General features: G+C 44.2%; 1 protein-coding gene across 1 annotated transcript; it reads left to right on the plus strand.

The window, feature by feature from the left end:
• Positions 1-1,129: 1,129 nt before the first annotated feature.
• LOC141740396 (calpain-8-like) lies at positions 1,130-31,996 on the plus strand. The gene is made up of 21 exons (XM_074579040.1): positions 1,130-1,541; positions 4,243-4,312; positions 12,080-12,198; positions 13,314-13,447; positions 13,747-13,915; positions 14,805-14,888; positions 15,689-15,774; positions 17,138-17,212; positions 18,217-18,377; positions 19,069-19,244; positions 21,273-21,284; positions 22,988-23,199; positions 23,763-23,799; positions 24,487-24,552; positions 25,490-25,547; positions 26,123-26,187; positions 27,412-27,480; positions 28,789-28,867; positions 29,791-29,907; positions 30,544-30,602; positions 31,505-31,996. The coding sequence occupies exons 1-21, from the start codon at positions 1,305-1,307 to the stop codon at positions 31,526-31,528; spliced, it is 2,109 nt and encodes a 702-aa protein (XP_074435141.1). The 5' UTR covers positions 1,130-1,304; the 3' UTR covers positions 31,529-31,996.
• The last annotated feature ends 38,178 nt before the right edge of the window (positions 31,997-70,174 follow it).

Consider the following 70,174-nt stretch of genomic DNA (forward strand, 5'->3'; position numbering starts at 1 on the left):
TTCCCTTCCCCACACCTTCTGTCTAAACTTCCCAGGGGGCAGTCATCAAACACGCTCTCTGGCAAACAAAGTTAGTGTTTACCCAGCTCTCAGCTGGACACGCACCAGGCTTTGCTGGGGAAACCTGGCCATTTAATAGGAAGACAGCAGAGAGCAGCTGTACGCCGCGGAAAAATGCTCCTGCTTCAGTTCTGGAACCTACAGACGTTTGCAGCCACCTGGCCAGGGAGGTGTGCACCCCTGGGTCACTACAAAATGGGGTTGCCGGGATAGAAACTTGGAGTTTTTCTACTACGAGAACAGGAACCTCTATTTTTTAAGGTCTAAAAAGGCCTCTTTGCCCAAGGCTTTCTTTGTTTTTTTTTTTTTCTGCTTGTTATTTTTATATGCAGGAAGCACCACCAAAAGACTGTAAATATGATGGCTAACTTCTCACTAGCCGAGATAAGACTCGTTTTTATAGATGGGGAAGGTACAGCGAGTTATGCCCACGGCCGCGCTGGAGATGGGGAGCAGGGGTTACCAGCCTGCCTCCTGCTTGGTGATATAATTTTCCATTTTTTTGGCCTGGGTCATGCTCCTGGATTGTATCCTTGCCCTCTACAGGTCATATGGCCAAGTGGCCATTTCTAGCTCTGTCAAGTTCACACCTTTTATTGCTAATAATAAACTAATTAATAAAAAAAACCCCCACACTGCTTAGAGATACGAAAGAAATTTTTCTTTTTTTTTTTTTAAAAAGTACATTTAAGCTAGAAGTCCGTTCAATTTTTCAACATTTTCCTGCTTTAAAACTCACTGACATCACCATAGCCAATGAAGCTGTAAGCAGCAGATACCCAGCCCCAGGTTTTGCGGCTGCTCTACTCTCCAGGAGTATAGAACCAGATCTCAGAAGGAAGGAAAGGAGTTTTAAACCCTCTTCACCTGGATTTTTAAAGCACGGGTCCTCAAGCCTGACACTGAACACACACAATTGCTTTCCAAGTGTAAATAGGCGTGTCAGCAAAACCACTGGTTTTCCCTTGCTCCTTGTTAAAAATGTGTTTTAAAAAGGGGCAGCAAGAAAGCAAATAACGTGGGAGTAGCACAAAGCAGCGCCCACAGTCCCAGCCCCCGCCAGCACCTCTCAGGTACATCTTGGGTACATATTTGCACTTCTGGTGCCTCCTCCCTCCAGAGCTGGTGGAGCTGGTGTAGGGCAGCCCCTGGCTCCACCTGAGCCCCGCTACCTGCCTACGTTCACCTCCTCTTGCCCAGGAGGTAGGAGAGCGTTGTGCCGCACGCCGGCAGGCTGAGCCGGCATGTCCGGGGTCGCGGCCAGGCTCTGCCAAGAAAGGGCGGCTGCCGACGGGCTGGGATCCAAGAGGAACGCCATCAAGTTCAAGAATCAGGACTACGAAACCCTGAAGCAGCAGTGCCTGCAGGCTGGCACCCTGTTCAAGGATGAGGAGTTCCCAGCCTGTCCTTCGGCGCTGGGCTACCGGGACCTGGGACCATACTCCTTCAAAACCCGGGGGATAATCTGGAAGCGCCCGACGGTAAGAGTGCTTTATAACTGCCTGTTTTCCTGACTTCAGGTCTAATCAAAGCTCACCTGAACATGCACGCTAAATCACTGGTGAGCCTGAATATCCACTGTTCCTGTATGTCTTGGTTTGTCTTGCTTAACCTCCACAGTTAGCAGAAACAAGGTTGAAATGGGGGTGAGAGGAAAAAAAAAAAATAAAAAAATCAACATCTAAGCTCTTTATAAAGCAAAGAATCCTATGACTGCTTCATGGGAACCTGCTTCCTCCCTATTCATCCCAGCTCCACAGAGCCGCGGCTCCAGGGTGCAATCCAGAGATGGACACAAAAGCCCCAGATGTACCCAGACAGAGCAGAGGGCAGCCCAGAAACGGTACCTACACGGTGGTCCTGCCACTCTGCACCCCAGCAAATCAAGTTACTACTTCAATAAAATCCTCTGCCTCTCTACCTACAACTGTTAGAGACCAGCCGATTGGAACAGTTATTACCCAAATACATATATCCTATAAATAGCCAGTTTCATCAGGAAAGATTAGATGCTGATTAATTTCTTTTTTTAAACCACAAAAATCAGGGCTTCAGAGATTTTTCTGCATTTTCATCTTTCAGTCATTTTTTCTGTCCCTACTCTGCTCCTCCTTTGTCATTTTGCCCCTCCTTGCAACATCAAGAACAATTGAAAAAAGGAGAAGGAAGGAAAAAAATACCAAACAACTTCCCTTCCTCTGATGGCGGAAAGGAGAATAAGAGAAGAAGGAAAATTTCAAGGCTTAGATTTTATTTTTTTTTTATTCACCTGAGAAGTGAAAAACAGAAACGTGCAGGTTTAATAATGCCACATTTTACCCTGGCAACCCCATTTGTCCATCAGGACTTCGCTCTGGCACCTGGGTGTTTCAGCAACAAGTACCACAGAAGCACCTCTTGGCTTTGCCCACCCTGGGAGAAGATCAGTCTTAGAAAACTCACTAAATTATACTTTGGTTCCTCACGCAAGAACAGCATCGTGCCTGCAGCAGAGTCACAGTCACAAGTGCAGCCTGGTCAAGAACGACTGAGGGAAGGGTTAAATATCCCAGCCCTGCCTGCATGGGACCCCTCCGCCCTCCTGGCACTCAGCAAAGACACCAGCAGTTTACGGACACTTAATCCACGAGTACTGGGACCCACTGTCTTATCCCTGTGCGTGGGACAGAGTCCAATCCCTGCTGCAAGGTGACACAAACACTCTGCTTTGCTCTCCTACGGAGGGACCTGGATCTGACCCACTTTTCCATGTTGTGGATGACTCCTGTCGGAGGTCACAGCCCTGCTCATTTCTTGGACTTTTTCATCCGGCCAACAGGTTTCCATCCACAAACTCCGCCCGCGATTGCAGGCCGATGGGACCCCTCTTCACTTACCTGCCTGCATCCAACACAGGCAGCAGGACCCAGTGGGCAAACTGGACGAGACCTGCTGGAAACATGCCCCTTGCAAAATAAATATCCACTGCTAAGACCATCCCAGCCCCCAGGCTGCGACTGCTGGTGTGCAGACAGAGCGTGCCAGCCACTCTGCCATCAAAGACTTATCTTCTGATTTCAGCAGTGGGTTTACAGAAAGAGAGGAGGTGGAAAGGCAGTTGTGCCAAAGGTGTGTGTGGCACTTGGCAGCGGCTCAGCAAGGACAGGTGTCTGGGTGAGTAACAAGTCATTCGCAGCTGACTATCACCGGGTGCACCCCTTTGGAGGGAGGAGAGAGAAACCAACACAAAACCTTTGCTGTGTGGTAGGTAACCTGCTCCTGACTCCTACCCACTGAGACAGCCACGAGGCAGCCGACCCGCTGGATAACCACAGAAGCAAAAAGGATGTAGCTGAGATCACACCTACGGCGAGAGGAGATTCACCAACTGGCTTTTCATCACACACACAAAGTCCTGGGTTCTCCCTGTCTCCACGGGATGCTCAGAGCTGACAACTGCTGGGCTCCGGGAGAGCTGGTGACTGCCTAAGCCTTCCTCAACCCTGGTTGCCACCTTAGGCTTCCTGTAAACTGCCCCTTTCTGCCATCCAGAAACTCATGGGAAATGCCGGTGCGAAAGGAAAGGCGCTTGTCTCTAGAGAGACTTCCTAATATAGGCCATGAATTGTTGGAGGGCTCAGGGTTGGGATAGGAGGGACAGACATTGCCGTAACCTACTTATCTGGCCCCGAAGGACCAGAAGGAAGCGGGGGCGGGGGGGAGGGAGGCCACCAATAAAAGCGTTTTTGTGCTCGGCCTCTGAGGAAGCGGGGTCGGGGGGGGGAACCTCCTCCGTGCCCGTGGCCATAGAAGCTCAACACAGCTCCAGCGCCAGAAGCGACCGTCACAAACTCGCTCACACTGCTTGAGCCAAAACCACAGCAAGATAAAGTAAGATGTAAACGTCGAGGTTGAATTTTCACCTCTGTCCCCACAGTAGCAAAAATTCTCACCAATATTTACTGGCAACCTCAAGCAGCAAAGGGCTTCAGGATTTGCCTCAAAAAAATACACGCAGTCTTGAATTTAATAAGGCAATGTTTTCATGACATCATGTTAATCAGACAGAGGACAAAGGACACATATTTTTTTAAGAAATGTTGAAAGTGTTCAGTGTTTTTTGAACACTGAAACAAGGAACTAGAAATGAGAACTTTTCAGACCAGAAAGGGTGATGCATACTTTGAAAATGTGTCGTTTCAGGAGTTATGTGCCAACCCTCAGTTCATAATTGGAGGAGCTACTCGAACAGATGTCTGCCAAGGAGAGCTGGGTACGTACAGCGCTTCTGAATTTCGTTTTGGAAGAAGGAGGAGAGAAAAAAAAAAAAAAGAAGCCTCATTTAAAAATTCCTCATCCACAGACCTTTTTATTGGCTATCTCCCAGACGTAGTATGGAGAGAGGCAGATACCCAAGAAGAGGACTCATGCACCAGCATTGCTGCCCGAGACAATGTGTATATGGGCTTGTAAGAGCTATGTCAAACCGGGGAGACACCAAAGTGTCTCCTGGAGGTAGGAAACTAATTAACCATTTGTGGAGCAGAAGGCTAGCTTGCTTTTCACCTCTTGAGACAGAGCTGGACACCAAGCTAATCACGAGAGCACTTGCCCTGAAGTAAGAGAGTGGGCTTCAAGCCCACCCCAGCAAGAGCGGCTGGGACAAGTGACACCAGGGAAATTTCACCTAGTCATCAGGGATTTTTCTCTGGGAGGCAGAGCAAGCTCCAGCCTCAGTCTTGCACAACACAAATACACGACAACCACCGAGCAGAGCAGGAACTGGTTTAGTAGAGGGGCTGGGGCTCTGACGTGCCATTTCGTGCCAAGCAGGATGGCCCACCTGCTTGCAGGCATGAGTTAGAAACAAGCACCACATCATAAAAAATGAAGAGAGCACGTAGACTTTGTAATATCATCCCCAGCAAGCAAACTGTTCCAAACCCTTCATGCCGAATGCTCCTCCTGCTTGTACAGCTTTTGGTGTAGAGCTACGAGCAGGGAGAGGAACTGTGCAAACGCAGCCAAAAAAAAGGCAGTGTTGCTCCAAATTAGGGCCTGATGCTGATGAGATGTCTCTCAGCCAGCACTCATCTCTTGAAGGTCCATCATAGAAAAACTTGCTTACCCACTTTTGCAAAGGGCCGGAAGGGAGCTGTAAGGGGCTTTATCCCCCTTCGAATAGCTGCGGCAGCAGCCGCCCTCCCTGCCTGCCTCGCTGATAGGATCCAGCTCCAGAAGACAGCAGCAGCAACCTCTCCTGACTGCATATAGAGGCGAGAAGGCTGAAACTCTTGTAATGAGAATTTGATAGATTAGACACAGAGAAATCAGCCTTTCTCCCTCCCGCGCTGCTTACCGCAGTGCTCCTGACCTTACTGGTTTTCTAGCCCATCCATTGTGCAAATGAGATTCAAACAATTTCTGCAAGTCATTGGCAATAAATAATACCAATGCTGGTCCTGTAAACACAGCACCATTAAAGCAATTGCTAAAAAATTCCCTGGTGTGTGGGCCTGTGCTCCAAATGCTAAAAATAAGATGCCCAATCATACACTTGCTCCAGGATATTTATTCGGTGGATGCTGGCACAGAGTATGGGGAAATCACTTCCTGTATTTTAGGAGAATGGTTCAGATAAATAATAAAAGCGACATTTCTTGTCACCTCCAATTTGGGGAGTTTCTATAATAGCATGAAAAAAATAAAATCATATGCCTGAAGTAAAACCTCATTTTCCTTGACAGTTTACAAGCTAAAGTACTGAAGAATATTACCTGCTCTTAAAACTAGAAGAGGTCAATGCATTATTTGTGTTAAGCCTAGGAACTGAATGCAAATACCTTGAGCCCCTTTTTATTTCTGTCACCTCCTGAATGTCTCTGTGGAGTCCCAGTCCTTTGTGCTAAATGGGCTTTCATTAGAGCAGCGCCAAAATCCATCAAATAGTGGTAACAACAGAACTGGACGCAAAAACCTCCTGTGAACCTAGGGACGGTGCCTGCCTCCCGGCTTTCCCAAGTCAGCCCTCGGCGGGCAGTACCCCAAGAGCTAGTCCTGAAAGCTACCCCTAAACCTAGAAGAAAAGCCCCCAAATCTGTTTCTGCTTTTGTTAGGAGCTTCCTTTTCTCCCTCTCTCTCAAAAAAAGATAAAATAATCAAAGACAACCCAATGTGTTTCTACAAGGCTGCTTACAATCGCTTCTACACACACTGACCCTTCACAAAAATAAACTTCAGAATATAGGCATGGGACTTCCCTTCTAGCGTTCAGGTATTTGCTTTACACCTCTGAGGCATATTATGCTTTTTTGGTATTTGATCCAATACCTTGAATATCAAAGTCCTTGTTACTAAAGCCCTCATGTAAAACGCTCCTGTTGAAACAGGCCCTGATTACATATTTACGTAAGCCATGTATGTGACCTGTTAACAAGCCCTTTAGGGAAATAGAGCCTATTTTTAATAATCTTCTCTGACACGTTTCTTTTCTTTTAAAAATAACACTGCAGGTCTGGGTTTATGTGAACAAAAGGAACAGGGAAACCCAGAGTTAGTCTCACTCCATTAAACTTATTTCTTTGACAACAGTGTAAGCTAGATGAATATCAGCTTGGGAAATTTGATGGGAACTTGAAAGACTTGAAATATTTTAAACGCTCTTTGAACCATATCTTTTTGATAGCCTAGTAACAACTTGAAATGCAGTCACATAGTCTTAGTTATTAAAGGTGATTTAGGAAGTTTTCTTGCAGCTATCTGAATAAGTTAACCCCGGAATTGTTTGCAGAAAATTAATTTAAATAATATAAAACATACCGAAACCTTCTCAGTTTAATATTAGCTTTCCAGATCCACGTCATTTATATTCATGGGGCGCCTTTTGTTCTGGAGGCTCAGAGGGTACTCCAGGCACTGCAGCTCCCCTGGCCTGGGCTCTCAGCTGGAGAAGTCCCCTGAAGCCCACGCAGATGCACCAGTTCGCACCAGCTAAGGAGCCCACCCCACGCATGCTTTACGCGTGTCTCGTCTTACGGGCAGATTTGAGAAGATTTGAGTAGATTGGAGAACAAACCAAAGCCTGGCAGCTCTGAGATAAATCTGGTACCTGTTGAGGGAGCCTTTGGAGCTCCTGTAGGCAGGACAGTGCTTAATAGTACTGGGTTTGTTCACATAGCTTGCTATAGACTTTACTATATAGCCCTTCTGATATTCAGTGCCACGGGCCCAGGGGTTTTGGGGTTTCATTCTAGCAGATATATCCCCTAGATCTCAAAAAATACCTTCACTGACAACTATGAGACCTCAAAGAGAAGAAAGCCTGTTCCTTTGCTGGGTGCTCTTTTGCCTTTCTGTACACAGCTGCAGAGCTTAATTCGTTTCCACAGAAAACTTTAGGAAGCCTTCTTTAGAAATCTCAAAGCAGGAACAGCCTGCACTGCCAGAAATTACAAAGCTAGCGGGTCAGTGCTTCCTTGATGTCTAGTAGGATGCCCCAGGTACTACAAGCTCTGAAGAAGAGCTTCCAGCAGAGACTAAAGCTGAGAGTCAAATCTGCTTGACAAACCGGGAAGCAAGAGCCACAGCGCTGTATTCGGATCCCTCCTGAGCACCAGGTGTTGCTGAAATAGCGACAAGCCCGAGTACAGCCAGGACAGAAATGCCTCTGTGCTGTCTGGTTAGATCCTGGAGTTTTGGCTTAAACTCCCCATCACTAGGTCAATGAAAAGTTTAGATGGTCTGCGTCTAGACACTTTGATGATAGCTAGACAGAAACTGAGCACAGCTCTGCCGCAACTGAAACTAATCAAATTTCTCATTTATTTTATGGCCGCTGAGAGTGCAGCGTGCTTGGGTAAACATCATCAATATAGAGGAGTTGCTCAGCTCCCAGGTCACCAAGGATTCTGTATTCTCTGCAGCAATTCGATTATCTCTGTAAGCCAGGAGGTGCCTGCGTAGCACCGAGAACACCAGCCATCTCAGTACATCCGTGAGCAGAGACTGATTTTATTTCAAGAACACTAATAGTCAAAGTAATTCTCCAAGATCGTGTGTGTGTATATGTATATATACATATACGTGCAGAGCTAGGCACAGCTAGGTTTCACATTTACGCTTCCCACCACAAACTCAAGGTCAGAATTGCTTTATTTCACATGAAAATAAAAACAACCAAAACCTAATCAGACTTTACCAACGTTACAAATGACTCGGATCCAGGAATCAAGCTGGCTGCCTTTTAACACGTTCAGCAGCAGCAGTGAACGCAGCAATTGCCACTTGTCTGAAACTTGTGTTCGTGAAATACGAGACCGAGCAGAAAGCGGCGTACGTATGTGCCGGTAGGTGATTTAGCCTTGCAGGGCTAATGCTGAGAACACTATTTATTTATATAAGCTAAAAGGCTGCAACTTCAAACACATGTAGTGAGCAGAAATCCTTTTTTAATATTGTCATTTTACTGACCATAACTGTAATGGAAATACATTCTAATTAAATATTTAATTAATTTGCCATCGGCCTCATTTCCACTCCCTCCAAAAAATCATTTTTTAGGAAGGGAAACAAATAGTTTCCTCGCAGTTTGAGAGATGGCTTATAAGCCTCCGCTGAATCAGGACAAGTTTTAGGGGTCCTACACAAGCTCTCTTTCTAGGGAGCTCGTGCAGCCCCACTGTACCATAGGCACAGCCACAAACAAAACTCTGAATTTTGCTGCCGGCAAAATGATGTTGAACTTCGAAAAAAAAGGAACACATACTGTCAACTTATACTTTTAGAACTTGTAATGTATTACCCAGTAGGGCTGAGAAACCTTAGTAATAGGTAACAGGACCCCATTGCGGTGTACAAGAAGATCAGAGGCAACCTGTGCAATTTAGGCTCCATCCTGGAAGCTCCTTGGTAAGGACAGATTCCTGCATCCTCTTTAGTTTGTCTTAAAGCCAGTGACACAGGAAGCTGAATGTAACGCGTTGCTTATATACAAAGCTGCCCCCAAACCATCTGCATCTAGGCACCCCATGCAAACCTTCCTTTTTATCAAGTTACTGCATAGCAGCCAATTCCCAGCTGGTTCCTTTCGGAGGGCACGGTTAATATTTGTTCAGCCACAAGCTTAGCCAAAAATATTAGGCCCCCAAGCAAGGTTTAGAGACAGGACTCTGCATCGCTCAAGGCAAGCACATCTATTTTTAAGGCCAAGTTCACTGCTGCAATTCTTCCAATGCAATTCTTTCCACGCGCGCTTTTGGCGGACTTGCCCCAAACGCTTCCCCGGGAGGTTAGACTGCATGGTGCATTTGCGGGAGGCAGAAGTGCCAGTGCCACTCACTCTCCCAGATGCTAAGAAGTTAATTCATACCGTAAGATAGCTGTAAAGGATTTCACGCTGCGTTTGGCATCTTATGGGGATGAGATTCTGAAATTGTTTAGTTCTGAGTCAGGGAAATAAATAACGTATTTAAGGAAACCCCTCTCATTTCACTGATTCTTCTGCCTAATTGCGCATCAAACATACACCATCCTCAGCAAAGCCCAGATTAGTTTCCCCTTCGCTGGCTGTAAAAGCCTGGCCTGGACCAGGGAGGGGAAACCCTTCCAGATGTTGCACATAGGGACTGCACCAATGCGCCACTGCTGCTGACCTTCTCTGGTCTCACCGAGGTGGAGGCACACAACAGGGACAGCAGGACCCCCACCCTGCCACCTTCTCAGAAATAATCTGTGGTGCTTCACAGCATGCCAGGAGCAGCCAGAGCAGCAAGAATATCTGGGGCAGCTGAAAAAGTGAGGGCTTCAGTTCTAACTTCACAAGGCTTTTCATTTTCCTCCTCTAAAAAGCCATTTCCGTACCTATCACCATTATTTCTACCTCTCCAAGCAAAAGCAGCATAAGGCGTACACCCATACCAAGCAAACCCTCAAAGAAATAGATACAAAGCAGGTCTGAGCATTCTCAATCTCATTATTTCCTGAATCTACATTTTCTTGGAAGAGAAGGCTCTTAAAAGCCTATTTTTCCCCTGCTTTGTGCTCTTCCAGTTTCACTTATTTTACACATAGGTACCTAAGGCTGGAAGGAACGTTCCACGCCAGTGAGTTGAGCCCTGTCCCACAGAATGCAAAGTAATTTGTACAAGAGCTAGGCTGAAGATGGGCTTCAGGAGGTTTTTGCTCATAGTTGTTCTAAAGGCTGAGGCTTTTGGACTCTCCTATACGCACAGCAGCAACTTTTTCCTATTTCCAGTTTAAACATCTCACAACCCTTTTATTGTAATTTGTCTGCTCTTTTACAAGGGAAATCTTACCTTTCAAGTAAGAGCTCTTGCCTCAAACTGCTTTTCTGCAAAGTAGCATTTCACCTGCCTCACGCTTCCTCTTCAAACTTTACTTGCGTAGGATAAGCAGGACACGCTTTTTTTTTTTAACCTCTTCTCATAAGAAATACAGGTGGATGGGGGGAAGCAGGTAATCCAGCCATTTTCTACCCCCTTCCAGCTTGACCGCTCTTTCCTGAACATGGCGGTCAGGGTGACACAGAGCAATCCTGGGGGAAAGCTCAAGCAGAACCTCACATAGTAATACTAGGCTTTCCCTCCTCACTGAAGTGCCCGAGCTGGCACGCTGGGTGGATCACGCTTCTGCGCCCATAATCAGATTAGTCAGCTCAGGTGGTTACAGGTCATCACCCCAGGGGTACTTCTTTATAGGTGTTTCTCCCCGTCACTGTTTGCCTAACTAGGAACAGCTGTTTCTTGCTCAGCTCATAGGAGGCATCTGGGGGCGATCAGCAGGATACAGGCACCAGAGAGCACACAGCACCAGGCAAGTCCCAGCATCTTACCTTTACAGTTATATTCATCCTGGCACTGAAACACAAAGCCCAAGTCAACATAAAGGGTTAACTGCTGCTCTAAGATATTAAATCATGCTACAGATTAAACTCTTTCCTCAGTTTCTCTGTCAGGTTATTTCCACTGACGCAAGAGCTGTTATGCCAATTCCTTCTGCAGAAAGAAACACGTTTTTGGCACAGATAAATCACAGGGAACCAGGAAAACATTGGTACCTTCAGAGCAGCTTTGTTTTCCTAGACACAAAAGTTCTTCCTACTGTTTGCAGTATGCAAATACCATGAGAAACCCATGAGTCACTGAGCTTCCCAGGGGCTCCACCTTCAGCAGATAGAGGCTTCCACTTACCCAGCTTCCAATCCACAACAAACAAGTAACCAACCCAGCAAACAGCTGCGAGACACCCAGACTCTAGCACGGGCTAGGCATGTCCATCCTTTCCAGGATAAGGAGCGAGACAGAGAAAGGACTCACCTCCTCACAGAGCTCCCAGGAGACTTCAGCCTCCGTTAGGCTTGTGGGCAAATCTGTGGCAATACCCCCAAGTGCTGGTTCAAATTCAGACCTTCAAAGAAAGGGCTAAGAAGGAATAGCCCCTGAAATGCTCCTGCTATCCATCAAATCTTCTCCAAAAGATAGGCATGAAGTCCTACCACCCCTCTATGAACCCAGAGCTTTTTCCTTCTTCTGGACGCCTTCTAAGCCCTTGCCTTTCCCAGGTGCGGAGGCTCAGGTCTAGTTAAAGTATCACAGGTCGTTAACTCTGTACTGCCCAGCCAGGCTTTGCAACCCACATACCCCAAATGCCTTCTCTCTCTGGCTATGTTTTCAGTCTCCTGAGGGCATTAACAAGCTTAGATAAAGTAGCCAGCTTTCACAGCTTCTTTAAAAAATCAAAATAGCAAAGTCCAAACTAGACCATTGAAATTATTACCATGATTAGCCTCAAAGGCCCCAAGATACCTATGTGGTCTGGGTGAGTGGAAAATGAGCAAAAGTGATAAATAACACCACAAAATGAGAATGGATTGCTGAACCAATCCTGAACCTGGCAGGACCTTGCAAAGCACTTAATGCTGGTATTTTGGTCTGGGTGGGAGTGTGACAGAATGGCGTAAGGATCAGCTGGGCAAAACGCTATTTGTTAATAAACTTTTCTGCCTTGTAACACGTGTTTTTAGGTGATTGCTGGCTACTAGCTGCCATTGCATCTCTCACTTTGAATCCAGATGTTCTGTACCGTGTTGTTCCCAAGGATCAGAATTTCCAGGTGGACTATGCTGGGATCTTTCATTTCCAGGTACCTATATGATCAATGTATCAAGAATAAAAGAGGAAAATGCTAGTATTTTGCTAAAAGCTGCTTTTTTATGTTTGGCACAGGCTAAATATTCAAGAATTACAGTGTGTAAGTGAAATTGGTGGGGGGTAAGGGGGGAAAAAAAGAGGAACAGAATAAAATAATATTGAATGACACCTGCTCACCGGGTAGGCTCTGCTGTCTTACAGCTGACGGGGCTCTGGTGAGTTACACAGGTTTTGTAACTGAGCCAAACCATTATGCCACATGAGTCAAGACCAGCTCTGTCGCTGCTGACTGTCAAGAGTGAATTCAGGCTGATGTGGTTCTTCCTCCTTCCCTTCCCTTCCCTTCCTTCACCTCCCCACCACTTTGTCGAGACTTCCTTGCCTGCAGGCCTGGCGTGTTGGGAGTGAGCCAGCCTGCTTTGACTAGAAATTAGGCTCAGGTGTGAGCAGTGTGGATCCACCCTGCAAAGCTCAAGGAGGTGTTTCGGTGAGGAGAGATATAGAGCACATACTTATCCCTTCCACCAGCTCATCTCAGCAAAGGTGTTATTATGTAAATGATCTTCTTTCCCTTCCTTTCAGGACTGCATCAAATTCAGGCAAAAAAACAGCATTAGCAGTGTTTCACATGTTTCCCAGTATTTTCAGAAGGGATTAGCACTATTGAGTGCTTCCCCTTTGGGTGACCTCTCCTTGCAGCATTTTTACGGGATCATTGGGGTTTTTTTTCCCATGGATTGGGCCTTAAAAGAGTAGACAAGAAAAGACTTCAGAGTATCCTGTCTCCGCACTGGCTTTCCGGAGTCTCCATCAAGTAAGCTCTGCATGGCGCACCAACAGTGTTCCAGATGTTATGTGCAAGATGTTGCTGTTAATATTACCTATCAGCAAAACTTTAATACAGCATTAAGGAGCCTGAGCAGTGCTTCATAGGGATGGGAAGAGTTTGCCTCTGTTACAAGCAAGAGGAGTCCAACATGGGAATGAAACCTTACAGTGACTTACCCAGGGAGAACTGGTGACAGGTGAAGGGGTAGGAAGATGGCACTACAGAGCCATTACGTGTACACCAGCCCTCATCATCTTTTCCTTTCTTCTTTTCATCAGTTCTGGCAGTACGGGGAGTGGGTGGACGTCGTGGTGGACGACAGGCTGCCCACCAAGAACGGGAAGCTGGTCTTCGTGCACTCGGAGGAAGGCAATGAGTTCTGGAGCGCGCTGCTGGAGAAGGCCTACGCCAAGTACGGTGGCTAAGCAGGAGGCAACGCTCCTGAGTGTGCAGAAGTTGACAGCCTGGGTGGTTGTGGTGTTCACAATGCCCTTCACTCAAGTTCAGTTCCACCCATTATTTAGAGTTTCCTCTAGGTCCATAAAGGGTATTGCCAACCGTCTGTTTCAAGGGGCTTTACTTCTGGTGCCCCAGGTCACACTGATGATCAGACAGCCTGAGGGATACCAAATTATGAACCCTTCTTTCTGCAGTGCCAGTGCTTACAAGTGGAGATGGCCCCTTATGCAGCTCTTGTCATCTCCCTCACAGGTTGAATGGCTCTTATGAAGCTCTCACAGGAGGGTCCACTATGGAGGGCTTTGAGGATTTTACTGGAGGCATCTCTGAGTCCTATGAGCTGCGGAGGGCTCCTTCAAACTTGTACCAAATCATCCAGAAGGCTCTGAGAGCTGGGTCGTTGCTTGGTTGTTCCATTGATGTAAGAGACTGCTGCTGCTTTACTCTCCTCTCCTGTTCTCAGGGCTCTGGTCCATACTGTAACAAAAGCTCAAACCAATGTTCAACATAGGTAGGAAGGTCTGAATTAAAAGCATACTACAATTAATGGGAGACTTTTATTGATTTCAGTTATAAAAAACTCTGGATGAGGTTCTAAATACCCAACTCTCATCCTGCCTTCCGTTTTACAAGCCAGCCTGTGATAATGCTTTGAGCCATGAACTGGGGACTACTCTTCCTGAACTCCATTTTCATTCTCTGAGTATCTTTTCTCATTCAAATTCTGCATAATTTCAGTTCTAGACACACAACTGCCAAACTCTTTGAGATACTTTGTTGTAGCCTGCAGTCTAATTCTAGCTTTTGTTTTCAATCCTAAAGATTATTGACACCTGTAATACAAGTTCTCTCAAGTTACAGATGATGTTTGTACATGTTTTGGAAACTCCACACCTTTCACATCCTGTTTCATTATCTTGTTTGAAATCCTGGTTCATGGCATATAGGATTACCAGAGTCGAAATCTTGATATGCTGGCTCTCAACCGAGGCAGGCTAGAGCTTTGTTGACATGAACACATCTTTGCAGGTGACTGGATCTGTTACCTGAGCTAGGAATTGGATTTAGATTTCGATTTCTTTGTACGTTCTTAAGTCTCTGTTGTGCTAGGACTACGTATTTAGGGGCATGAAACTGTGGAGATGAACTTTTGCTGTGGATCTCACCTGTGTTTAATACACTTTGCATCAGGAATGTTGATATTCATTGTGCATACCACTTTGGATATCTTCCCCCGTATTAATTTGCTCACAAAAGCTGTGTTCCTACACAATATATAGTCCTAAATGTGTATACTTTTATTGCCCCAGATAACTTCTAGAGCTGAAATAGAAGCAATCACAAGCCTGAAGCTGGTAAAGGGACATGCCTACTCTGTCACTGGAGCAGAAGAGGTAAGCCAGCCTCTCCAGGGCCATCATACAAAACAGCTTGGGGTTGCAATACTGCAGTGCCTTCAACTTTCTGATGTCTTTCTGTGACTGACCAAATGAAAATGTTGCTAACGTGCACCCTCTGACAGAAAGAGAAAGTACCTGTGGTACTTAGCCAGGTTGGAAGCTCCATACTGGTAGTTTATATAGAGTATACTGTGCAGTCCACAACTCGTGTTGTACCAACAGACTGGAATACAAAATGGGCCAAGCTGTTACTGAAATGGAGGGTACGGAAAGGAGAAACATGAGAAGAGGCAGCCGTTTCTCCACGTGTTTGTACTGCATGAGGTGGGAGCAGTGTACTTTGCCAGTCAGCGCTAATCGGAAAAGAGTAAACGCCTCTTTTATGAACTCCTTCATCAGTCCCACCTTCACAGTGAGCCCTGGATCTCCTGCTCTGAAACTGGAACCTTTACAGAGGTGTCCATGCCAAGTAACCTCTTCCGAACCTTGTTGCGTTGTGCGGTATCTCCTGCTTTTGAGGATGTAGATATGCTGCTGCTTTGCGGCTGATGTTTTTCCTTGCAGGTTGCTGTCTTTATATGAAATGGTGAGTGCTGCGGCTAATGGCTCACTTGGTGGCGCAGGATAATGTAAAATAAGGGTGGAACGCATCTAGGTGTCTTTTAACTATTGCAAACTGTTATGGACTGTGTCTCTCAAGTACAAATCGTGTTCTGTCTTGTCTGAAAAGCAATTGCCCCATGATGATTGGAATAATGGAAGTGATTAGGCTCTGTTTGTTGTGGATCTTTTAGGTATATTACCGAGGACGGCCAGAGAAACTCGTGAGGCTTAGAAATCCCTGGGGTGAAGTGGAATGGACTGGAGCTTGGAGTGATAAGTAGGTTTTTATACGCCCCTGCCTCTCTCTCTTCAGTGTGTTCTGGTATCTTTTAAAAATTAAATTGGGACTATGCAGTTAATCCAATCACAAAGCACATTTAGGAGAGATACTAAATCAGTTGGGATAAAACACTATTAATTTATTAGCAAGGTTAGATATTGATCCACTCTGCCCAGCGGACATTCTTCCCTGCCTCAGGCAGAGCTTTCTAATAAGAAAGAACAGCCCATGTTTTAATTGTGAGCAGCCCAATGCAAGCCATATCCAGGTCATTTTGCAAGATGACTTTTCTCAGATTGATCCGACTGATGGTGCCAGGGCCTTTGTAGGATATGCAAACCAATCCTATTCCTCGGAAATACAGCAAGGGTAAACCTCTGTTGTGCCTCTGCCTCAGCTCTAAGGTTGCTGGGCTCTAAATGAGACCACTATTTGGTTTCTACTGCAGCATCTGAAAAAATGGGGATGTTGACTAAGCTAAGGACCTAGAAGTTTGAAAATCTATCAGAAACTGTCTGGGCTTCAACTGCCTCGGTATCTCATGAGAATGGCAGTGACTGCACGCCTTTTATTTTTATATTCAGAGTGGCATAGATTTTATTTTCATTTGGGCCACAATATATTTTTTCATGCAATCCTCTGAGATTTCAGTTTCCTGTCCTGACTGGCTGCAGCACCAGTGCTGATGTTGTGTAATACTTAAGGACAGACAATAGAGATAAACATTAGAATTATTCTTACCTGTATCAGAGCTGCTTTGCTCAGCCCCAAGATAAGGTGCCTCAGGCCCGCAGACGTGCCATATCCTGTTTTGCCATGGGACAACCCTGCGGAGGCAGGTGCAGAACTGCACCATCACGTGGGAGCAGATCCGAGCAGAATCCAGCTTGCTGCACCGCAACACCAGAATGGGAAAAGAGCAATGCTGTTTTCTGCAGTACATTTTCTAATCCCATCTCTTTGAATTTCTTGTTCTTTGGTGACCCCAACAGCAGAGCTTGTATCGTTTCCCTAGGGAGAATATCAGGCATCCCAACAGATCTTACAATGCAGAAGCTCTGCCTGACTTTCAGGCTGCGTGTTACCTAATCCATCCAGTCTGCAATATATGTACATCCCAGCACCTGGCAGCGGTGACTCAGTTTAAGACTTATTTGCTGCAAATACAGTCGCAGTCTGATTCCAGCCCTGTATAGTCAGGTTGCAGTGTGTACTGCCATTGAGAGGGGCAGAAGGTCTAGTTGTTGAAGAAATGCATGCTCCTTTATCAGCTGTAACCGAAGACAGAGCCTAACTCTCTGATCTCGTTGTAGAATGAAATACAACGACTGAACAGCTTGCTTTTGTGCTTTGTCTGCAGTGCTCCTGAGTGGAATTATGTTCATCCCAAACAAAGACAGGCTCTGGATAAGCAAGTAGATGATGGAGAGTTTTGGTGAGAATCGTCCAGCTAGCTTAATCTTTTGTTCATTTTATGTGCACATATGCTTTTTAAGTAGTCCTTTCAGTGGTATGGAGAGAAACTGCCAGCGCCAAGGGGGTTAATAACAACATACGTGTGTTGTTAGCCTCTTGTTTGTCTCCCTTCCCATTCAAACATTACCTTTTATTAGAGCTTGCATAACTCAGTGCTTATCCAAAATATAGAGACCAGATGGTAATAAAATCAATGAGGTGGTAAGAATGAACCTCAGCTGCTCTATATTTTGAGGTTTGTTTTTTTGCCTAAATGCCGCACACTAATGAAAAAGTTTAGATTACTAGCTTGGGAAGAGTCTGTTTACCCAGACCTAATGGAAAGCCCATCCCCGTTAGCTGATTATATGGATCAGTACTGAATGCATGTCACTCTGTCCTAGACTGGAAAGATAAATGCGCACCATCTCTCAGTGCAATCAGCTACACGGGCCATAAGGCACTGAGAAATGAGAACAGACCTCTGCTCGCGGCATGAAGTGATCAAGGCCTGTCACTCATGCAAACCTACTAGGGATGTTAAAAACAAACATTAACGATAGAATTAAGGCAAAACATATAGTGGAGACTTTTTCTACAGAGTGACTCTTTCATACGGGCCAACTCTTACTCACATTAAATGGCATCTCCTTGCACATTTTGTTCCACCAATTTTAGTGAATTTACTTATGAAGTATGATCCATGAGGGATTGTCCATGGCTGGAGATGGCAGAAAACGGTATGACTGAGCCCATAATGTGTAACAGCTGTTGAGAACAACTGTGTCCAGGAGATACAGCTCATTCAGGGAGTGGGTAATTTTGTTTCCCAAAAGCCGGCTCCAAGTTTCAGAGTTCAATTAAATGGGGCTTTGGGCAGCTCTGTCGTACTGATGTTTGCTACCCTGTTGGGGGAAACATCCATTCGCAGTCACCTGGACTGTTGCAGGCTGATGGACTAACCCTGATCTTTTTGTGCACCAGGATGGCATTTTCGGATTTTCAAAGGCAGTTCACCCGCCTTGAGATCTGCAACTTGACTCCTGACACGCTGACGAGCAACAAGGTCAATAAATGGGACCTGACCCTGTTTAATGGACAGTGGAGACGGGGCTCGACTGCTGGGGGCTGCCAGAACTACCAAGGTGGAGACCCAGCCAAGAAATACCAAAAAAACAATCAAAATAAATGCTTGTGAACCAGTGGGAGCTTTGGTGGGAAGGGCTTGGAGGTGCAGCTCTTTCTGCTGGGTTTAGCTAGTAAGCAAAAGCTCAGCAGCCTAACCCAAGATCTAATTCACACTGATTTCTTCGTTGGGGATTACCAGCCCACTAAGCAGTTAATTCATGGCTGTATTCCTTTTTTTTCTCTGTCTGCTTTTCCTGCTTACACGGCTTTTGCAACTGACTGGAGTAATCCTCCGAAGGGTTGCGTAGGCCAGGAAAGTGTCACAGTTCAGTGGCAGTGTTGTTTCCCATTCATTTTCAGGTCAGACCTCTGGAGAGGCTGTCTGGCTTTTGGTCCTCTTGCGACAATAACGGCCTCAGCCAAGGATGTTTCCTGAGGATAAATGACTGGCTGGAATTAACAATATCAGCTCCTCCCTGTTGGTCATTACTCCCCAGGAAATACCTTGGTGCTTTGATTTGCCTTGGCTCCAGTTGATATTCAGCATAGTTGTGAAAACATAAAACCGTGCAACGTAATGGAAAGGGTTGGAAAAACTCCAGGCAAAAGTCCTTCCAAAGAGATATTATGTGTAATTCTAGTGACAGCCATCTTGGCTGCAATGACAACAAAATTTCCTTCTTTTTGTCTTGCCTTGGGAATTTTTAGCGACATACTGGACCAATCCCCAGTTTAAAATCCGGTTGGACGAACCAGATGATGACCATGAAGGGAGTTTGAATGAACCGTGCTGTACTATACTGGTGGGCTTGATGCAGAAGAACCGCAGGAGACAGAAGAAAATGGGGGAAGCTCTGCTTAGTATTGGTTATTCGCTCTATCAGGTGAAGTTTGTTCCTGATTAAAGGCTTTACTCCCTCTTCTGTTACCCTGGAAAAAAATTAGCAATATGCTACATCTTGACATTCAGCACTACACTTCAATAAGAATTGGATTTTGCAAGATGATTCAAATCCTTTTCTCATTTCTTCCTGACCCGCATAATATGGGAAGATTCAGATAAATTTAGGCTCAGTTCTTGTCCCTCTTTAACAGGAGAGCAACGTAAAACTAGAGGCAATAATTTAGCAACAGTCTCATTGAGAGACTTCTCTTTCAAATTCTGAATGGGGGCAGGCTCAGGGTGCCTGGCAATTCCAGATAAGTGTTTCTGATTACAGCCTATCGTTAGTGCTCAGTAGTCACTTTCTTTTTTTCTTTTATTATTTTTCCCTTGCATTTGAAAATTGTTTTGATTCATTGTCTACCGTGTTATTGTTCTGGTTCAGTAGTTTTGGGTTTGTCTTTTTTCTTTTTTTTTTTTTTTTTTCCTGATTCTCACAGTATTGCTTCTGTCTCTAAAAATATAATGTAGGGAAAAATCTGCAGCGTCACCTCTAATTTCTGTGACGTGAGGGGAGAGAAGTAAATGTAGGAATTTCCAACCAGTATTCATCATTCCCAATATGATATCTGGAGAAAAGCAATTAGATGTTGCATAGATTCCACTGGATGAAGATCATTAACCAGCACAGGTGGGAGCAGATTGGAATGGCTGACTTTTGCCAATATATCTTGTGCAGGATGGTTCAAAACTAGGCAAGGTTTTCGCTAGTGCCTCAGTGTCTGCATACACAAATGGTTCTCACCGAGTACATTTCTGATTTGCCATCTGCGTGGTGCCAAGGACCCTGGCCTATTGGCATCCTAGAATTTGCACATTAAGGATATTTTTCTGCTCATACATCTGGGTAAAAACTTGAAGACATTAGCAGGCCCTTCTGCTTTACATCTATTTAATCCCATCTGTCTGCTCCATGATGTTTTCCATAGTAGGGTAGACTTGGTGACTCTTAAGAAGATGAAGTCTTTCTTTTGAAAGAAATGGCTGCTAAGTCACCTCAGGTGGACATTCAGCTATGATCCAAGTTCCTTGGGTCACACTCCCACTGTTGTGGATTTACATCACTGCAGCTGATGCTGTGACTAAGGAGGTCCGGTTAGGACAGCATGGATGGTAACCCAAAGGAGATCTCTGTGCAGGAGAAGGTGAAAAGGTGTATGCTCAGGTCTACCTGCCCTGCAGAGCTTTTGTAAGTCATGTGGCTCAAACTACCTACTGACAATAACTGTAAGTGTGCCCATCGCCAAGCTCCTGGCCGCCTAGTATGCTGGTTGTAAGGAACAAGACCTGAGGTCTCAAGGGGCCATCTCAGGCCCCAGAATCGTCGTGTGGGTGATATTTTCAAAAGCTCTTTTGGGACTTGGGAGGACACTCTCTTTGGCTCTCACAGAAATCTGTGCTCTCAAGACAACTAATTGCTCTTGGAAAAGCTACCTTCTTTTTGGAAGTACAAATTAATACAGCAATTGAGTTAATTTAGGAAGGACCAATCTTGAAATTTGTTAATTGTTATAATTATGGTTACTTGTTATAATTGATGGTAGCCTTATATTTTCATCATATACCAGTAACTGTGGACTAGTGGATTTTAGGTCTGCTGTAATAAATTTTCAGTGCATTTTTTGTTAGCAAAGTGGGGCTAGGCTGTTGACTTTCCTCGCTGAACCTTTCGAGGCTTACCCGAATATTTCCAACCAGTAGTATAATTCACAGCACCATATCAGGAGAAAGGCAGTTAAAGGTTGTATAGATTCCTCTGCATGATCCTGTTTTTCCTGTGGAATAGCTTTAGCACCAGTTGAGAACTTCCTGCATAACTTCGTGCATAACCGATACTACAATAAGTGGTTGTAAATGGAATTTTAAAAAAAAATGTGTCTGGAGGAGGCTTTGTTTGATTTATTTTTTTTTAATGATAGAAGTGGGTATGTATCAGCCCTTTAACATCAGCTCTTTCTCTTCCTTTCAGATTCCTCAGGAGGTATGTAATCTCTGCTGAAGACTTCTAGCTTCCAGATGGGCACCTCCTGTTGATCTGGAGAATTTAGCTACCAGGAAGACTTCTTCCTTACTAATGACAGCTCTTCTGGAGAGCTTTGTTCTTGGATCACTGGACCCATTTCTCAAGTTCTGAATAACCATTTCCAAGGGACTGTGGCACGAGGCCTTATTACAGATGTCTGAGTCCCAACCTTGGCTTCATTTACACTTGTTGAAATTTGGTTTCCACTAAGTTTGCATAACGTAGGTCAGATTTGTCTGTTTAGTAGAGGTGAAGGCAGAGCAGGGTCTCTGTACTCTAAAATCGAGAAAATGTAGCTAATGTTGTTCCAAAGAAATGCCAAACTCTGTGGATCCATTCCTTCTACAGTTCTGAGCTGGGGCTCCTGGTAATGAACAAACCCCGTTGAACCTTCCCTAACCTCCCACATGTCGATACTGAGGAAAGGGGCTTTTCATTCCTGAAGGAAGAGACCCCAGGGGTGTCTGGCAGTAGGAATAGCCTATACTCATTACCGAGGTCCAGCAGCCTGCGCTGCCAATTTTTCCTTGGCTTTTCAGCATTTTTCTTCTCTCTCGGTAAATGAATGTGTGGTCATGTAGCAATTAACTGTGTTCTTTTAACAGCCTTGCAGATGCAAAGGGAAAATGAACTTTATATATTGAAAAAGATATGGATCTAGCTTCTTAATCTTTGCAGTCCCACTTAGTTTAAGATTGAGTGGGGAGAAAGGATGGTGTTGTCGAATAAAGACCAAATCCAATCTTATCTTCAGAACAAAAGAGGAAAAAAGCCCATATTTTTCTACAGTTTACAACAGAAAAGCAGAATGATTATAAAATATTTGATAACATCTTTGTATGCTCTGATCTTAGACAGCCAGAAATCTTATCCGTATGCAATGCCAACCACACAGCACTTTTTGTGGATCATTGAATCACACTTTTTGAAAGACATCACTGTGGAGCAAAAGTCACGAGTAGAAGGTTTAAAGCAGAGGCATTATTCTTACATTACTGTTTCTTGTTACGTTGGTGTTTTGTTTTGTGAGCTATGCAACGTTCCACTTGTACAATAGTATATTGGCATTAAGGAAAAGTTCAGTACTGTTTTCCACATAATCCAAAGGAATACCCTTAGTATTACTAATAGAAGTTGGGTAAATCATCTAATCTGGCCCCAAAGTCTCAGCCTTGTGACTGCTACTGTGTTCTCTTTAATATTATTTTCTCTCTAAGTAAATCAAAGACTACAAGCCCTATGCAATTAGGAGATCCATCCCATCCCATACATTGCTCAAAAACGTTCTGAAATTTAAATTTGCTCACGAGCAGCCTGTGAAAGCAAAAAATTCTCACTACGTGGATGACTTAAGTACAGCAGGTGCTAGTTTGACCAGATATGAGCATGCATTATGAACTTTTTATTTATTTTATATCACAGACCGTAAAGAGGCATGTGAAAAGATAACCCTTCTAAAGGAAGATACTTTCCCCTTCTAATTATCTGCTTGACTGTTTCTCATGACAGAACCCTGGTGGTTATCTCTTACGCCATCATTTGCAGATTTATTATTTTATAAGAAAAAACTTGAGATGGCTTTAAAGCACTGAAATTGAAATAGGGTGGCTTGCTTACCAGTGAATTGTCAAGTGGTTCTAACAAAAACACGTTTCCCACAGCTGGAAAATAACACAGATATTCATGCGAACCGTGCTTTCTTCGCAAGGAACCAACCAGCAGCCCGGTCTGATCCTTATGTCAACCTGCGTGAAGTCTCCAGCCGCATGAAGCTGCCCCGGGGAGAGTACCTCATTGTGCCGTCCACTTTTGAGCCTTACAAAAATGGAGAGTTCTGCCTGCGAGTTTTTTCTGAGAAACAGGCTAAAACTCAGTGCGTATCTTCTCTGTAAAGCCTTCTCTTCTGCTCATGAGGCACGTAAAGGAAAAGGTCAGGTGTTTCACCCATATCCCGTGCTCTATCTTTTCCCTTAACCGACAAAATAGGCCCATTTCTAGGATCTATTTTCTTACATAGTCTACCATATGTGACACACACGCATCCATGGTAGAGAGTCATGGCTCTTCAGATGGCCTCCAGCAAGTACTCAAGCGGTGACTAGATCCCTCAGGTCTGTGAAGTAGAAGTTCCCACAATTAAAGAGTGGAGGATTTGGGAGTATGATGACGAGGAGGTGGTTTTAAGAAGGGTTGTATCATTGAATGAAAAAACCAGGAGTCTGGATACAAGAAAAGAATAACAAGGCTGGATTTCCCAAGGAAATCTTCAAAGAGGTGGGACAGAGAGAGGTGTAGGAAGCGGGAAACCTGGGGGCTCATTCTATGCATTTGGTAACACCTTATATTAAAACTGCTTGTTTTGCTAATTATTTTAAGGGCAAATGATAGACTTGTCATTTCTTGTTGTTTTGGATTTTTTTTTCTGTTGTTCCTTAGGATGATTGGTGATGTGGTGGCTGCAAAACCATATGAGGTAAATGTCTTAACTGGGCAGATTTTTTTGTGTGCGTGGTTTTTTTTGGTTTTTTTTTTTTAACAGACTTTCCTTTCATAATTTGGGGGCAAAACAGGGGTGAGATTTTTATTTTTCCCCTGAGTTGAGATCACAGTATGCGTTTGTGCTCAGGAAAAATATTTTTTGCTCATGAGGATTCTTTACATATCTCCGTGGCTTAGTTTCATGTGCATTTTTGTGTACCTGGGCCCATGTGGAACAGAAACTGTACCCTTGAAGACTGGGCTTTAAATTGTCCTTCCATCTAGTACAGGTAGGAGGAGGCAGGGAGGGCACCGAATGATCCTTTTCATAGAAACAGTCTTCCTGAAGCCCAAGAGAAATTGCAAAAGCAGACTTCCAAGAAGCTGCTGAATTGCTATGGCCAGGTGCAGCAAGTTGCATTTTCACTGCAACTGTTTTATAAAACTATTTTGGTAGTGGAAGAAAACTTTTTCATCGGTCTTAGAAAGTATTTACTCCCAAATGAAGCCAGCCCCTGGCTCGTCGTGATTTAAGTAGTGCCTCTGGTTTGACATTGCTGCAGAGCAAGCGCTCATTTTCCATTGCTGTAAACAGTCCCCTGTAAAGCTGCTTTACGCTATCCACAGCTCGCGTTCTAGAACCACCTTGTAAACCACACTCTCGGTCATCTTTTTCCTCTAGCCTCATGTCGATAACAAAGATATAGATGATGAGTTCAAGACTCTGTTTCAAAAGCTCTCTGGAGAGGTAAGTGGATTAAGGTGAAAGAAAAGATTGGGACCTCTCTGTTATGATTATGCAAATATTTGACTTGCCAGTTCCTTTTACTGTCTGGTCTTCAAAAAACCAAGCAGTTCTTCCCTTTTATTAACTCACCGTTTCAGTTCAATTTGTTTTACAATAGAGCCGTTTTGCTACATTGTTCCTCTTATTGGTGCAAAATGTGATTTGTTCCCTCGGTAATGCAGGGCATGGAATAACTTTGAAAATAGGGGTGATGGGAGTGAGGACTGTGAAAATATTATCCCACGGTGAAATAAATTACCTGTGGAGTTAGCGTATAATTCTGACAATTGCCTAGTTGGCCAATTCCTTCCTCTTTGTTTAGGAGCCTCGGGCATTGGAAAAACTGTTGGCTGAGCTTTCTCTCTATTTATTGTATTTGACAAACCTCAGTATCGACAAAGCCCTGCTGTGCTAGCCTGTGGCTGTCGAGTCAGATTTTCTCTTAATGAACAGGTGGCCACTGGCACCGAAGAGGAAAAACATCTTGCTAGTTAGAAAGACCTTTTTGAGTTTTGAGAGGGCAATTTTAGTATTGTTTGGTTGTAGTTTCCATAAGCCCAGAAAATCTCAAGTGCTCTCCTGAACCTCTCTAGCTGAGAAAGACGGTAATCACCCGATTCGGTCAAACCCGTTAAAAAGTTAACATTTACTGGGTCATGCCACCACGGCACGTAACAAACCACTTATTTCCCATTTGAAAGGCTGGGAAATACTCAGGGTTCCTGAGGATCTCCTCCACGTGATGTCTGATGGTAAATGTAAAGTGTTAGAAAAAAACCAAAGGTTTGCATGCCTTAGATATGGAAGGAAAATACTCTCTGAATGTCTAACAGCAAATGAATATAGTTTGTTTCAAATAATTTTTTGTGTTAACGTACAAAATATTTTTTCTGTCCAGGACTGCGAAGTGACTGCAATTGAACTTCAAACTATCCTAAACAGGGTTTTGGCGAAGAGTAAGTAATGTTGTGTAGTTCCCATTGAATGGAGCTGAAAGGCACGTGATGAAATGGTGAGACATCAAGTTGCTCTTTGGTCAGCGTGAGCATCTGTGCCATCAGCACACAGAAGGGATCTGTGCTAGCAAAAATCCAGCTCTATCAGCTAATGGCAATGAAAAAACCAGTTTTTGTCCACCCCCCAGCTGGGTTCCTCCTGGTTTGTTGAACCTTTAATATGTGGGGGAAAGATACTACCTGGTGCTCCCCTTTCAAGTGCTGCCAGCCGGTGTCCCTCAGAGGCGCTATATTCCCTGTACCTTCTTGTGGGGAGCACCATGGGAAGATATTATTATGCTGCTGAATAACTTCTATGGACAGATAGAAGCTTACCACCCCCAAAACAAATAGCATCCCCTGCCCCTGTGCCAAAAAAAGCCATGTTAATCAGCTGAAGGGAAACAGTGGAAGAAATGACAGAGCATTTACTTTGCTAACGAGATTTTAAGGTGGCTGACATCTTCAAGGTTTCTGCAGAAAAATATTTGTCTAAAAGTATTTCTGACTTGGATTTTCACTTCCTTTTTGTACAGGAAAGGATATTAAAAGTGACGGATTCAACATTAACACTTGCAGGGAGATGATCAGCCTTTTAGATGTATCCTTTGAACGTCATTTCATCACCTTTAAAAGTTTCTGGATCTGTTTTGCAAAACTTCCTGGCAAGATAAGGCTAAGTTTACACTTCCATTGTCCAAGCGCTTGGCTGAAGGCATAAAATTCAGCCAAGCAGCTCTATCAGCTCAGGATGGCGGAAACCTGAACCATTTAATCATCAGCTGCTTCTCTCACCTGCTCTGCATCTCTCATCGCTTAAACTTTTTCCTAAAAAAGAGCAGGGAGGAGAAGCAGGGAGCTTCTGCCTGGCTGCACCTGTGCAGTTTCGGATGCATACACAGCATGCTCGGCGGGAGGCAGGTTTTCAGCCCAGCCTCAACTTCCATCTCTAAGTCAGGTGCTGTTTATAGAGCACAGAGCCCAAAGCAGCAGAGGGAGGCTGGGGAGCCTGTTCAGAGGAGGAAGGCTTCGAGTAAGTGCTGTGTCTCCCTCCTTTCTGCACAGCTTGTAGGACACATGGGTGCTAATAAGCTCTGTGTAGCCAAGGGAAAAGGAGGTATCAGCACATCTGCCCAGTACTCCTTTGACATGCTGGGAAGGTAGCCAGTGTACTCGGATGGCCATGCTGCCAGGATCATGCTAATGTTGGTCTCATGACGTGGTCATGCTGAGGTCAGCAGGGATTATCTGTGGATCTTGTGGATCACCGGCTGTTGGGAGAAGTGGTGCCTTTGCCCGACACTCCACAGCCTCCCAACACAGGGCAACTCAATAAATACAGCACCACAGGGGCCAACTCATTGCTTCTGCATGATTTTCCATAGGAAGGGATGTTCAAGGCCCTGAAGGACACGGGGAAAGACTGCGTAGCCTACTATTGACTCTCTCTGTTCACTTCCAGCTCCTGTCTCTGCTTTCTAACACTCGTCTGCTGTGAGGCCAGTCCTTTGTCTCCCTAAGGGCTTTAATCTACTGGTAATTGTACAAAATGCGAGTGGATCTGATTGTGCTTATATATTTAGCAATCCCATATATCATTCCCTGAGAGCGCAGATAGCCTGGAAATTCTTGGCATGCCTTTAGCTAGGCAAATGTAAAGCTGTGGGCCCGTCTGTGTGAGATGGAGACGTATTACAAATGAGGATGAATATGGCATTAAGATACCACTGTGATGTGTGATTTATTTTCATCAGAATTGGTTGCTCTCCAGTTTTACTAAGCATAGAGGAATCCTGGTTTTTGAACCATGCCTTAACATCCCCAGACCAATGGGACTGGCACCTTGGGACTTGTAGAATTCAAGACACTTTGGATGAAGATTCAAAAGTACTTGGTAACGTAATATTTCTGACTGTCTCCTCTTCCCCCTCAGCTCTGAAGTACAGATCCTGAACCGAGATAGGGTTAAGCCACTGCAGGCGGATATACTTGGAAGCCTTCTTTCTCAAGGCTGAAGTTTGTTCCAGGGCTCAGAAACACCTCTAATTTAAAAGGACACAAGCAGATCCTCTTTCACCTTGGACCCACCACTCTCCATAATTTGCAATACCTTATGGAAAGGCAGATTAACCCTCTTTCATTGCTGGCAAAGACAGCTCTCTGCTGCCTGCTGTATTAAAGCTCTTATGAATATGCCTCTGCTGTTGTGGTATGTTACATTGCCAGCTGAGCACCATCAAACACAAGAAACACATATTTTTGGGACCTATAAGAACCTGGCTTTGCATTTTTTAAATCCTGTAGAAGCGCTGAATTATTTTTCTGACAGAGGATTTAATATCCCAAGAAGCGCACCAGGAATCAAGCAGTCTAAAGGAAGGTCAAATTTGGACCTGTTTTGTTTGACAATATCCCTTTGGGGCAAGTCTGCTGCTACCATGCGTGATGCTGGTCAGCACGGAGCATCTGTCCTGGAGGTTCATGAGATGTTCAGCTGCCCTTCAGCCGGAGGCACCGGCTCTCTCCTGAGGCTGGTGTTGGCAGAGCAAGCCCTGAGAGCCAATTCTAGTCTGAGCTGTAGGTCTGCGTGGCTTCTAATTCTGGATAATAAACCTGCTGGCAGTAGGAAGCATCTGTCATCTCGTCTGAAATATTAAGCAAAATGGTCTTTGTCTGTTGCAGTGTTTGCCAAATGAAAGGATATTTTCCTCAATGGCCTGTCTGCCACCACGTAACATGAAGGCGGGCAGGCTGCCAGCCCATGGGAACGTGTTTCCTAGTCTGTCTTGCATGCCAGTGGCTACTTGAAACATTTCCCTTGCTCATGAACATTGCAAAGAGTAGGAGCTTTGGGCTGGTAGGGGCAGCCCCTGTCCCAGCCGTCAGAAAGCCGAGGCTGTGTCTGCAGAGCAGAGTGATGGTGTGGACGCGGCAGGGGTAGGCACCGATATCCTGGCTTTAATCTAGCTACAGGAGCAGGGAGGATGGCAGGACATGGGCTGCAAACCAAGGTGAAACCCTAGAGGGTGCCTGGTTATTTCATTCTGGCTGCTACCTCCTGGCGAGCCTCGCGTTACCGTATCTTCACTACTGTTGTTATCCAGCCATGAAAGCCAAAGCCCACCCGTGCTTGCACCATCACGCTGCTGCACGGGCACACATTGAAAAGCCAGTTCCACATTCCCTCCTTCCTCTGCTGCAGGCAATCTATAAGAAAGTGGACAGTGACTACTCTGGTACCATCGACTCCCACGAGATGCACAATGCCCTCAGAGAGGCAGGTGAGTACGCAGCTCGGGGGCACCGTGGGATCACTGCAGCCCTTCCCCAGGCATCCGAACAACAGTGGAGCCTTTAATGGCTTTGATTCCCTCCTGTCTCCTAGATCACAGCACTGCCAGTGCCATTCTCCCTTCCTGACAGTCACATACCACTACATCCTTTTGCTGTTATATACATCAAAACCTGTCCTCTGTTCTGCACTATGAACCACTGATATTTTTGTCCGTGCTGTGACCATTGCTTATCCATCTGATTATTCCTTGCTCTATTTTTGGCCTCATTATTTCCTAATCTAATTTCCCTTTTTCAGAGCTATGCCCAAATCCTCTTTTTCCTTCATTTCCTCCCACCGCCTTTCTCAGCGCTAGAGAAGGTGCAAGCCTGATCAAGGCAGGCCCCAATGATATCCTCTCTGATGTGCTATTCACTTTTGGAGGAGTGCTTGCCAGCTCAGGGGCATCTAGGGGAGCACTGTTTTTTTGATCTGTCTTGTGCTCGGTGGAGTTTATATGAATGATCCAGAGACAGAAATAGCACTAATATGGGCCTGAATAGAGCCCAACGTGTTACGTGAGCAATTGGCTCTACTGCAATCACTGCTATTCAGCTGCAGCACCAAGACTCGCTAATTAGGGGTTTATCTGGGGAAAATAGGACTGGTTATGCTGCGAAACAATGTGAAATATGCAGTCTGACAAAATGCTGTGGGAGAACTTTATGCCTCTCTTCAGCCAGCACAATGGGCTTTGGAAAGGACTCGCAGCGGAGATGGGTGATGGAGTCCAAGAGACCTTCTTGGAGGAATAGTCCTCAATCCTTCACCCAGGTCCTCCCGCAGCTGCAGCAGTCCATGGATAAATCACGTCAAAGTCAGCATATTAACCTGCTGTGTCAGTGATTCTTGTGCTTCCCATGCCTTCAGGTTTCACGCTCAATGATCAGGTGCAGCACAGCATTGTCGTGCGCTACGCCTGCAGCAAGCTGACCATTGATTTCGACGGCTTTGTGGCCTGCATGATCCGCTTGGAGACCCTGTTCAGTAAGCGCCTTCATTCATCAGCCAAGGATGATTCCAATTCAGAATTCCTGAAAACTTTGGGGTTTCATTAATCATTTGGTGCCTTTTAACTGTGAATGTAGCAAATTGCATGGAGATGTGAGGGTGCCAGCAAAATGGTGTCTGCTCGAGAAAGCAGCAGAGAAATAGCAAAAGTCTTTCTGTCTGAATGACCATGGAGTGTGGGGGACATGTTTTCATAACCTACCATGATCTTCTGCTTTACAGTCATCTGCACTTTATGGTCCATGCTCTGGCCCCCAAGTTGTCCCAGCTCCCATAAATGGTGCCATTTATCACTTACAGTCCTTACTCAGACCCGATTTACAGGTTTGTCCCCGGATCATACCAGATGCTACTGCATCAGTTTTATAGTTGTCCTGCTGCCAACTCTCAGTTTGCTGCTGTAGATCTGACTATTTCGCCCCATGAAGCGGCTTAGAAATTACTTGTAAGAGGAAAGAAGAACAGCTGTAATATTCTGTTACAGAACCCGTCTAGATTTCCAGTAGATCATGGCAAAAGGCCAGACCTCTACATTTTGTCAGACAGCGACTCTCTACATGCCAAACTCTGGTGGTTTATATCCAGTTTTTTTCCCCCTCTCCTACTTTTCAGAAGTGTTCCATCTCCTGGACAAAGACAAGAGTGGAGTCATCCAGCTCTCTCTGGCTGAGGTGAGGCTGGTCGGATTGAAATACCATCTGTTTAAGCTACAGCAATGGGCCACACTACAATATGTTTATTTTAAATCACTATTATAAGCAGTAAACTCAATAGTGATTCAAAGGGAAAGTTTGTTTATGTGAAAAGGTTCTTCAGCTCAGAAGGCCTGTCGGAATTAGTGGAACGAACATTTACCTCATATGAGCAAAAAAGTAAAGATACATTCAAAACCCGTAAGGCTGCTTGAGAAGATGCTTACACAAGTGTGCTTCACTGTCTACTTTTAGAGGGCAGTGGTCAATTCATTAGAAAACACACAGCAGGGAACTGTGCTTTTCTGGCAGAGAATGTACTGATAAAACCTGCCAGAATTAGAAGAGACCTTTTAAGATGCCAGGTCTTTTTTTTTCCCCACATTGTTTTTAATGCAAATTTCTCCTCTTGAAGCTGTAATAAAAGCAATCAGCTTGAGTTTTCCCTTTGCAGAATGCAAATATATCTCAGGAAACAGCTGGAAGGGGCCCCAAGAGGTCCATGCAATTAGTCCTCTCAGCTGAAGACTGGCTTAAAGGGAGGATGAAGGCTAGGAAGCCCTTTGACCCTCTGTTGCAGTTAGCTAAATCTAGCTGAAATTGTACATTGCATACTTCGACCCTAAAATTTTTCAAAGGTCACACAGCTTGCTCTGGAGAACTGGTCTTCCTTCGGAAGAGATCCCACTTGCAATGTCTGAGGCTGATTCTGGCAATAAATTTCCCCGAAGTTCCAGAGCAGATGGATCCTACATGTACAACAGATCAAAACGCAGCTCCAGCCTTTCCCAGTTTGTTTTCCCAAAGCCGTGATAGAGTGCCCTGGTGGCATCCTGTGGACCTTCCAGATGGTCTGACTCTTTGTTCTGTTTCTCCCTCAGTGGCTGTGCTGCACAATGGTTTGAACCACGGTCGATGAGTTCAGCAGAGACTTCTGAGGCTCTTCTGAACATGGAACCATTCATTCGACTTCTCTGTGTTACGGAAAGCAGAGAGAGAAACTTGGTTTTATTACTGGCGATTTATTTTAAACCCACTAAAAATGAAGTGATCTCCTGTTAGTTATAAAATAAATCTCAAACAAAAAAAGATAAATAAACAAATAAAATAAAGAAACCCAGACCCAACCTCCTTTTCTTTTCCCACCCAGAGAGTATTTCTGTTTGTCACACTGAAATGTCACAAGTTTTGACTTGCTACAGATGGGCCCAGGTGGCTTTGGTGTGACTTCTGACTGTGCATCAAAGTTCAGCAGTTTTCAAAATCCTGGAAGGGTTCTCCAGTGCCTGCAACGTCCAGCATATGTTTCACAGAGAGAAACCAATGCTCAGAAGCACGGTCAAAATCTGTGTTGCTGCCCTGGCTACCTCCCGTCCCCGCCAATTGTCTGCTTTGGCTGTGCCAAGCCCCCGCAGAAGCTGGAGGTGAGAAGCTTGGAGGCAGACGATGAGCTGCTGAGAGCAATGGGGAATCGGGCATGGACACAGCCCCAAGGATGAACAGGGAATTAGGCAAACACAATAGCACTCCTCCATGAGTTTTGGCTCAGTCTTTCAGGAAGAGGAGCAAGGACGGAAGGCCATAGGCAACTTGCTGCAGTTATTTCAGCTGAGTTTTTCTCCTGTGAATGCTTGTCCATATGTGTACTTAAGTGCCCAGCTGTGGGGTGTGAAGTTTTAGGAGGTGAGAGATTGGAGCCCAGAAGCTCATGAAGGCAAGTGTGAGGATAGGAACATAAAATGCGCATGTAGGGTGTCCAGGAGCTTGAATGTGAGAGGATGTGTTAATGTGGATCAAGATTTAAAGAAGAAACTGAAGCTAATAGTCACTGGCTAACAGTGCTATGCTTTCCTCAGATCTTGTAAAACCTTTGTCCTTTTAAAAAAACTCCCTGCATTTAATTTCACAGTATTATAAAGAGTAATAGCACAGAAATGCAGGCAAGATAATCTAGCAATCGGAAAATTTTTTAGCAATTGGAAAATATTTCTGAAACTCGCAGTAAAGATCTGATGAGATGACATGTCTTTGACGCTTCTCCCCGGCAGCAGGAGGAGTGCAGGCAGAGATCTGTGCCCCCAAGGCAGACGTGGGGCCAAGGCTCCATCCCCCTCTCTTCAGTGTTGAGTGTGAGAGGGGCCTTTCTCCATGCCTGCTTGTTCCCAAGCTCTTTCTTTAAGTAGGAAGAAAGCTGTTGTTCGGTTCCCGTCTCCAAACACCAAACACCTCGTAACAAACCCCAAGCCTCCGCTTGACATCTCCCAGCGTTTCTTGGTGCTGGGTACAGCTGTCTGACTAAAAGGGAAGTATGACCTGTTTCAGTGCATGGCTCTGCCTTTCTAATAGATGGTGTTTGCTGCTCTCATTTAGAGGTCCTCTCCCAGTAAGAGAGAAATAAATACTTTTTGGTTCGGGTTGCAGGATGAAAACAGCCAGCGGGGCAACCGTAGGCTCTCCCCTGCTGTCCCTGCACACCTATCACTGGTCACGACATGCATGGAGCTGCCTCAGGTTGCCACCAGTTTCTCATAGTAGATATTTGCCTGCTGACCTACAATATACATCTATGTTCTTCCACCTGTCTTGAAGACAGAGCTACCTGGGGCAAGCTGAGGTCTCCAAAACCTTGAGAATTTTCTAGTGAATGCTCTGCCTGTTCAGTAAGGTGAACGTGTTCTTCCCTGCCCTATATCTTGAGTATGCAACACGTCTCCTTACTAACCATGCAGCAGGGTGAGCTAACCACTTGCAGCTTCAGATTTGCTTTCTGCTCACATGCTCTATTCATGAGTTCATTCCAATTATGATCACAGAGAGGCCTCTCTCCACAGGGCTGGGAAAGCTCAACTATACACAGAAATCCATTGCATGCTCCCAGTTCTTCTCCCTTTTCATCAAGCAAGATGCCCCCACCACAATAATCCTCGTAGTTATCTCGATGATTCTCACCCTCCTGCGCAGGATGGGCAGAGTGCTGCACTCCCATCTTCCTTTATCTTCGGGAAGCAGGCAGCTCCAGATGAGCCACCTCCTCTTTCATTTGCTCTTTGAGCACAGCACTTGGCTATCAGGTCTCAGAGAGCAACTGCTCAAAAATAATCCTTTTCATGGGATTGAATGCACTTCTCCTTTTTACTTGACGCATCTGCAAAAAGATGATTAATGTCCACCTTATTTTCCTTCCTCACGCTGCAAGCTGAACAAATGTCTGCCCTCATCAGTTCTCCCAGTTAGTCCTGATGGGGCTAAAATGCCTCTTGACTAAAACGCCTGCAGCAGATCCTGTGGAAGCAGTGGGGCACAGCGGGCTGAGCCGGGGCTTGGACATCTGGACTCTCTGCGCTCTTATACCCTGCATGTTGGCTGTGCTTCAGTTTTGGAGCTGTGAAGTGCTGCAGCTCCCGTTAGACTTGAGTAGCTCAGTCACGGGGAATTATAATGCAGGCGAGTCACAAAGCTTCATGAATTTGTGATGCATTCCCTGTCACTATGAAATCCGTGCGGCATGGCATTCTCAGCGCTTTATAAATAAGGTGGGGCAAAAGAGACCCCCCCCCCAGAAACTCCGCAATGGATCTTCAGACCTTTCCTTTCTCTCTCCACTTTTCCATCAAAATGTTTTCATTTCATTCACTGCAGCCTCGTGAACTCAAAACTGGAACTCTGTACATCGCTCCTGTAAAATGTGATTCACATTAGGCCATGTTCAGAGTTCCAGACTCCTCGTGCACTCATTGTCTTGTGGTTGCCCATAGAGGAACTTCCTGTGGGCATAAATCCTACCACATCAGCACCTGACACCAGCTTTGCGCCGGAGTAAGTGTCTGCATGGCGTGCAAGACAATCACGGGGATTTGGGATTCTGCCTATGAGCTAGGAGGATAAAAAGAATCAACCTCGCACATGCAATTATCTGTCACCTGCTCATCCTCCCAGAATAGGAGATTTACAGAGGGATCTCTCCTTTTCATCACTGCAGGCTAATGATCAGATCTATGGCTTACAAGTAAGCACAGAAGGAGCAGTCCTTTTCAAACTCCTTTTCGTTCTTTACTTCAGACAATCCCACTGAACCTGACTCAACGGTATGTTTTAGTTCTTCATTTCCATACAGTTCAGACAACCTGGCAGGCCTGGAAGCGGTGAGATACTGTGAGCATGTTTTTCCTTTCCATCTTATTCAGGATGCATCCAAAATCCCAGCCTGCTGTTGTTGTTAGCCCAGCGTAAGCTGATAGACTGGAGATTCAAATAAAGTCCATAAAAGCAAGCGAGATTCTGGGTGCAAAAGGAACCCAAGTTCCAAAGCTTTTGAAGTTTCTCCACCACTAATGATGTCCCCAGTGATAGTTAATCTTAAAGTAGTGCCCTGCTACTGCCTGACAAGCTTGTTGCCATGGTGTCTGTCTCTCTCTGTATAACTGGCACGTACGGCATAAAATCCTCTCTTTCTTTAATAGAGCAAATTACTTCACTTGTTACTGTTGGCCGCTCATTAACTCCTTCCTCTGCCTTTGAAATCTTTGATGGAGCTCTCACCTGAAGTGCAGGCCCCCATCAGTGCAGCATCACCTGCCTGTGTGGGTGGGAGGGCTCAGCCAGTGTGGTTCTTGGGGAGGGTTGTGTTGGAAAAAAAAGAGCGTGGAGCAGAAAATAATCAGTAGGAATGGATCCAGGAGATGGACTAAAGAAGCACCTGAACAAATGCTGGGATAACAGCCAGGAAGAAGCTGAAGGGATCAGATTTTCATCCACACAGGGAATGAACAACGTCAGGAACTGGAGAAAACGGTTTCTTTGACTCTTGCTGCTTTCAGGGAAGAAGGCACATGCGCTCTCTTGGTAATACACAGGGCTGACTTAGGAAAACAAATGCTCTTCACTTTTTTGGGAAATTCTGTAACGCATTGCTGATTTTGTCTATTCACTCACCTCTAAATGTGTAAAAACTACATTGTTGGCTCAAGGGTTGATGTATGTATTTCTTCTAACCTACCTCCTATTCATTAAAAAAAAAACAACCCCAAAGCAGTGATGCTTTCTTTAAGGTCAAGCTAGCTGGTCTGCTCCTCAATATGATCCCTCACCAATTAGGTTTCCTAGGCTAGTTTAAATGGAGTTGCTTGATCTAGCTCTTATACAGAAGATAACAATGAGGGACTTCTTCCAATGTCTTAAAACATTTCAGGATTTGCTAAATTCCCACATCCTTTTTGATATTCTCTCTCTTATTCTCCTAACTGCACAGACGGTCACACTGTTATCTCTGCTGTAGGCTTTTTGTCAGCTGATATGGTAACATGTTTCAGTGTTTCTCTGTTATATGTAAAAAACCCGCAGAATTACAGAATCACAGAATGGTAGGCGTTGGAAGGGACCTCTGGAGATCATCCAGTCCAATCCCCCTGCCAAAGCAGGTTCACCTAGAGCAGGCTGCACAGGAATGTGTCCAGGCAGGTTTTGAATGTCTCCAGAGACAAAGAACACTGAGGCTGGTTTTGAAGGGGAATTTCCATTGTCCTCCTCAATTGTTCACTCCTTGCCAGCCAAGTCACGAGCCATACCCCAGCAACAGGGTCTACGCCAGTGATTCAGACCTGGTACGTCACCATCAGTTGCTGAGGTGGAGCAGCAGGAGCAGCTACCATCGCTGGCGAGGGGAACACCACCCAGGAGCTCTGCTGAGGCCACGTGCCACTTCGAAGCGGCTCAGGTAACACAGGTACGTGGAAAGAAAACCACTAGGCTATCCATGTAGAAAGCACCACAAATCTTTCCAAAGATGTGTCTTCATTGCGTTGTAAACACATGAGTACGTTACTGAACTTCCCACCATGAATGTCGCTGCCCTGGCAGTGGCATCACAGACTGTGAAGAGAAAATAAGCAACCGCCCTCTGCGCCACTGAGGGCCTGTATTTAGACACAAAAGCAAATAAACAGATTTATTACTAGGTGCCCATAGCTCTCGTTGCCTTTCACACCTCTGTAAGAAGTCAAATTACTTCTTTGCCTGCTGAAGCTTTTAAAGGAAAAAGAGAGTAGTCCAGGACAGTGTGACATTGCTTTAATTATAAAATCCTCGGTGCTGTCTTTAATAATGAATGGAATCCTTTTGCCACAGTTTAGCTACAGAGAGCACCGGATTTGGGATTTCCACATATTTTTCATTTCTGTGTCTTGTTCTCTCTGCACACCTTAACTGCCTAATTAGCCAGCACTCCTTGGGCATAGCTCTCTGGATACCTGGACTTTAATGTCATCCATCTTTAATGTAAGCCATGCAGGCTTGACCAGAAAAGAAAATCTTTCCTTTTATTTAAAGAGTTTTATTTGGTAAATGATATCAGTAAGATATCTGGCACAGTCACTAATCTCACTAGCTTAAAACTGTATGTGTTTGTAAAACTGTGTATGTTTTCCCAAGCTGTAATCACACTCTTAGACTGCTGTGTAAATTTACCCAGCACGCATGCTGAAGCAGGTATGATCTCTTGGGAGTTTAAGTGGGCTTTGTGACCAACGCAGTTTACGGCAGATTGTGTTTTGCTACGTTTTAAAAGCTCATCGTATTTGCTTGTGAATTTGCAGGGAGTTGGAGCTCAGGAAATGCGGAGCTCGTCAAACGCAGGATTGATCGCTGGCGGTGGCCGGCGTTGTGGCAGGCGGTGGGGCATCCCGCGGGGTCTGTGTGCTGGAGGGCAGCAGCATCCCCTGTTGTGCCGATGTGCAGGTTGTGTCACACGAAGGATGCTCCCCTCTGCCTTCCGTGGCATCTTCTGCTGGGGAAGCCTCGCCTGGGAGAGGGTAAATGCAAATGCAGAAAACTAGGGAAATATTTTCAGTTTCAGAAAGAATCAGCGTGGAATTAATTAAACAGAAGAAAGGAGATTAAAGGGAAAACGAGAAAATGATAAAGTACCAACCTGACCTCTAATTTGTAAAGCACCTTTAGTCAAAATCCTGAGAGAAGGAGCTATCTGAAGCAGCAGTTGTGAACTTCATAATAACAAAGTTGATTCCAGCAGAGAGTGCCAGCCTTCTACATGTTAATTTAATTTGAACTCATCTCAGTTTTGGGTTGGGATTTTTTTTGTGCGTGTACGCTTTTATACATGCTCATAATGTTTGAATTCCAGACCTGCTGGTCTGGTGCATGAAAGCTTGAACAAGAAATTATCTAACCAAATTTTAGTGTCCAAGCTGACTAGAGCACAAACAATGAACAAGCTTTACAGAGAGAGAAAATAAAATGAATTTCACAGTTCACGCCTTGCGTTGTACGGTGATAACAATAACATGAGTGACAAGAAAAAATCGTGACGTTAAAAATTATGTGGGTCACACTAGGGATTTCCTGCATGTTCTGTCAAATTAGTAGAAAGGTTAAGTGCAGCCTTCTGAATTAGGAGCTTGAGGTTCAGTACTCTTTGCTAGTCACTTCCAGGATGTCCTTGGGGCATTCGCTTAAACTGTCCCCCACCTGCATTTAGACCCTGACTCCAAAGCTGGACCACTCAGACTTGCCTGTGTTCGGTTGCTGTCTGCCTGTGGAGATACCTCCACTCAGAGGTGCTGCAGATTTTGTACTGGCCCCTGAAAGCTGTGTTTCTCTAAATGTGCAGAAATATTTAAGTTTTGACAGTTTTCAGGTTTTGGCATCGAGCTCAGACTCAAGGCTAACCAGGTTCCAAGTACTAGATGTTTCTCTGAGAAAGAGTCCTCTGAGAGAAGAAGCATCTCTGAGGATGCCTGAAGCATCTCAGGAGGATGCAGTTCTCTCTGAACACAGCGATAGCATTGCTTTTGTCTGGAATATGTCTACAGAAGGGTTGTTTCCCTACCTTTTTCCCTCTCCTCCCATACACGGTGGTGTAGTGGTTTAAGCACTTAACTAGGATGGATGTGAGAAGCTCTGCTTCAAGTCTGCCTTCATTTTAGATGATGCAAGTCAGCATCTCCTGTCCCCAGGAGAGGGTCTACCACCTAGACCAGGGGTGATATTGGAGGGGAGGTGACTCTCCGTTCTTCCTCTGGAAGCTGTGCCACTATACAAAATAAATTCAAGTAGTTGCATGCCAGGAATACAGAAAACCTGGTGAGACAGAGAATTCTGAGGGGTAGGTCTTCTCCATGGAGCAGTGTAGCCTGAGGTGCTGCTCATGGGTGGGAGCTCAACACAGGTGACTTATTGGCAAAGGTCTATGACTCCTGCATCCCAGGGGGTCCCAGTGACCCTGGCACCGGCAGACTTAATTTTGCCTGTCCTCATAAAAATCCTCGAGCCAACTCTGTCCATAGGACCGCCAATGTTATTCTAGTTTAAAGGATATCTCTCTTCACTACCTGATGTCCTATCACCATTCTGTGGTGTAATGGAGCTATGGAATGGTGATGTCCTACTGTCAATAGGGATGGACTTTTTTTGAAGAGAAGGTGCATTTTGGGAACAGCATATACATGAACATGTCTGGAAAAATCGCAGTATTTGTCAAATCAGGATACTGCTTTCTGAATTCCTACACATACAACAGATGAAATTTCCTCAGATACCAGGAGTATGATTTTTTTTTGTTTCAACTTTATTTTACTCTGAATGAACACTTTTGGTTTGGGATTCCTGGGAAAAAAAGTAAGTAAAATAGTGTTGTCTGGGTCTCCTTTATTTCATTCAAAAGCAGCTGGCAACATAGTGATAACTGGCTTGAGGATGCTTGGTGAGGAAATGTTTCCATCTCTAAATTCAAGATCATTGTATGAATGGATGGAGACAGCTAAATCAGAACTTAGCTAGAAGATGAATGAACCTGGCTGGACCAAAGAGGTTCACTGCATTAAGCAAAAGGTGAACAGCAAGTGTTGATACCGGTTTTGGTAGGTTGAAGTATCCTGATGTGTGTAGTAAATTATGCTCCGTGCCACTGGAGTGGTCAATAGAGAAGTCTGGGAATACAGCTCATTCACAGACACTGTAAAACCAATTATACCACCAGCAGATCTTAAAAGTACCACAGAGCTAGACAAGACTGTGCTGCAACATGTCGTCAACCTGCACTCCCTAAACGTTTACTTCTAATTAATTTTCTTAATTGCATAACAGTGTACTTCCTAATTACACTGGGGAACCACTCTTGGATTGTAGCAGGGTCTTTATCTATTGCTCAGATTATTCTGCCTGCCGCTCCATCAGCATACTCCCCGGCCTAATTTTGTGCTAGCCCGTATGTCTACGAGCACAGACTGCTTGGGGAACGCTTGACAGATCCTTCAACTGATGCAGCTACATCTCCGAGGACCAGATGGATACCCTTATTCACACTGAGTTACTACTTGAGTAGTGCCATTGAAATCAATGGAACTACTGTGGAGACACTTACTGCTTGATGTAAGGGTTTTGTTAAGAGGTCCTATAAACAACAGCCAGAGGAAGCCATTTGTAGCGCGCATCCACAGTTTTATTGGCCCTACAATACCCAGGAGCTAGACTATGTGTTCTTGAGTGCCATCTCATTTGGGGAGTAACTAAGTCCTTATCAACAGATGGCATGCTTCTGAAACTGGGAGCACAATCAGCCCCCAAATTAGCCATTTTCACGTGATGCTGACAGAAACGAGGAACCCATACCCCCAGGTGCCTCCCTCCATCCCATCATTGTGACTGGCATACGCAATGGTATAGGTAGATATGTAATAAAACCATGCAAGAGTAATTACAATCAAGCAGTAAAAAGATATGCAAACCAAAATCCCCATGTGAGGAGTCTGGTTTTGAAGGAACACACATCCCGGTGCTGACAAATACATCTGCCAGGCAGTAGTGCACTATTTGTTTCACTCAGCTACGCACATGACTGAGGTTAAACACACAAAATGTATTTTTCAACGGCACCAATGTGCTTCAACATAGCATTGGTGCCTCTGGGTTTCCACCACTACTGGGAAGCAGCTGGAATCTGGCTCCTGTTTGCCCTATCCCCATATTTCGCTGAAACCAACCAAAAACTTCATAATAATGCTTGGTATATTTTGTATTTATTTTCCTCCTTTGTTTATAAATTTTGTAAAACCTGGCTTCTTAGCCAATCGGTTTACCAAGAGGTCTCCCCAAAAACATCTGCTTCATTCTCTGAATGTGTTTAAGACTCGTTTAGATGTGGTGTTAGGGGATATGGTGTAAGGGAGAACTTTGTAGAGTGGAGTTGATGGTTGGACTCAATGATCCCAAGGGTCTTTTCCAACCTAAATGATTCTATGATTCCATGATTCTATGATTCCAAGAGAAGATGATGTTCAATATAAGATCAAAGTAATAAATTTAAACCTGTTCAAAGGAAATGTATTTTACAAAATGCTAACTAAAATGCGGAGCTTATTGTCACTGGATGTTTTTGGTCTAGAATATTTGGCAAGATGAGAAAAGGGCTCAGACACCTGCCAGGAGCTTAACACCAGCTTCTGCTTTGCCGAGCAGAGAGGAGCTGACACGCCACAGAGCAGAAGGAACTTCTGCCCCCTCAGAAAGATTTATTTCACTTTTCCTCCTCCTTCCTTTGCTGCTTTTACTGCATCCTAAATAAATGCAGCTGAGTGGGAAATTATATGTTTATTCTTTATTTATAGACTTCTAAGGCAATGGAGACTGTGAAAGGTATTTGCAAAGCACAGTTCTGGCCAATTATTGAATTGGCTGAAATATATTTGACGGGTAAAAATTACTCTAAAGCAGAGGACAACTTATAAAAGTATAATTGTCTTTTTCTATAAAAGTAACTCACAATGTGTGGGCTTCAGGGCATTAAGACAAGTATTAAAAATATTTCACATAATCCTGGTCTCTGCCAATTATGAAAAACCTCTCTGGGTCCCTAGGGCCCCCTCAGGGAGCGCAGCATGGGGACAACCCACGGCTCTGATTTCCACATCTGATAATAATGGTGACAGTAGTCCCCGGATCACCTGAAAACATCCTTTCATAATTCCTGTTTTCTAACAGCTCTAGAAAATTACATGTGGGATTGAATAAAAACCCACTAGAATTTTAAATAGCTGTATTGATAGAGATCAGTTCCCAAAAGGGAAGCATCTGGGTACCCAAAGGGACAAATATTTCTGTCTGCAAACATGCTTCTTAGCGATGATAATATACAAGATGTAATGCGTCCTTTTCATCTAGCCCTTTTAACAAAATCACAGCAACACATAGCTGCAGCCTGAGTTTTTGCCTGTCATCCATTCCAGTGACCAAGATCTGTGAGACAGATCTGCTTTCAAATTGGGTAAGACGTGTACCAGGTGCCGCATCCACGAGCACTGCACAAACAATGAAATCCAAAAAATTGCCTTTCAGCACAGCCCGATTAGAAGCAGTATAAAACAGCAGCCAGGGCTGCCTGAGCCTCAGGATCCGTCTTACCGCTTGCCCTCTGCAATGCACTTTAGACTGCACTGCCGGTGGCGTTGTCACCATCGCGCTTTCTAAGAGTGCAAATGGAGGATGGCAGGCTGTGAAAGCAAAGGATGGCGATGCGGTTGCTATTAGACTTGGGAGATTTGGGTTGGGCTCTCGATTGTGTCGTAAATGACTTGCGTGATTTTGAGAAAGTCATTTCATCTCTCCTGGGGTCTCCGTTTCCCATATTTGTTGTCCATTCTTCAACAGGTTGGCTCTCCCATCTACATGAACTAGACCATCTACATGAGCTAGACATAAACTGCTGCTCAGCCTGCATTTCTGCACTAGCACCGCAATTCAGTCATCATGTTGGGATCTCTCTCTACGTGTGACGGTCTGTTATACTTGAAGTTCACTACCATGCCAAGCGTGCAAGTCCTCTTTTAAAAATGAAAGGTTCCTCTGTATGCAGGCTGGCAGAGCCCCATGTCTTCTGTCACCCACGATATCCGTATGAAATTTTATGCTCAGTTTCCAAACAAAAGAGTTGTTAACTTTCTCAGTGACACCCATCAACCTGGGCAGGTGTCCCAGACCATCATGATGAATATGGCTTCCACCAAACAAAATAGGACGTGATGTTTTTTTCAGCCTGGACCCTGAGTGGCATTTTTGCTTTAAGTGAATTTGTAAAGTATAAATGTTTGGGAACTCAGTACACGATTCCCCTGGTGATACAGAAAAGAAATAAAATCTGGACTGCAATTTTCAGGGTTTATAGGAGTAACAGGAATAAAAGGCAATAAAACATGAGTTATCACTGAAGTCACAAGTTTGACTCTAATACAAGCAAAGGTCAGATCAGCTAATAAAACAGTTCATTCTTTCCAGTTCAGATTAGGAGGGTGCTTTAATCCTCAAAACATCCTAGTTGAATACACTCACATATGTCAGTGCCCGTGGCTAGCTCTAAAAATAATAAGCATGATTCATTTCAGTTTTGGACACGAGTTGAACTATGAGGATCATGACTCACTACATGGGGAAGAGTCAAGGGGACATCACCAGTTCATACTCAGATGAAGGAGTTAGCATCACTTGTTTTCAAAAGCAATTTCAAGGCTGGAACTGTTTAGCTGCAGAGATCCAGTGACTACTTGTGCATGGCAGGACTATTGAAATGATAACATGCTGGCTCCTTTTGGCAGGGCCTGGACATATTTAAGCAGAGCTTTTCTGGAAATTTTCTTTCCAGCTCACTTGCTCACAAGCAGAGGAAAACTTCAGCTCCCCTCAGGCTCTGCCATTAATGTGCCGCTGGGTGCTCTGGTGCTGGGTGGCTGGTGCACGGTGGCACTGGAGAGATATGGGCTGCCCTGGGGTTCAGAACAAACTGTATCAGAGGAGAATCAAGGTGAAAGACCCTTACAGAAATGTCCACCCCATTTTTAAAGGTCCTCTGCTGAGAAACCTGTTTAAGAAACGTGACCAGAATGAGCCAAAGGTGTACGAATGACGGAGAGGTGTTGCAAGTATCTCTTCTCCCAGAGAGACTCAGCGGCCGAATGACTCGGTCTCATCTATCCTTGCTGAAATGGTCTTGTGTCGGTTGTTGAAATTCTAATTGTCACTATTTCTTTTTTATACGTGGAATTTATTATGTCCATTTCTATCCTGAATGCAGTACTTTCTGTCTCTAAAGAGACATGGACAGATTGCAAAAGCTGCTAGGTATTGATTTTGTTGATACTGAACTTTAAATTTAAGCTAATTTCTGAGCGTGTGTAGAGAATGTTGCAAATTTGTTTTAAAAAATTGGTAAGTACCGCTTAAAATAATAGCATAAACCTTATCATAAACAAATTTGAATATTAGAGAGATGCATACCTTTTTCCCTTTAGGAAAAAAAAAAAAAGAGTAAAATGACCGGGAGATCAATGATACCTAAAATTTCAATTAGAATAAAGCATTGCCCCTGGCTTTTCAGGTGGCCATATCCTTTATTTCCAGCCTGAAAGAGGTGCCCCTTACTTTGTGTTCAATACAGCTGTGCTGCCAGTGACTTCCACCCGTGCCAGGGCCCGAGGGACATGTCAGCCAAGGTCCTTCTTGGAAGGACCTGTCATCCTATGGGGCAAGGTACCACGGGGCATGGAGACAGGCAAGCTGCCAGAAATTCAGAAATTCGGGGTGAGGGAGTACCAAGGAGTACCATTCCACTAACTCTTAGGGTTGTAGTATTGTTTTTTATAAACAGCTGAATGACACTATGAAAAATGTTTATATTTTGAAGAATAAACAGAATCTTTTTTACTGCTGATTTAAATCCCTCTCTATGCCTTTGCAGTGCCCCAAGGCTGACATTTCACGTCCTTATTATATTCATTTCTTAGTCTGTTTTTATTTTGGGTTGGTTTGGGTCTTTTTTTTTTTTTTGCTTATTTGATAAACATTTTGTGTATGTGACCTGAACACTGCAAGATAAAATTCAGTTGGGTAGTTTTAATGAAATCTGGGAGGTTGGGAGAGAAAATCAGGAGGCGTTTGAAGAAAGTGCTTGTATTTCACACTGTGTTGCAGCAGCTGAAATTAAATTCTGATTAATACTGGTCACAACCGGTAGTAAGTGACTGTGCTGACCTTTGATTGTGAGTAGTTTTTTAATATGTGCCAGAGGTCAAACAAGTAAAAGACCAAGGAGGTATGGCCAGGGGGCACGACAGGGATAAAACAGAGAGGGGCTATCAATGTGTTACATGTGGCACGTACATGCCTGCTATTTAACTACAGTTCCTTCCTACTTCATACCCTGAGGCAGCCTGAAGCTAATAACCCTGTCATCTGGAGAGAGAACACAACACTGATCATCACAATTTCACTAAATAAGTAATTTTAAATTAATTATATCCCATCCCGAGAAGACCAGCTCTGGTTGACTCCTCACTTATCTTGGATTACTTTGTCAGGACTGAATATATTAATTTAACAGATGAAACCGTGTGTGGTTGCACGCCAGCTGATACTGAGTGCCGCTCTGTGTCACCTACTGTCTGCGCCTCTCTGACCTCCTGAAATCCTGATGAACAAGACAGGGAAGCCAGAATAATTTTCCCTTCTGATTTAGCACTGCATGATGCCATCCCACAGCTCCCATTGTAACAACCACCTCCCATTGAGGTTGTTGTTACAGTCACCTCAGCTATGCCAGTTTATCTCAAGGCATAAGACCTTGAGATCAACGCAAGCAAGATCCGAATGCAAGCTTGTGACTCAGCTCTCCTACATGTAACTATGCTCCAAAGCATCTCCCTCGACCATTTTGGTAAGCCCAGAGACTGCTGGTTGATAAAGTAGCCCTTTTATTTTGATATCCCAATGATAGGAATGGCACTGGCAAGCTGCAGAGAGGAGGGCTGGAGTAATGGGCAGGTGGCAGAGTGGGCAGAGGGAGATCTCGGAAAGCTCTCAGCCTGCCTCTGCAACAACTACTTGAGGAATGTCTCTTCAAAATGCTCTTTTGGTCAGAAAGCGCCTCTGTGTTGAAAGAAATCAGAGTAGAGTTGAAGCAGGACGAGAGTATCAATGAATTGATTCAATATTTTTCCTCAAAATTTTAGTTTACAGGAAAAATGTTTGAAATCAAAACACCAACATAATTGTAATATCATCTTCAAGCAAAAAAACCCTCATGGCTTTTGGCTTTTAAACCTTGATTTAGAATATAGGAGAAGCAGGGATATTCAAAGTAATGGTAATTCTCTTGGGGCAGCAAAAGATTCCCCACTGATTATGGACTGGCATGCTACAAACTGGACACAAACCTCAATTTGGGAACTAGTTTCAGTAGTTTAATTGAATATTCACCTTAGAGATCCTTCTGGTCCATGAAAGGTCCAGCCTTCAGAGAGTTCTGAGGTAAAGGTATGTGACCTCCTCCAGCCTTGTTCATCTCCGCTCTGTTTCCTAGGATGGAGCACTACAATCCAGATGTCCAGGGTGAGGGAAAGGAAGAGGGAGTGGAGGTGCAGAGTGTTGTTGCATTCCCAGTACATCTATGCAATGTGCTTTTTAATGTCGTGGTGCATCAGTGAGTGGTAACAAATGGTGTGGCTCCTAAATAGTAGGATTTGCTAAAGGAGAGAATAGCAATGAGGCAAAGTCCTACTTTTCTTGGAACTGTTAGCCAGTACTTCAAAGAAAATGTGTTCAGGGACTTAAATGGTAGATCAGGACACCACCTGTGAAGGAAGAGTTTAGTAAGACCTGGGGGGAGAGAGTGATACTTGGGGGTGAATCTGGGATTACTACGTGTGCTACAAATTTCACTCTACATTTTCAGTCAACCTGTGTTTGGGAAGATGAAAGGTGGATAAATAAAAAGCTGGGGAAGGAAAAAGACAAACCCATGAAGTTAAGCACAAGAAAGTAAAAAGCTGGGCTGTGAATCCACAGCCATTAGGTGGGAGTTAAGGAATGTGAGAAACAGCACGTCACAGTCCCATGAGTAGCCTAACCAGGTTGCCACGGCCAGGCCTCCCTAGTTAGACAAGCATTTGCCTTCTGTGGGGGAATTATAGGGTGCAGCTCACCAACAGACACAGTGGGCAGGATTTTCTCCCCCAGTACATGGTGTTCTCTAAGGGACTGTGTTCTGCATGCAGTCAAGAAGAGACTTGAGAGATTTGAGAGAGTTGGGGTTGTTCAGCCTGGAGAAGAGAAGGCTCCGGGGACACCTTATAGCGGCCTTCCAGTACCTAAAGGGGGCCTACAGGAGAGATGGGGAGGGACTCTTGATCAGGGAGTGTAATGATAGGACAGGGGGTGATGGTTTCAAACTGAAGGAGGGGAGATTTAAATGGATACTAGGAAGAAATTCTTTACTGTGAGGGTGGTGAGACACTGGCACATGTTGCCCAGGGAGGTTGTGGCTGCCCCATCCCTGGAGGTGTTCAAGGCCAGGCTGGATGGGGCTGTGAGCAGCCTGGTCTGGTGGGAGGTGTCCCTGCCCATGGCAGGGTGGTTGGAATGAGATGATCTTTAAGGTCCCTTCCAACCCCAACCATTCTATGATTCTAAATGCTCTGCGAGGTGCTGAACTAGGCTATTATGGAAAAAAAAAAAGACCAGTCTTAAGGTAGTGTTGAAACTATACTTGTAAGTACAAATGGGGGCAAGCAGACGCCATCACAGGCTTCGTACAAGACACTACATTACAGCAATCCTTCAGGTCATTCCTTGAGCCCCTGCTGAGAAGGACTTTCTCCCTTCATACCATTAATCACCCTTGCTGACAGGCTCTAAACACAAGGTTAACTAATGTTGCCCCCTTTTTCAAATGTTTTTCTTTGAAGAGAGAGAGTGGCAAAGCTCAAGAGACACAGAGGTTCAGAAGGAGCTGCAGGAATCACACCCAAGTTCCTCAGCATTTGTATCCTCCCAGCAGTCGTATTTTCACCCCAGGAAAATGAAACATTGCCCGATTAGCAATATTTTATAATTTGTAGCATGAGAAATCTCCTCTCTCAACAGCTGTTTACTTTATAGTTTTCCCGGTAAAATTTGCATCTATTTAAGATAACTGAGCCTAATGATTTAATTGGCAACTGCTATTAGATGTTCTCAAAAAGTTTGATCTGAATTGAAGGTTGATAGTAGCAGGAGTGAATTACAGACTTGAGTCTCTAGTCGAAGGAAACAGGTTTCAGTGTCTGTCCAGAAGAATTTGGTTATGGTTAATGTGAAGGGGGCAGTATAACAGCTGATGAGAGCAAAGACTGCTTACGGGAGAGAAGATGGTTATTTACCGTCAGAATTAAACTGCTACCATCATTGCCTAGACGAAGCATGAAAACTCTGTGCCTTACACAGACATAATAGAGAGACACATGTTGCCCCATGACAAGGAAGTATTGGCAAAAGGAAGTGTTTGCTTTCAGGTTTCTTTTTAATAAAACTGACTTTCTCCAGGCAAGGTCACTTTACACTTATTTCACCTCTGTGTATTGCTTTAGTTAAGAGACACATCCACAGAGGCATTGCACGGTTGGCTAAGCCTACACTGTAATAAAGACTACTTTTACTTCAAGGTTGGGGAAAGATTTTCAAGATAACATACTTTTACCAAAGCCCCTGAAGTTACACAAATCAACAAACTCCAAACACTTACACCACATTGATTTCTGAGTTCACAGGAGGCCTGAACAGTCCAAATTGGAAACTGAAATGGTGCTAGGAGCTGCTCTAACTTGTATTCCAGCTCATGTAATCCCACAGGCTCTCTGCATCAGGAAAAGAACTGAAACAGAGAGATGCTGTCACCCTCAGCTCTGACTTCTTCTCTCTAGCTTCTAACGTATGTTTGGGACATTCGCCAAGTGGCTCTTTTACAGAAGGCATTGAGGAACTACAGTGTCCAGGCCGATGCTTTGTGTTCTGTGCAGTAGGACTGAACAAGAACCATACGTTTGCCAAGGGACTCATTTAAAACATATGTTTTTCTCAGCCACTCCACACAGGCACAGTGGTCTTGTCTGTAGCGTTACAGAGGGCCTTTCTCATTCTTTTCCTCCCTGGACTACGTAGTTTTCATGTGCTTTTATCTTTTTTGCCATATCATCCTTGGCTGAGACAGGTCTACCCAAGCAAGCAGAGACAGTTTCAGTCTTGCAGCTTGGATCTGGAGTCTGTGTTCAAATCTCTGTGGTCTTACAGAGGGTCTGAGGGTAACACATACACCACTGTTGGCTCCGGACTGTTGCCAGTGGCATGATGGAGCACCTCACAGGGGGACTCAAAGCACCTCACAGTTGATGCCTGTATCGTTGGTTCTTTTCATCAAAAAATTTTATTTTTTTTTCTCTACTGCATACCAGACCATTAGGTGCAACAGCACTAGCTAGCCCTGGGTACTCCTTGGGAAGCCCTGTTATGCTGGAGAGAGCTGTGGCATGTCGCAGAGCCTTGTGTACGGGACTGACTTCAACCTGCCCCCAGGCGAAACAACACGCAGGTGGAGGAGGCTGTCTATTTTAATGGTTTTGCACAAAACACTGCGTACAACCTCTTCGGGTTCACGAGCTTGCCTGAAAATAGTGACTATATCTGGATCTTCTTGTAATAAAGAGAGGCAGTTGCGACTAGATTAAGGAAGAGGTGTGCTCCTAAACTTCAGTGGAATTTACTTTGGGAGTATTGCTCAGAGGAGACATTCTGGCTGCTCAGAGGTGGGTAGCGTCATAAATAAATGGCAGTTAAATTGAGAAGGAAAAAGAGGAGATGAGAAAGTGTAAGGGATAATAATCAGAAGTTAACAATCCCTAAGGAAAATATCAACTATAATGCATCTGAAGTATGGCGCAATGTTTAAGGTCAGAGTAATTGTATTTTCAAGCTACATCATTGCCAGTATTAAGATTAAAAAGAGGAGATAATGTAAATAGCCTTGACACTGTATTTTCATTCCAGACTTTGTATAAATACTTGCAATATCACTGTCATTCAAGTCCCTCCTGTTTAGACCAGACCCACCTTTTCCACATCATTTCTGTGCTTTTGCCATTTCTGCCACAGCAGCCTACTCTGACCTTGAGCAAATCTCCCTCTCTACCTCTGTTCCCTTTCTGTAAAATGTGGGTGGTAGTACAGCAAGCCTGCAAGGAAAAAATGCCCTGGACGAACATTATCATGGTGGGTGCTGTGAACACAGCTTAAGGAAATGTGCTCTCAAACGCAAGGTGAATTCAGGTTTAAAATGGCTACAATGACAGGTTGATGCAAAATTTCTGTTCCAGTTGCCCTTGGTGTTTTGGGGTGCTGCAAAATCAGATCCCAATGAAGGACACTGCGGCAATGTGCAATGCAGTGTGTCTGAGGGCTCGCACGTGCTGGTTCACATCAGTGCCCTTTCGCATGTAGGGCTGGCTGCCAGTCAAAGGCCTCCTTCATCCAAGCTCAAATTAACTTCACATCGTTCAGCAATGCCCACTCTGCATGCATCTGCTGCTTCTCCTGTCTTGTTTAGACTAATGAGGACAGAGCCCCCACATCTTGTTCAATGTTTGCGCTAGTGTTCACAGTCACATTCTTGGAAAAGCTTGAAAAAAACCCATATTGTTTCTCAAATGCATTAGGTATGTGCCTCATTGAACAAAAATCCTACAAAATTCCTACAAAAAGGCAGAGGGGAGCAGCTGTCATCTTGAGAGGGCTTTTGCTGAGGTCCTACTTCAGCAGAGCTTCATCAGGTCTATTTTAGGGTGGAGTGGGGTGGACTGTGCGAAATGTAGATGACGCAAACCAGCCAAAGGGATCTTCTCTGTAGAGCGAAGGTGACAATTTGGCAGTCACTTACTACTCCAGGTTGTCTCTTTCCACTGGTTAACTCCAAAATTTCTAGTTTAGGCTCCTCGAGTTTTTCTCCAATCACCCCTGAGAGTATGGCAGAACTCCCTGGTATGCCCGGAACAACTGACAAGAGGAAAGAAGGTAAAGTGAGCTCGCTTCAGTTAAAATAAGAACTGACTCCAGTGGGTCATGGCTTTCCCTATCTAATACCACTGTGAGATCGAAAGGTTTGCACAGCACAATGAAAACCTCTCCTCAGCACAACAAAAAATGAAGAAAACAAAAGAGAAAAGAGGCCTGGGGAGAAGAAAGTCAAAGACAACCAGAAAAGAAAAGGAGGAAGAGAGAAAATGCTTTGGGGGGTTGAAAACTGAAAAGATGTAGGAAGGTGCAGCAGGTCAGGAAGCCCGGGTGCGTACCTCTGCCCATCTTTCCCAACTCTCAACACTGCTCTAAGTCACTCCAACTCACTGGCAAGGGACGGTGAGGGATGGTGCTGCACAGGGTTTGGAAATAACTCCATGGAGGCTGCCCAGGGGCTCCCGATGGAGCCCTGCTGTGTGGCACAGGGGCACTGAGCATCCCAGCACACGCACAGGTCTCTAAGGGCATTACCCATGGGGATAAGGTGCCAGAGCCATCCTGTAGTCAATGCCAGCAATAGCTCTCTCTTCTGGGCTATGAACAATTCCTTGTCAACTGGGTTTCCCAAAGAACGGGGAACAAAATTATGCCTTTTCCTGCCTCTAGGCTTCTACCAGTGCTTTCTGACTCTGTTGTTGCAGGCACTGATTCATTTTCACTGGCTGAATCCCCATGACTCCTGGGCCCCCACAGTCGATGTCCACAAGAAAATGGTCTTTTCTCTCTTCTGACTATGTCTGCCATACAATATTCTGGACTAGGTACATGTCGTTTGGTGATGAATCCTAGGGTAGGAGTTTGGGAACACCCGTTCTCCCAGAACCCTTTCCAGCGGTCACCAGGGCTGAGTTCAGGTCCTTTAGGAGCCAAACCGCAGCACGGTCACACAGGAGGGTGGAGGCTCGGTGGGACCCCTGGAGCTGTGACTGTTCACTCAGACCCTGCTCGGATTTTGGCTAACACAGCTCATGCTAAGGCCTGACATATGACGGCAGCAGCACCATTAGCTCAGAGCAAGGGCAACACATAGGCAGGGCATGATGACCAGGAAGAGCTAAAGGTCCTAATGCAGATACCATCACCTGCAGCTTGCTGTCCCGTTGGGCCATCATCCTCACGTACTGATTGTCAGGTAGCTTCTTCAGAATCCCCTCACTCATAGAAAGAGTATAAACCAAACTTCCACGCTGGGCGGTATAAATACTCCCCTCAAATGAGGCACCCCCTGTTGATTGCAACAGGAAGATTTCGTTCAATTTGCATGGAATGACTCAACTAAATGTTCTGTTGCCTACAGAAATGTCATTTTTAAAAGGAGCTTAAAAAGCCCGAGCTCTTGGGAACTGCACTAGGTTGTCTCCCCTTGACGAGAACGGTAGTGCTCCACACTTGAAGTGAACCACTGTCCTGGGGGGTTAATTGTCTCAGGCACTGGCAATAAGAAACAAAGCACTGTGAATATCCCTCTTCTCCTGCCTTTGAGAAGTTACAGTCAAATTCAGACATGGCAAAGGGGAAAAAAGTATGTAAAAGAAACAGAGCTACGAGGGTGCTGAGGACTGGCGACCTCAAAACTCCAGACTTGCGCTTTTGCACAGCCGCTCAAGCTAGTGCCGGGTGAATACAAAATACAGGTGCTCTGATTTTCTGTTGTTTCGTACCCATTGTGCATTTCGTACGAGGGGCTTCAAGAACAAGAAGCAAGCGAGAGAGTCTCTGGCATGAAGGTGGAAAATTGATGTATGAATATGGCTTTCCCTTGAGAAAGAAAAAATGTTTGCTGCCCGTGGCAAGCATCAGGAGGATGCATCTTGTACATTATTAGGAGATGGGTCCCTTCCAACCTAAACCATTCTGTGTTTCTATGGGTACATGGGTAAAATGAGACTAGATATATGTAAGACTTTGAATAAGATGGAAAAGCCAATGACGGGTTGAGCAGTTGCAGAGGGAGACCTTCATAGCAGCATTTTGCACAATGTTATGTGTGAAGACAAGGAGAAAGGGGGGACAGGGTTGTTTTTCTGTTAGAGCCAAGGTGTTTTGGTTCTTTTTTGTCTTCATGTCTAGGGGTCTGCTGAAACCTCTGTGTCTGAACATGGAGAGATTTTCATTGAAATGCTGTATACTTTTGAAGGCAACCCAAAGCGTAGCCTTATACTTACGGTTCTGGTACAAAGCACAGAAATAACAGAATTTGAGAATGGCCATAGTAATCAGACACGACACAAAGAGTTTCTAAATCCCAGCAGCCCAATGGATAATAATGCTACAGTCAGGTTCATGCTGTAATTTGTATTCAAAGCTTCAACACTACAGAGAGACCATTTCTTGTACCTGGAATTCAGAACATACCCACTATAAAGATATGGCTGGAAGTTAACAAGTAGATGTGATCTCTTATCACCTTAATATTTGAGATGAGTCAGTTCAAGGTTTAATTTTCTCCAAATAACCTACAGCAATCTACAGGAGGAAGTGAAAACTGCAAAAATGAGTAAGGAAAGATTGTTCCCTCTTTCTTATAATACAGGAATTAGCAGGCAACACATGAAATTATTAATCACAATAAATGAAAGGAAGAACATCTGCACACAATACATAATTAAATTGTGCACCTCCTTGCCACAGGATGTTTTGGATATCACAAATATGAATGGGCTGTAGACGCAATTAGACAGAATCAGGGAAGAAAGGTCTCTCATGGGCCATTAAGCTCTGGGAAGCAGGAACAGCCTCCAGAAATCCCTGAACTAGTGACTGTCAGTAGATAAAGGGTCCAGCAGGGGAAGGAGCATGCTATGCTTATCCCCTTTCTTATGCTTTTTTCCTACACAGCTTTCACTGTTCAGACTCAGAGACAGGATGCTGAGCTAAACGAACCTTTGGTGTGACCCCGTGTGTCTATTCTCATGAATTATACAAGACACAGCTGCATACATGCTACGGATGCAATTCACATTCACGCAGAGCATCGGCTTATGGCCTTGTGAATTCTGCTGGATATTTACAGTGAGAATTTAAGCAGAACCTAGGTGGCTGAGTTCATGCATTCACATGATCCCATTTCACCCTATCTGAAATTACATATTGCCTCTTCTGCAACTGACTTTTGGCTTGGGTGCAATTTGATATGCAATTAGTCAAACATCATCTCCTGCGATATCTGTCCTGTAGTGAACAATTAGTTTTGCAGAAGGGAATACATTCTGAGGCTTGAATCCTGGGATTCCTGTCAATTTGCATTGACAAGATGCTTACAAGAATGGAGCTGACAGGTCCAGCTGGAATTGAGTGTTAGCAGCCACAGAGGCAGCCACACACCAGCCCACAGATGGTCCACTTCTTGCTCACGTTCTTAGCTTTGCCTGCCTTGAGCATCCTTTTGTTTTTATATAAACATTATGCAAGCTATTGAGTGCGTTTGAATGTCCAGAAATGCACTTAATGTTTCAGCTACGAGCTAAGACCACAAGCGGAGTTCTTAGATATTTTAATACGCAACCCATGGGAAGGAAATCACCAGGTTCTTAGTTATATCCAGGACAGTTTCTCATCAGAGAAGAGGGGACCAGCTGGTGGGAGGCTGACCTGATGCTGTTCCCAAGGTGGCCAGATTGCCTGAGAGCAACCTCCGCTTGAAGAAAGGACAACTTGACTTTGCAAGGAAGACCAGTTTGCTTCTAATAGTGGTTCTCCAAAAAAAAAAAAATCCTGCTTCACAGCAATGAGTTTTTCTCCATGTTAAAGCCTGCTCATGAGTAGCTGGGTATCTTACAAGCCCTTGAAGAAATCATTTATTTAAAAAAAATGCAAAACCTCTCCCAAATCTGCCCTCACCCAGAACTAAATTTTCTGGAGGAGGGTGTGAAGAGGTCATTTGTTCAGTGATCAGAGCTCATGTGTTGGAAAGGCCATCTGATGCTGGCTTTTCTTACCTTTGTAAAGCCATTTAGCTGTGCTCTGGAAGTAACTGGCTTTTAGTACTCCAGCTAATCAGATCCCTTCTTGGTTTACCCTGAACTAATTAACTCTCATCTCTTCAAATTATTTCCAGTGCAGCTGATCACCTAAAGACCTCCTGTCCCTATGCAGCAGCTGCCATCCATCACTGATAAGGTGAGACATTCTCCATCATGAGTTATCTTCCCAGACAGAACTAGATCAAAATGTTAAGCAGTGCCAGAACGTTGTACCAAATAACAGCCTTTTCTCTAGCTGCAAATTTTTCCTCTCTGGGGACACTGCCTACGGTTTTGGATGCTGTTTTTCTATTACATGGGCTGCAGCATGTTACCAGGAAACAAGACTTTGTGCACATGGGACTGCTCAGCTTGATCAAGCCTCTTTGCCCTTGAGTGGCTGATGATCTGTGTGTGGTAGAAGACTACAGCCCTACATGGGTTATAGGGTGCAGAATGCAACGCCGTTTTCCAAGCATGAACAGCATCCCTGGGTTATATGTAATTGTGCTCCTCTGCACCACTTAGGCAATAGCTTGGATTCAAAGAATAGTTAAATTAGTTGAGGTCGTAAGAGGAAGCCAAAGACACACACACCAATGTTAAAGCACAGGATTTGTTGGTTCTGAGACCTTTACAAATGCCAGGCACAAGCAAGCACCAGTTATTTAACGCTAAAAGATATAATGAAGTGAGATGTTCTTTGGAAAAGAGAGAGCTGAGACCATCAAAGAAGTTTGGGTTAAGCATGCTTATAAACATCATCCCAAGGGTTATGTATTTCCAGGGTCATAGCTCTGAGTGTATCACCAGCAATTCCCCCCAAACACCCAAAAGAGTCACAGAGAAGCTATAGAAGTTCATTGTCCAGGAAGTTTTTGCTAATCTGTCTCTCTCTGATGTTAAAAGAGAAGCTGTAACCTGCCTGTATTATTTCTTGTACCCGAATTCCAAGCCTGAGGCTCAACATCATGTAAAGGAAGATGGTAGCAAATATTGGCTGAAGTTGTTTCCTTGTCAAAGTGGCCTCAGGTGGTGTCCATCCAGAGACTCCATTTCTCTCTCCACCCAGATGGCCACAGAGAATCCCCTGTTATCCTTTCATGTTACCCTTGGTTATTATTTACGTCCCCAGCATTAGTCTTGTCAACATTAGCATCTCCAGCACTGGAATCAGTCACTGTTTAAGACTTGACACTGAACCCAAACTTTCAGAAGGGGCCCTTTCTCTGCGACCCAACCCAAAATGCAGATCTGAACAGCTGCTGCAATCAGAAGTGTTTGAAATTCATCTTTGGATTTGAGTGTTGCAGCACGGCCTGCAAATCTGTCTGTTATTAACCTTCCAGATGGCAAGCTGAGGAGACATCCTTCAAAAGATGGGTGTACAGTGAAATTTTAATTAACGGTCACTGACCTTTAGGAGTGAGGCATAGCAATCTATGTACTATGACAGACATCATAGACATCTTAAGAAACTGCTGGAATGTTGGAAAATACCATTTTCTGAGGTGGGACATTTTTCTAATTAGATTTCAGCGATCTATTTCAGATTTGAAATGCTGTTTATCTGCTTTTCTCTCAAGGATCTTAACACCTTCTCAGACCTTCAGGAGACCACGTCAGGATGCTTGGATGGTCCCTGAATGTAGATTTATCAAAGTTTCCAAATCTGTCCTCTAGCCTTACTTTTCCCAGGACACCCATGAGAAGTTAATCAATGAATTAAGGTTAGGTAGAGAGGAATCTGAGGGAATAGCTAAGCAGAAGGAAGTTTTTAATCTTATGTTTTTCTTTTCTTGCTCACGTCCTTCCATTTTGTGTCATCTAAAATTTCAGTCACAAAAAATTACTCTTTTGCACTGAGCTTCATGAAGCCATTAGGTTTGAACGATGATCTTGCTAATACCCCACTGTTTCCATATGCCTGTGTATCTTGGATATGAGCACAAAATCACTTTGCAGACAAAGTTGGTAAGCAACACCTTCAGCTCCACTCCTGAAGATGTTTATATCATTTTGTCATGTCCAAGTGAAGAGCAGTTCTTGGCTACTTCTTGAGTCAGGCTCCTAGTGAAAGCCCAGATGACCAGGAACCTACCATGAGTTTTTGTGGTTGGCTCAGGTCCTCGTTCAGAGGGACTTAGCATTTTCCTCATGTTTGATGTGACCAGAATATGTCTACTTGTTCTTGTGTGGGTGGGTATGAGATAACTTGTCTGGTGTTCAGCCCTGTCTGGAAGCCTGGGTTAAGGAAATAGGCTGTATTATTAAATTCTGCTGAGAGATAACACCATGTCTCTATGATGGCTTGGAGCATAATCACTCCTGCCTAAACGAGGACTGCAAAGATGCATTGTACAGACCTCTTCCAGTACACCAGGGCATTCTCCATAGCTGCTGGTTCTCCACTCTGCTCTTCTGTGTGACAGAGGCAGCATTCAGGGTGCTGGGCTGATGTGACCCAAGACTCCCACCTTTAGAAAACAGCCATGTGTCTTCTTGAGTAGGCCAACATAATAAAGAGTAGTTCAGAGGGTGTTTTACTTGGTCCTGTTCCCAGACTCTATTCAAAGCTGCCTCTTACTCCACATCATCCAGACACGTCAACCACAGGGTTTGAAGTTCCTCAAGGTCAATGATTCTTCTTTTTAGGGTTTTGCTCACAGAAGTGTCCAGACCACAAGGAAGCCATTGGGAGTACATCAGGCTTGCTATAAGTGCTGGGTGGTATCCCAAGGTCTGGTGGTCAATGTTGAAGAGGCAGGAGAGGGTATTTCTGCAAATGAGCCTGATCCCACCTGTTGAACACCCACAATGAGGCACGAGCACTTTGAAGTATTTGGTTTACAGTGAACTGCTCCACTGATGTAATTCACCTTGCTTGTCAGCTATGTGGCCTTTGAAGATGCAGCCATAGTAATTTGGTAGTTTTAAGTACATGATTGCTCTTGGCTGCAAAATTTCGTATAAAGCAGATGTAATTTGCATGATGCCATGATGTAAAAGGGATAGCTGTTTAGATTACATCTAGTTACTCTGAAATTGCAAGAGGCAATGTGAAAACTGGAGTGTGGGACCATTACTTGATCCCTAGAGCAGTAACTAGCTAGAAGGATCTGAATGGACGCGGTTTCCACCGTCATTTAGTCGTACCCACCAACCTTTGCCCAGAGAGGCTTGATCTATGGCGAGGGCCAGGGGATAATTGGATTTCTGCCTGCTCAGCTTTTGAATTGTTATGACTCAGCATGGCCAGTTCAGCTGAACTGACTTCCCCTGCTGTTTAGGGATTCAACTAAAGAAAACTCAAGCTCATTATATAAAGGCAAAGTAAAATACATTATCAATTGGTACACTAGGTTTTGCTGCAATGAAAAGGAATTAATAACGTGCAAGCTCATCCAGTTATCCTTCTATTGAAATGGTTGTAACAAACAATGTTCCTGTTATAAAAACAAATTCATTTCACCATACCACTGCGGCATTCCCTGTTTATTCTATTTAAATATAAAAGATTTGTTCTGCGCTATATAATTCAGCCATACGGATCTTGAAAGGAAACAAATGGTTTGAGGACTGAGCTATTCAGGTTCCCTGCGACGACACAGAAAAACGTTCATGTACACAGAGAGTACCCTCATAGCGGTGGGAACAGCGATACACACCACAAGAAGCTGGAGACTTATCTCCCAATCCAGCAAATCTGCAGGGCGTTATCTAGGAGAACACCAAGATCTCAGCACGAGGGAGGATGAGATCTTCATTATTTACCATAGACAAAATATAAAAGACGAAGAGGGAAAATTTAAAATTTTCCAAGATGCCTAATGACCCTGTATGGATTTAAATTTTGGATATTCCGCCTAAGATACCTAGAAAATACCTTATTCTCTTCAAGCCCAACTAGATGACATCGTTGAGATACATTTGAAGTAACCTTTTCACACTCTGTGCTGGGATTCACAGCAGAATGTCGGGCAGTGCTTTCAGAAGTTATTTGAATAAGTGTTAGTGAAATGCACATGCATGACGGCATCCTATTGTACCTGGATGTGAGCTATGATTTCTTTTTTATGTATTTTCTGCTTTAGGCTTTTTAGTGCTGCTGGATACAACGGCTTGTAAGATTTTAAACAAATCCTCATTTAAGTTGAATATGGCACTACATCCGTGTTTTGTTTAGTTTTGGGGCTTGGGTTGGGTTTTTTTGCTCTTCTGTGTTTTAGACAGTGGGGAGAGAGTAAAGAGAGAGAATCATCAGCTTGTCGGCTTGCCTCTCACAATGAACACATGTCAGACTGCTTCGTAGAGGATGACATATGACCCTTGCTGCGGTAGATCAGATTTTTAGTGACCGCACCCCAAACAAGACATAATCTCAAATATTGCCCCAAAAGGATGCCATTCCATAGCTTGTTGAGTTTGCAGTATCAAACTTACGATTCCACAATTGAGTTTTATTCTTTTTCCTAAGAGATTAAAGCACTTTCAGATTTATCTCAAGACTTAGGTATTTGTGGAAGAAAATGAGTGTAGCGAGCTGATGTCAGAGCTGGTAACTTTCAAGCACTCTTCTGTGTTGTTTCCGTCAGAAAGTGGCAGATCATTTCTATGAAAATAAGCACATAATCATTCCTCCCACAGCTTTCCTTCTCATCAGAGTCAAATTTACAGAGAGCGAGACATTTATGCAAGGCATAAGCATAAACACTATAATGTGATCACTTTATTGTGATTTTTTTTAAATGGATTTCCTCCTTCTGCAATTTGACTGGGATTGCAGATTATTTCTCCTACAAATACTGTAAAGTGGTCAAGTATTTCTTCTGTTATGCATGAAAAATTTTATTTTACTGGTGGCTATGCACAGCCTTTAACTTTCCCATCTGTAAATCTAGGCAACTGGATGTGGCGTGAAGCCTTGGGTTTTAGATACACTTTCCATGGCAATTGCCACTCATGGATTCTCTGAGCAGGCAGCAGACTTTCAGGCTTCCTTGGTGCCTGCAATGGCAATGCCCACTGTGGTTCTGCTTTTCTCTTCACAGCTGGAGTCTTCCCTCAAATCCTTAAATAGGTTAATCCGCTGTCACAGGAAAGTAATAGGAAATTAATTATTGCTGTCTCCGATAAACAAAGTTAGCAGCTTTCCAGTGGACAGCAGGGCCAGATTAAATACCAAGAGAATTCAGCCAGAAGGAGAGAGACAGTCTCAGGGCATGAACCAGTTTAGTTTCTCAGAGTGCGGGAACTCTTCTATTTTAGAATTATTGGCAAAAATTGCATTGGAAAACCAAGACAGAAGAGCTTACGATGACTCCAGAACGATTATCACAGGTGGATACGTAATGTAACAGCCAGAGGTGACAGAGGTACTGCAGAGGCTGGGAAAAAAAAGCTGCTTAGATCTTTCAGACACATGCCTAGGACCATGCCCCCTACAGAGCAGCCACACCTAGGAGGGTACACCAGCATTTTGCTTGCAAGTTTCTGTATTCAGCTTCTCAAACCATAGCTCAAAACACATCTAACCCGACTGCGGAGAGCTTGGAAGGCGGCGAAGACAATGATCAAAGATCTAGAAAAAACTGACACACAAGAAAATACCGGAGGAACTGGGTATGTTACTCTGGAGAAGACTGAAGAAAGACATCGTAACAGTCTTCAGTTACTACCTAGAGAGCAGCTGCAAAGATGGTGGGAACAATCTGTTTTCCACTTCCACAGGGAATGGCTTAAGTTTCTGGGAAATCAGAGGCACACACAAATGATCCAGAAATGTCGCAGGGGTTCTTTCCAGCCCTGTTTTCTACGATTGCTAGAAGCAACAGGCAGGTGTGTGATATCATCCTCTTCCCCATCAGCAGCGTGTAATTAGCTGCTGTTTCCCATCTTAGGAGTTGGCTTAGCGGTAGTTTTCCATTGGAGTAACTCTAATCACTTATGGGGAGGTTCCTGATTTGCTCTGCTCTTAGGAAGATCAGAAACAACTTTGTATTTCTCCTTCTTTAAAGCCATTCAAGACATTGCTTGATCAGAGTTGACGTGAAATCAGTGCTAATGTGAGCGAGCAGCACTATGGATGCTGCTTAGGAAAACGCAAGGGCTATGAGCATCTTTTTTCTTAAAGAACCAAAGTAGAGGCCAAATTCAGCAGCAGCTAAAACCTGGCTGTTGTACAGTTGAAACTACAGATCTGTGGGCAGTGTTAAATGGAGGTATCATTCCTCGGCAGTTTTAAACAGTATAGCGCAACCATGACAATGATAAGAGGCAGATATGGGTGACAGTCTAGGAACTAAATCTGCTCTAATCTACTTGAGTGTAAATCCACTTACTTCAGCTGCACAGCTCCAGCGAGTGATTCCAGGGTGAGAAAACAGAATTTCGCCCTTTTTCTCTTGTCGTGTCTTTTTATTTACAATTTGTTACCTCATAGTCGCAGCAAAGCACAGATAAGCTGAAACTGCAAATTGTATATTCTCAGCCAGGACTTTTATGTTTATTTTCCAACTTTTCTGTTTCATTACAGCTGGTATGTGTACTTACCTGGGATCAGGCGTAGGAGGTATAATCAGCAACATGATCCGCGTGAGTACAAACGGGAGCAAGTAGAAAGCCTAAAGATTTCAATAACGACCCTTTAACTACTGAAGTCAAAGGCAAATCCCCATGAATTACGAAGGACCTGTGATCTTGGTTTCCAGCAGATGCCTAAAGCTGTTGTGGCAAACATGCCTTTACTTGGATAGCAGAGAGATGCTTCTGAAGGCATCAGGAAAAAAACAACCCATCCTCTCTCTACCAGGCATTATTAATTTATTAATTAATTAATCAGTTGTTTCTTCTTTTATGCATGCTGGTTTTAGACGTAGAACCCATTGCAGATTTTGTGTGGCACCACGGCAATGGCTGGGACTTTGGCAGCTCTGCCTTTGGCAGCGCTGATGAGAGGGAGAGAGAGATCATCATCGAATCATCGAATGGTTTGGGTTGGAAGGGACCTTAAAGATCATCTAGTTCCACGGGACAGCTGGGATGGGGTGGGGGCTTGAGCGACACGGACGCAACATCAGTCCCCCTGCTCACAGAACAACTTGTCAGATAATTATCATGCGGGATATATTCTGAGTAGCCCATAAACTCTCATGAATGAAATTGCCCTAGTCAGCACCGCAGCGTGTTAGCATTAAATCACCATGGTATATAATCCAGAAGGTAAAACCTCTAAATCTTTTGAAAGGTTTGTTCTTCTGACTAGTAATTTAACAATCTTGTAAGAAGCTGAGATATAAGAGCTTTCTGGCAGAGAAATAGAGAAGAGGCAATGAGAAAAGTGTCATGTACTTTTCTGAATCAATTGTAGTGTCTAACTTACATTTCTAATGAATTATGAAAGGTGAGATGACTTCTCTCTTTTCCCTTCAAGCTAACCTGGAACCAGACACTGTGATCAAATCTGTACAGAGCCCTGCTCCCTTACATGTATTTTTTGTGGGATATGCCTTTTTTTTTGGCAGGATAAAATATATCTAAAATCAGGATTTTCATGTAATGCATGTGCTTTGTTGCATTTGTTTTCCCTGTCCTGTGCACGCTTACGGAGATGACTGAATGATTAACAGTATTTGATGAGCAACTTTTTTTTCTATGCTCCCTTACATATCTCTGGGGCGTCGCCCAGTTTGGGTTTCTCACTGTTTTTGCAGATCGTCACCTAAAAGCTTGACCCGAAGCCCAAAGTAATAAATAAGCATATTTCTTTGGCCTTGAATGACCAAAGGACTAGACAGCAGGCTCACTCGGTACAGCTCCTGGGTCAGGCAGCTCTGAGTTTTGCTTTTCCTATGCTGATATTTTTCCTCAGGGAATTCAGTAAATGTTGCCTAGAAACACCTGTGCCTCAGAAACATCTGAAGCACAGCAAAATAGCCATAGAATCAGGTATGGAAAAAAAGCCCATCTGTTCCTACCAAACTGAATTTGGGGAGACAATTCCCATAAATACATTTGTACTAATCAAAATGCTGGTTTGGCCATTTTTCTCCTCAAAGCTTTTTAACTGCGGCTTGCATCCCCCACGAATTTACTAGTCAACCTTAAAAATTTAATAAGTGCAGTGCATTAGTATAATATTCTGCTCGCTCCCGAATCGCTATAAGTAAAGGTTTTAATCACAAAAATTATGCAGTTATAAAAATAATTTAATGAAATTATTCTTCCCATTTGCATTCATGGGCTGCCTCTATTCAGGCATTACGAGACGTGATAAATTGCGCTGAACTGTGGTGGAATAATTCCCAGTGCTGCAACTGCCTGAAGACCGTGCACCTTAATGGTTTCCCTTCCCAGCAAAATCAAACCGCAGGGAAGCACGCTCAGCGTAATGTACGGAGGATTAAACATAACGTACGGCTTTGGAAATCACTGTCTTTTGTGTTTTGTTGACGGACCTACGACCTGGGCACAGGTAAGATTATTTCACTGTCATAATCTGAAGAGGACTGGCGTCTGCTTTCAGTGAAGTCCTTCGCATAACATCTCCTGCCACCGCTGGTGCAGAATGCGTGCCTAGCAGATGACGGTTTCTGGATGATGCCTTAATTAAAGTGCATCCTCTCTAATCTGAAATGATGTCTGTTTATTTCAAAACTAATTACTCCATTATGCTTTCCTCTGCTAAAAAAAATCTTTGGTGCCTGAATGAGACTGCAAACTCTTTGGGGCAAAGACCACATTTAATGAGATAATGTTATGTTTGCTAAATAGTATATTAGAAAGGAAACTCGTGAATAAAATATAGGCTGAAGTTTCGTGATTCAATTTCGGGTATAGGTAAAATTTTACAATTTATCCCACTTTTGCAGTCATAAATAATCCTTTTCCTCAGCTTCATAAATAAATCATCAGCTGAAATACAACCTGCTACCCAAACAGTCTCAAATATTAGGAAAATAATTTCTGACTTGACTATGATGGACCAAACAGGAACTTCTGGGTTCAAATCTGTTGCAACAAAACTTCACATATACAATTCCTCTTGTCTTCACAAGCTTTGTGTATGGAAAGAATGGCAATAACCTCTGAGACTATTTTGAAGGCATTTTTTCTAAAAGTTACCTCCTAACCCAGGCCACCCTGCCTACACCTAATCTATTCTGGCCCCTTCTGTGACAGGTAAAGCTAAGTGGTCAACCCGGGAATGGTATTCACCACTTACTAATATTAAAAACGGGCAAACCCCCCAGACTTTTACACATTTTTACTGTTTCAGAAGCACTAGTTTCCCAAATATGAAGGAAAAATTGTGAGACTGATATTTAGAAAAAAAAATCAGAAGGATCAAATGTGATGGAGAACTGTGAGCTCCTTCAAGAAGAGCTCATTAAATAACCAAAACCCTGTGATTCCAGTGCCAAGAAAGATGACAGAGTAGCCTGAAAGGCCACCCAGGCTCTGTGAAAAAATGAAAGCATCAATTCGGAATAAGCAGCGGTGTACAATCAATAAAAGGGGGTAACATAGAACGATCAATTATAGATGAGAGTTTGCGAAGTGTGGGGAATGGAGAAGGGACAAAAAGACATGACAGCGAATTCTTTCAGTTCCTTTCTGGCTGGGCACAAGGCAGTTTGGGCTTTTCATTAGGAGCTTCGTAGGGAGCTACCGCTGTGCAGAATGGTGGTAGCTCCCTACAAGGCCAGCACTGGGGTTGGTGGCTGTCATCACCCAGCATGGAGTAATCCCTTTAAGAAGGGTTGTGGGCTACTATGAGCTTCTCAACAGCAAAAGCAAGCCTGAAGTTTTTCGCTCCAAAGGAGAGAAGGAATCACCTTTCAAGAGAGGACTGTCCATTTCTCCCTGCCCTGTCTCCCAGGACTGAGAAAAGCCTTTCCCACCCCAGCACAGGCTTCTCCCTCCCTTGCACAAGAGTTTCGCAGAACCAAGCTGGTGGCAGTGGCTAGCAAAGGTGGGGATTCAAAAGCCCCCCAGCTCCTCGCTGGTCACAGGGCAGGAGCAAACTCAGACGAGGCCATCTCCGCCCAGCAGTGCTTTTCCCTTACTGCTGCAGCAGTGGGGAGCACAGTGGTGGCTTGAGCAAGTCCAGGCCACATGAACCACCAGCTCAGGCAGCTGGGACCAGGCAGCCTGGCATGTCCCTGTCATCTGGGGGTCCTGCCCCTGCTCAGCCTCCCTGTGTGCCCTGGAGCTGCTCAAATAAGCTCCTGTTTAACACTCTTGGGGTGAGAAATGTAAAGTGCTCAGTCTGCTGAGCTTACCTTAAAAATCTCTCCAAGTGGTTTGAACGTGGTGTTGAAGTATTTTCATGGGGAAAAGCACAGTTATAAAGGGACTCTTAAGTCCAAATGAAAAGGGGTCTGAGAAACCATTGTTTGGGAGCTGAAGTTGACAAATTCAAGTTGGATAGTTGGGGATCTTACTTTCACATGGAAAGTAACTAACCCTTTGAACAAACTGCCACAAGACAACTGGATGCCCTTCTGGAAACTTAGGTTTAACCAAACACAAATACGCTTCAGCATACAGAATATACTGGGGCAAATGAGAGAAATGTAATGGTCAGGGACACATAGAAGGTCTAATCAGATGAAGATCTGATTAGCATTATATTTTGAAAGCCTGTCATCTGAAGCTCCTGCCATCATCACCACCATACATGGGCCCATCCACGTATCTAATATCTGATGCTTTAAGCACGAAAATGCGTTGACATTGGTATACCGGAGAAATTTATGTTTCAGTTTGTGTTCTACACTTTAAAGAAAGCAATCACCTCATATAAATAATATAACCTTAACACCTAATTACAAAGAAGGGCAAAGCTTTTAAATGGCACTAAACTTAATAAAAAGGAATAATTAATATTATGACAATTAACCTGTTGATGAAGACTAGACCTGGACGGATTCGTTTTTCATTAGCAAGCGTGAAGAATTAGACGATTCCCAGGAGGATCCAAATATCTGAAAGTCATCTTACTCGGAAAAAAGACAGAACTCCTTCCTCTGTGTAGCTACGTAGGGTTTCAGCCCTTGCCCTGGGGAGCTGCTGTCTCTGGAGGGTACAGTGGACCTTGTGCGGAGAAGGCAGGAACATGAAGAAAAGAGGAAGGCGGCATCATTTCAGAGGCTTTTCCTACCCACGCTGCTGCCATGTGCTAAGTGTCATTGGCAGACTGCTGCCCTCTCCTTCTCCAGGCTATAGAGGGCTTTCTCTCTCTCTCCCTCATGTCTTCTCTTCCCAAACAGATCGTCATGGGGTAACTCACCCCAATTCCAACCGTGCCCTTTTTTCTCACTCCGCCCTCTCCTGCCTTCATTTGCCCAGTGGCTCTTGACCCACAGCTTCCTCTCCACGGACTACTGAGGGCAGGGGCTGCCACCAAAGTCACACACCCTGACACGTACCAGCAGGGCTGGTGTGGACTTATCCTGACCTTCTTGCACCCTCCTTTTAAGAGCTGCTGATGTTCTTATTGTTTGTTTGGTTTTTTTCTTTTGTTTTGTTTAGGGATTTGGGTTGGGGTTTTTTTTTTGCTGAAGGAGAACAGCTAATCCAACCTCATCTAGTTTAGTCTTCTCTTCAGTTCAAGCTAATCCTGTTGTTGCTGTGAATTTCAGGGTGGCAACAGTGTGCAGTGATGGTGAGCACGGCCTTTCGAGACAGCTTTAGATTTGTTATCATCTCACCTGATAAGAGCTGACAGATATTCAACTACAAAAATGCAGCACCAAAAAGGAAAAAAAGAGGATCACACGCAGGGAGAAACCTGAACGAACCTGAACTGTTGCCTGTACCGAGCGCCAAATAAACAGCTGATACAATTGGCACAACTGAGTGGTAATGCGGCTATGGCCGAATGGAGTTATTTTTGTGGCTATGCGAAAAAAGTAGAAAATAAACACGGAAATTAGAGATGAGGACAGCTCAGATCCAAATCTCTGCTTCTTCAAAGTCCGCTAATGGCAAGCGCTACGTAGAAGGGTTTTCTTTCTGGTCCCCTTCTTCTGGCTGCACCAAGTCACACTTTATGGCTGCTGCTTCACATTGTGGATTTTGCTAAAAGTGTTGCAACTTGATACTGTGGGTTTTAATATGTGCATCAGAACAGATGCCAAAGAAAGTTACAAAAATTCTACAATAACAATGACGCAACTATCCTTTTGTAGCTTTTGCGTGGCTTTGCTACGAAATGAAGTTAACACAAACTCTTGATCTCTATCAAGAAACATAGAAATGCGTAGGAGATGCATGGAAATCCGTTCTTACCGAATTCATATTTGACTATGTGTTATGAAGTTAAGGTTTTGCATGGCGTTGGTTAGGGCCAAAAATAAAAAATCTCAACAACCTAGAAAGCCATTATTAAGTGCTATAAAATTGTGACATTTTTCCCTTTTCTATTATTCTGCTTTCAGGATTGTAAAGGTGTGGGTATTTGCACTGGAAGGGTTCGCAAACAGCAGCTCTATTCGTGCCATAGCCTTTCAAAGAATATATGTGAGCACACTTGCTTCAGCTCTTTCATTCTCCTCTCTCACGGGGACTCCACTCCGATTCCTCCTTCTTCTTTCCTTGTGTCCTGAAGGAATATATAAAGCTGTTCTTTATGCGAGGAAAAAGGTAGCGTGCGTTTTTTTTCCTTGTCTACACGGTTAATTAAACGCTTCGAGGCAAACACACTGTGTCTACACAAACCCTGCAGAGACATGAGACCGAGGGGACTGAATCCCCCCGAGCTGCGGAAGCAGATTTCTGCTGCACCTGGGTGGAAAGCTCAGCTGCTCGGTTTGGACAAAGGAAGGCACATCCCTGCTGGTTTGAAAGAGACCCTTCTTATGGGAAGCATCTTGCTAGCTGACACGCTCCTGTCGATCCAGCACACGGAGGTACACTGCTTCTGAGGCAAGCACAAGATCCCTGCTGCCGAGGCTGAGCCCACTCCCAGAAACACCCCCCCAAACCCCTGGGAAATTTTTCCAAGAAACGGTGAAGTGCCTTTGAATTAACTTACCAGCTGGGCAGGGGCCTGGAGATTGGAATTTTGAATTTAAGTGCCCTTTGGGGGAGCTGAGTCCAAGGGACTTGCTTGTAGGTGTAAGCTCAGGCAGTGGAAGGAGGGAATTTGTGTCTTGCTGTCCCTGTGTGGTTCCCGGTGTAATGGGCTGTGCCGCCCACCCCAAAGGTGCGGTGGAAGTCCAATGTGCGCCACCTCATTCTGCTCTTGGCTGCCTCTGCCAAACTGGTGAAAAGGGCCAGAAAGTGCGACTGGGGAACCTTTGCAGTGGGAAAATGGATGGGGCCGGGCAGCTTAGTTTACACAAACCAACCTTCAGTGAGCAATGAATTTGTGAGCTGGAGGTGAAAGACACTGGGTCCTCTTATGCAGAACTTCAGGTACCGTAATATGAAGAAAATTAACTGTGTCAAGTGTGCTGTGGGCATTGAAAAATTAATCATGAGTTTATACTTAAGGTTGATAAATACTATTCATGCTCAGAATGGTGTTGCAAATCAAGCCCTGCATATTGCACTTCGTATTTGCTAGCCTCTTCTTGTCCAGGGGGATGAAAAGAAAAGCATTCATAACGGATTTAAATTGTTTCAGGTCATGGAACTTTTTCACTTCACATTCTTCTGCTGGAAATGACTGTCTAATGGAAAGCAAGGGCCAAATGTGGACACAGGACTAGGGGCAAGTACCGTTTGGCTGTAACCAGAAAAGTACAAAAATCTCCGTGTGTTGAGCTGAAGAACAGACCTCCCAGTAAGTTCTATGTAGTCTAGTTCTCCAATTGGCCAGGTATCTTTTTTTTTTCCTGTAATCTGCTCTAAACTGTGTTGATGGACATAAAAATAAAGTATAGTTTTATGTTAATTAAAACTTTTCATTACTTATGTAGGTCAGTAAGAAACAAAAAAGTAGTTCAAACTCCACCCTCCCCATGCTGCCAGTTTTTTCTAATGAAATGTAATTAGCACTAATTGGTAAAACTACACTGATGGCTGGTTATTAATGTTTGTGTATTGGTCCCAGTTGTGGTTTTATGTCTGTCAGTGCTAATGGCTCAGTGAAGGAAAAAGAATCCTCCTTTCATATTCCTGTCATTTTTGTCAGGGTGCCCCCCCTTCAAGCAAGAGTGATTATGTTTAGGGAAGGCAAAGCCTCTTCTTAAATCCTGACTTTGGGAATGCCTTCAACTCTCCTTTGAATTCGGTAGGAGTTGAAAGCAGCCAGCACTTAGCATCTGCAGAATCAGAACTCAACTATTTTAGGGCTGCTTTTCTTGAGCCATCATAATTGTTAGTGGTTCAGAATTTATCAAAATAATTATCCTCCTAATTGCATACCTGTTCTTGAAAGCACACTTATGAGGCAAGCCTCTCTTCTAAGCAATCACCTTAAAGTATTCAGTTTAGAATAATTGCTTTCCTGCAATCCCTGCAATTACTGAATGGATGGCAATCACCTTCTTCAGGCAGACGTAGGTGAGAAAGCTGGCCTTTTTAGACAGGGATGAACTGAAGCGATGAAATCAACATTTCCAATAGAAATCCACCCAGAGAGGGGTGGGGGGGTAGCCTCTTGCAGACTCAAGCAAACGCAATGTCAAGACAAGGAGGAGGGTCTCCGCTCTGGTAGGGACCAAAGCAGACTTGGAAATAGATTGGAAAATGCTCAGGAACTCATTCACTCCTGAATATTAACAGTAAGACACCAACATCAACACCTAAGAAGATAAAAAAACTTCTTTGAAAAGCATCTGTGTGTTCTTAAATGGCTTAATAATGTATGCCTCCCCGGGTCACCCATGCACACCTTATTTTTGTGAAATCTAGGCTCATTAATATTTCTAAGTTAAAATTGAAACACAGCATACTCTAGGTAGGAAGAAATTGCCTGAATGGCTTACCTCTTTTATAGAGGGGTAAAATCAGCAGTCACACAGTTGTTTAAAAATGTTTGAGAACTGGAACCTGTTAAGAATACAAGAAATATTACTTATCTTAGGCTATTATCTGCCATAAGGACACGACAAGGTCATTATTAAATCTTAGCCCTTAATAGTTTCGTGCCTTACAAGGCGTGCAGAAGTCCCCTTAGCACACCCCTGCATTTCACTGCATGATGCTTGAATTATTTTTCTTATTTGTACATGCAGAATTGTCTTTAACAACACGATATCTGTGGGCTGGGACGCGATAGTTCTTCCTTGTGGCCGATGAAAAAGAAAGCTGGTCTGTGGCCAGGAGGTCTGGAGGATGTATTGCAACAATATGTACTTACAGCCTGGAATGTTCTGCCAGCCAAATTTCAGTGCCAGTCATTGCCATTTTATATTTTAAAACAATGAATTGCAGATTTCTGTGTTAAGCTGTTATTTTCCCCATGGACTGACCACCGCTATACTCATTCAACTGCAACTAACCTGCCCTGATGGCTTTTTTAGCGTCTCACGCTGCCACAAATAAATTCTCTCATAACCCTCGGCTACAATCACCACTACACCCGTTTCACCCTTGCCGGAATCTAACTAAAGGAACAAACTTACCTACTCAACAGCCACATCACTAGGACACTTCCTTCTGACCTTGTTTTTGAGCAGGTAAAATACGGAAAAGGAATATCTTAATAGGTAAAACAAAATTAAAAGAAACCTTAATCACACAAAGACACAGTGCCCA

The sequence above is a fragment of the Larus michahellis genome, chromosome 3, assembly GCF_964199755.1.
Source record: "Larus michahellis chromosome 3, bLarMic1.1, whole genome shotgun sequence".
Classification (NCBI taxonomy): Eukaryota; Metazoa; Chordata; class Aves; order Charadriiformes; family Laridae; genus Larus; species Larus michahellis.

Bases quoted from the DNA above. Each gene is read 5' to 3' on its own strand.
- LOC141740396 (XM_074579040.1), top strand. From the start codon at position 1,305: ATGTCCGGGGTCGCGGCCAGGCTCTGCCAAGAAAGGGCGGCTGCCGAC. The intron at 23,200-23,762 runs GTGCGTATCTTC...GTTGTTCCTTAG, and splicing joins GAGAAACAGGCTAAAACTCA to GATGATTGGTGATGTGGTGG. The intron at 24,553-25,489 runs GTAAGTGGATTA...TTTTCTGTCCAG, and splicing joins TTCAAAAGCTCTCTGGAGAG to GACTGCGAAGTGACTGCAAT.